The 65,053-nt window shown below is 40.9% G+C and overlaps 3 protein-coding genes and 1 long non-coding RNA gene across 4 annotated transcripts; all 4 read right to left on the reverse strand.

The window, feature by feature from the left end:
- Window positions 1-2,689: 2,689 nt before the first annotated feature.
- On the reverse strand, window positions 2,690-4,953 carry LOC139460862 (uncharacterized). The gene is made up of 3 exons (XM_071242340.1): window positions 4,850-4,953; window positions 3,629-3,882; window positions 2,690-2,724 (listed from the first exon to the last, which is right to left on the reverse strand). Exons 1-3 carry the CDS (start codon window positions 4,951-4,953, stop codon window positions 2,690-2,692), a joined length of 393 nt encoding a protein of 130 aa, XP_071098441.1.
- A 5,774-nt stretch (window positions 4,954-10,727) lies between these two features.
- On the reverse strand, window positions 10,728-17,534 carry LOC139460996 (uncharacterized). Its single transcript, XM_071242459.1, has 5 exons — window positions 17,462-17,534; window positions 13,658-13,951; window positions 13,275-13,325; window positions 12,468-12,557; window positions 10,728-10,780 (listed from the first exon to the last, which is right to left on the reverse strand). Exons 2-4 carry the CDS (start codon window positions 13,938-13,940, stop codon window positions 12,481-12,483), a joined length of 411 nt encoding a protein of 136 aa, XP_071098560.1. The 5' UTR covers window positions 13,941-13,951; window positions 17,462-17,534; the 3' UTR covers window positions 10,728-10,780; window positions 12,468-12,480.
- Window positions 17,535-29,528: 11,994 nt separating this feature from the next.
- On the reverse strand, window positions 29,529-37,887 carry LOC139460994 (uncharacterized). The gene is made up of 5 exons (XM_071242458.1): window positions 37,791-37,887; window positions 32,360-32,670; window positions 31,803-31,853; window positions 30,980-31,081; window positions 29,529-29,581 (listed from the first exon to the last, which is right to left on the reverse strand). Exons 1-4 carry the CDS (start codon window positions 37,856-37,858, stop codon window positions 30,993-30,995), a joined length of 519 nt encoding a protein of 172 aa, XP_071098559.1. The 5' UTR covers window positions 37,859-37,887; the 3' UTR covers window positions 29,529-29,581; window positions 30,980-30,992.
- A 2,557-nt stretch (window positions 37,888-40,444) lies between these two features.
- LOC139460997 (uncharacterized) lies at window positions 40,445-41,359 on the reverse strand. Its single transcript, XR_011652863.1, has 2 exons — window positions 41,276-41,359; window positions 40,445-40,495 (listed from the first exon to the last, which is right to left on the reverse strand). It is a non-coding gene; the product is annotated as an uncharacterized lncRNA (long non-coding RNA).
- Window positions 41,360-65,053: the final 23,694 nt, after the last annotated feature.

Consider the following 65,053-nt stretch of genomic DNA (forward strand, 5'->3'; position numbering starts at 1 on the left):
GTACACCAAATTCCCACGAGAAGACAAGCATGAGATACTGGAAATCTACTGTACACCACATACCCACGAGAAGACAAGCATGTGATACTGGGGATCTACTCCACACCACATTCCTACGAGAAGACAAGCATGTGATACTGGAGATCTACTGTACACCACGAGAAGACAAGCATGAGATACTGGAGATCTACTGTACACCACATTCCAGCGAGAAGACAAGCATGTGATACTGGGGATCTACTCCACACCACATTCCTACGAGAAGACAAGCATGTGATACTGGAGATCTACTGTACACCACGAGAAGACAAGCATATGATACTGGAGATCTACTGTACACCACATACCCACGAGAAGACAAGCATGTGATACCAGAGATCTACTGTACACCACGAGAAGACAAGCATATGATACTGGAGATCTACTGTACACCACGAGAAGACAAGCATATGATACTAGAGATCTACTGTACACCACATACCCACGAGAAGACAAGCATGTGATACCAGAGATCTACTGTACACCACGAGAAGACAAGCATGTGATAATGGAGATCTACTGTACACCACGAGAAGACAAGCATATGATACTGGAGATCTACTGTACACCACATACCCACGAGTAGACAAGCATGTGATACTGGGGATCTACTCCACACCACATTCCTACGAGAAGACAAGCATGTGATACTGGAGATCTACTGTACACCACGAGAAGACAAGCATGTGATACTGGAGATCTACTGTACACCACATTCCTACGAGAAGACAAGCATGTGATACTGGAGATCTACTGTACACCACGAGAAGACAAGCATGTGATACTGGAGATCTACTGTACACCACGAGAAGACAAGCATGTGATACCAGAGATCTACTGTACACCACGAGAAGACAAGCATGTGATACTGGGGATCTACTCCACACCACATTCCTACGAGAAGACAAGCATGTGATACTGGAGATCTACTGTACACCACGAGAAGACAAGCATGTGATACTGGAGATCTACTGTACACCACATTCCTACGAGAAGACAAGCATGTGATACTGGAGATCTACTGTACACCACGAGAAGACAAGCATGTGATACTGGAGATCTACTGTACATCACGAGAAGACAAGCATGTGATACTGGAGATCTACTGTACACCACATTCCTACGAGAAGACAAGCATGTGATACTGGAGATCTACTGTACACCACGAGAAGACAAGCATGAGATACTGGAGATCTACTGTACACCAAATTCCCACGAGAAGACAAGCATGAGATACTGGAGATCTACTGTACACCACATACCCACGAGAAGACAAGCATGTGATACTGGAGATCTACTGTACACCACGAGAAGACAAGCATGAGATACTGGAGATCTACTGTACACCAAATTCCCACGAGAAGACAAGCATGAGATACTGGAAATCTACTGTACACCACATACCCACGAGAAGACAAGCATGTGATACTGGGGATCTACTCCACACCACATTCCTACGAGAAGACAAGCATGTGATACTGGAGATCTACTGTACACCACGAGAAGACAAGCATGAGATACTGGAGATCTACTGTACACCAAATTCCCACGAGAAGACAAGCATGAGATACTGGAAATCTACTGTACACCACATACCCACGAGAAGACAAGCATGTGATACTGGGGATCTACTCCACACCACATTCCTACGAGAAGACAAGCATGTGATACTGGAGATCTACTGTACACCACGAGAAGACAAGCATGTGATACTGGAGATCTACTGTACACCACGAGAAGACAAGCATGTGATACTGGAGATCTACTGTACACCACATTCCAGCGAGAAGACAAGCATGTGATACTGGAGATCTACTGTACACCACATTCCAGCGAGAAGACAAGCATGAGATACTGGAGACCTACTGTACACCACATTCCCACGAGAAGACATGCATGAGATACTGGAGATCTACTGTACACCACGAGAAAACAAGCATGTGATACTGGGGATCTACTCCACACCACATTCCTACGAGAAGACAAGCATGTGATACTGGAGATCTACTGTACACCACGAGAAGACATGCATGAGATACTGGAGATCTACTGTACACCACATTCCTACGAGAAGACAAGCATGTGATACTGGAGATCTACTGTACACCACGAGAAGACAAGCATGAGATACTGGAGATCTACTGTACACCAAATTCCCACGAGAAGACAAGCGTGAGATACTGGAGATCTACTGTACACCACATACCCACGAGAAGACAAGCATGTGATAATGGGGATCTACTCCACACCACATTCCTACGAGAAGACAAGCATGTGATACTGGAGATCTACTGTACACCACGAGAAGACAAGCATGAGATACTGGAGATCTACTGTACACCACGAGAAGACAAGCATGTGATACTGGCGATCTACTCCACACCACATTCCTACGAGAAGACAAGCATGTGATACTGGAGATCTACTGTACACCACGAGAAGACAAGCATGTGATACCAGAGATCTACTGTACACCACGAGAAGACAAGCATGTGATACTGGAGATCTACTGTACACTGTACACAAACGCGAATGCTGAATTTTTAGTTTACAAACATAACGGGTCTTAGTAAATGTCTCCACTCTAATTTACAATTCATACCGAACAATCCCCATTTTCGACGTATGACATACCTCATCGTTTGACTGTTCAATGCAATGTTTCGCCTGCAGCCATACTGTCACCTGAAAATAGACAATACAGCAAAACCTCGTTAATCCAGACGGTGCCATTCCTCGCCAAATAAAATCAGGACTGATGTTCAATTGAATATTTATGAATTAAACATTCCAATTGATTCAATGGCGTTTGATTGGCTAACCAAGCAATTATGTTTGCGTTTATATTCCGATAAACTTTGAAACGACCCCGCCGTCCGCATAAGGTGACATTCATTAAGAAAACAAGTCGCCGCGCCTGACCACTCGATCCCTTAAGTCCTGTGAAGATCCAGGTTAGAATTGGTCTTCAGCAACCCATGCCTGTCGTAAGAGGCGACGACGGACCCGTGAAGATCCGGGGTAGAATAGGTCTTTAGCAACCCATTCCGGACGTAAAAGGCGACTGTGCTAGTCGTAAGAGGTGACTAACGGGATCGGGTGACGCTCGCTGACTTTGATGCATGTCATCGTATCCCAAATACCTAGATCGATGCTCTTGATGTCAATCACTGGATTGCCTGGTCCAGACTTGATTATTTGTTTGTAGTTTAACGCCGCACTCAGCAAATAGTCCAGCTATATGAAAACGGTCTGAAAATAATCGACTTTTGACCAGACAATTCAGTGAGTGACATCATGAGCATCAATCCACACAATTGGGATACGACATACGTTAACCAAGTCAGCGAGCCTGACCACCCGATCCCGTTAGTCGCCTCTTACGACAAGCATAGTCGGCTTTTACGGCAAGCATGGGTTGCTGAAGACCTATTCTACCCCGGATCTTCATGGGTCCGCCGTCATATAGCTGGAATATTGCTGAGTGCGGCGTTAAACAACAAACACAGAAAGGTTCCTGGGGACCAATTCTAACCCAGAATCCCGACGTGATCATTTTTTTACTCCCCGCTGAACTATGAATGCTTACGTTGATCCACTGAGTTCTGCTTGTATTTTGTCATGATAGGGTCGTCATCCGCGTTCAGTATCATGGAAATATCCCGTTGGGACAAACGTGTCTTCTTCAGTAAGTCTCTTAACACTTGGCATTTGTTGGTGTTGGTGGGGCTGGGACGTTGTCTCACTAGCCTCAGACGTCTTCTGTTCCACCATCCCTCGCCACCCTCCAGAAACAGCAGCATCAGCAGCAGGACCAGCGCGTGTCTCAGACGTAACGTCATCCTTTGAAAACAAAAATTCATGTGTTTGTTTGGTGTTTAACGTTGCACTCAATATTCCAGCTATGTTACGGCGGACTCTAAATAATCGGACCCGTGAAGATCCGGGTTAGAATAGGTCTTCAGCAACCCATTCTTGCTGTAAAAGGCGACTATGCTTGTCGTAAGAGGCGACTAACGGGATCGGGTTGTCACGCTCGATGACTTGGTTGATACATGTCATCGTTTCCCAATTGCGTGAATCGATGTTAATGACATCAATCACTTCATTGTCTGGTCCAGACTCGATTATTTACAGACCGCCGTCATATAGCTGGAATATTGCTGAGTGCGGCGTTAAACAACAAACCAACCAACCAAATCATACTCCGACTCTTACCCTAAGGTCCCCATCCAACCTGTGCTGTCGTAAGAAGCGACTAAACGGTCAGTAATATTGTTTGTATCTTTAGTCACGTCAATATTCCAGCAAGCCTGACCACCCGATCCCGTTAGTCGCCTTTTACGGCAAGCATGGGTTGTTGAAGGCCTATTCTAACCCGGATCTTCACGGATGGAATTGTGGATGCAGGGGTGCGCAACCAGACACCATTTTGAAACATTATTAAATTTAAAAAAAAACCAGAACAAAATCATTTGGTGACGTAAAAATAAATAAACCAATATTTGATTAAAAACTCAATTTCCCCCCGATTTATTGAGTAATTGAAAAATAAGTAAAGTATAGCCCACTTCTTCCCGAAGGGTTGTATCGGCGCTTGCTGGAATATTGTGTACTGTTAAACAATACAGTAAACTACGCTTATAACGAACTGACGGATATAACGAACTATTTTTTTTATCCTGTCTATATGCTGTATCTGTTCCGTACATTTGCTTATGACGAACTACGGTTATACCGAATTAAAATTAGTGATCCCTTTGAGTTCGTTATAACCGTAGTTTACTGTAAATAGACGCTACAAACTTACCTTGATACTTGTTTCGGAGCGGGACTGTCTGATGGTGTGAGTACAACGTTTATCTGTAACTGACTATCCACTCTACAATCATGGCACAGTGTGAAAAAAGTCATTGGTTGAGAAGAGTTTGATGAGTTCCGGGCGACAGCGTTGTGTACCGCAGTTCACACGGTGCGTGAAGTGAAGCATAGATACAGCACTTCCTGGTCGATGCCACAATCACGTCTATGTGTCAAACATGTTACCTATGAAAATCACAAACGTGTATTGAACCAGTGCTAACAACAATTCATAAGGTCTTACGGTGTATATTTTAGGTTTGCGGACCGCAGGACTTAAAAATCGAAAATTTTGAAAATTTTGAAATCCAAATGATGTTCTTTTTGAACCGCCGAATGTAACAAAAAAAAAACTAACAAAGAAACGCAGCTGATATGTTTTGTATCACCTACCGATCCAAATCGAACATTAAGATGACTGGACCCTTGAATATCCGGGGTAGAATAGGTCTTCAGGAACCCATGCTTGCCGTAATAGGCGACTATACTTACCGTAACTAACGCAACTAACGGGATCGGGTGGTCAGGCTTTCTGACTTGGTTGATGCATGTCATCGCATCCCAATTGCGTGGATCGATGCTCATGATGGATGATGTTCTCGCTCATGGGTTTCATCCGAGTGTTAACGCCTTCTGTTTCGTTGCCGTAAGATACCCGTGCTCTTGGGTTTCATCCCAGTGTAACCGTCTACTGTCTGGGCAACGTTGGTTGGTTTGTTGGTTTGTTTCTAACGCCGCACTCAGCAATATTCCAGCTTTATGACGGCGTTCTGTAAATGATCGAGTCTCTGGACAAGACAATCCAGGGATTGATATCATGAACATCGATCCAAGCAATTGGGATCGATGACATGGTGACGTAAAATACCCATGCTTGTGGGTTTCATCCCAGGAACCGTCTCCTATCTGGTCTACATAAGATACCTGTGCTCATGGGTTTCATCCCAGGAACCGTCTACTGTCTGGCCAACATAAGATGCCTGTGCTTGTGGGTTTCATCCCAGTGTAACCGTCTACTATCTGGTCTACATAAGATACCCGTGCTCATGGGTTTCATCCCAGGAACCGTCTACTATTTGGGCGATGTAAGATACCTGTGCTCATGGGTTTCATCCCAGGAACCGTCTACTATTTGGGCGATGTAAGTTACCCGTGCTCATGGGTTTCATCCCAGAAACCTTCTACTATCTGGCCAACATAAGATGCCTGTGCTTGTGGGTTTCATCTCAGTGTAACCGTCTACTATCTGGTCGACGTAAGATACCCGTGCTCATGGGTTTCATCCCAGTGTAAACGTCTACTATCTGGTCTACATAAGATACCCGTGCTCATGGGTTTCATCCCAGGAACCTTCTACTATCTGGCCTACATAAGATACCTGTGCTTGTGGGTTTCATCCTTGTGTAACCGTCTTATTGTCTCGACGACGTAAGATATACGTGCTTGTGGGTTTTATCCCAGTGTAAATGTCTACTGTTTGGACGACGTAAGATATACGTGCTTGTGGGTTTTATCCCAGTGTAAATGTCTACTGTTTGGACGACGTAAGATATACGTGCTTGTGGGTTTCATCCCAGTATAAATGTCTACTGTTTGGACGACGTAAGATATACATGGTTGTGGGTTTCATCCCAGTATAAGCGTCTACTGTTTGGACGATGTAAGATATACATGGTTGTGGGTTTCATCCCAGTATAAACGTCTACTGTTTGGACGACGTAAGATATACATGGTTGTGGGTTTCATCCCAGTATAAACGTCTACTGTTTGGACGATGTAAGATATACGTGCTTGTGGGTTTCATCCCTGTGTAAACGTCTACTGTTTGGACGACGTAAGATATACATGGTTGTGGGTTTCATCCCAGTATAAACGTCTACTGTTTGGACGACGTAAGATATACATGGTTGTGGGTTTCATCCCAGTATAAATGTCTACTGTTTGGACGACGTAAGATATACATGGTTGTGGGTTTCATCCCAGTATAAGCGTCTACTGTTTGGACGATGTAAGATATACATGGTTGTGGGTTTCATCCCAGTATAAGCGTCTACTGTTTGGACGACGTAAGATATACATGGTTGTGGGTTTCATCCCAGTATAAGCGTCTACTGTTTGGACGACGTAAGATATACATGGTTGTGGGTTTCATCCCAGTATAAGCGTCTACTGTTTGGACGACGTAAGATATACATGGTTGTGGGTTTCATCCCAGTATAAACGTCTACTGTTTGGACGACGTAAGATATACATGGTTGTGGGTTTCATCCCAGTATAAACGTCTACTGTTTGGACGACGTAAGATATACATGGTTGTGGGTTTCATCCCAGTATAAACGTCTACTGTTTGGATGACGTAAGATATACGTAGGTTACATATACACACGGGTGTCAGTACAGAAGACAGATGTGTATAGCGTTGCATATACACACAGTGTGTCAGTTTTGAACACAGCAAAATACGTATACGTCATGTGTGTGCACATGTATATATATATATATGTGTGTGTATGTGTAATTTATTTGCATGTGTATGTGTGTTTATGTATATATGTGTATGTTCAGGTATAATGTGTGTGTGTGTGTGTGCATGGGTATGTGTGTTTATGTATATATGTGTATGTTCAGGTATAATGTGTGTGTGTGTGTACATGTATATATATTTGCATGTGCATGTGTGTTTCGGTAAGGTTGAGAAGAGGTGGGTTAGTTTAGGCTCAAGACTCTACTGGACTCTACTAGACATAGGACATTCATCATGCAGTATTGATGGACATACCCTGCATAAAGGAGGATGAACCCATAATTGTTTCACACAATTTATAAATGGTGCAAACTCAATTTCTCCCATCCCTACAGCAATGTCATGCCTTCATACGCTTTGCATACGTTTCACAATAATCTATGCTTCCATATTATGTTCAAACGCTGTGACACCCGTGAAGGCCTGGGATAGAATAGGTCTTCACTAACCTACGCTTGCCTTAAATGGCGACACTTCTTATCGTAAGAGGCGACTAACGGGCTCGGGCTCGCTGACTTGGTTTATGCATGTCATCGATCCCAATTGCGTGGATCGATGGTCATGATATCAATCACTGGATTGTCTGGTCCAGACTCTATTCTGTACAGACTGCCGTCATATAGCTGGAATATTGCTGAGTGCGGCGTCAAACAACAAACCAACCAACCGAAAAATCTCCAATCTACGCTTCCACATTATGAGTGAGTGAGTGAGTATGGTTTAACGCCGCTTTTAGCAATATTCCAGCAATATCACGGCGGGGGACACCAGAAATGGGCTTCACACATTGTACCCATGTCGGGAATCGAACCCGGGTCTTCGGCGCGACGAGCGAACGCTTTAACCACTAGGCTACCCGACCGCCCCTCCACATTATGACCAAACGCTGTGATATGGATGAACTACTGTTCTAATCTATAAACTGGTGTCACACTGGATGGTGTGTGAGACAATCAGCTGGCACCATCACTCTCCACATGGATGACTAGTTCCATGTGTTCCCAGCTCTACATCATCATCTGGTGCATCACTCAACACAGGAACTATGCTCCGTGACTGGACAGAACTGACCTACCCTCGATTAGATTACACAACACACACCTGGTCCTTCCTGTGTTTAACGCAACACTCCGACATATTCCAGCTACAAGAGGGTCCTGATGGGTGGGTCCCATAAGCAGAAAGCAGTAAAATTTAGGGTACTTTTTCATTAAGCAGTAATTTTTCTTCTTTTTCAATAAAATCGTCGCGAAAAATTCCTAAATCGGCCATAGAGGGACATGGATCTTTTAATTCTGCTTTCGTTTCATCCTGACAATTCATATTTTTAATACCTGGTAAAATCTCAAATCGCTAAACATTCTAGACTGGTCCCCTGCGTCAGTGGCAAAGCATTTGGGTCTTGAAGACAGACTGTTTTTGACCATTTCAATCATTTTACTTTAAGCAGTAAATTATTTATTTACGTTAAGCAGTTATTTTTTGGTATTTTACGATAAGCATTTACGATAAAAAAAGATGAATTTTACGTTTACGATAGTGTTTGAAGTGTGGTTTACGTTAAACATTAAAACCCATCACGACCCTCCTACATGGGATAAGCTGTTATGTGAAACTAATAAGCTTTTGTTGCTCTCGGTATAGATTTGTTTGTTAGTTTGTTTGTTGTTTAACGCCGCATTCAGCAATATCAGACAGACAGACAGTTTATTTCAGTAATTTAGGCATCAAGGCCCATAGGTCACGTGATGTACATGATCAGATTTTAAATCAAGTAACAAATTCCTCGTTATCAAGACATGTTTTAAGAATACAGAAACAGCATTGATCATATCAGGATTTTCAGAGTTTAGCAGATTTATCATTTAAATGACGGTCTTTAAAAATACCTTGCAACATGGGGAGAAATTTAAACCTTAAATGGGAATACGTTTCACATATAAGTAAGACATGGTATTCATCCTACAATGTCACTGACTTTGGACCTGCGACATATACTTACATTAAAATTATGCAATGAAATTCTAAGTTTACAATAAGCTCTGAATAAACTTTTATCATTTAAACAAGTTAAATATCTTTCAGTTTGTAACAATGATTTTACTTTGCTGTACTTGCTAAGATAAAGTGATTCAGAAATACTTTGGTGCCACTGTTGACAAAATATATCCTCCAGTCTTTGCTTAAATGAATATTTAAAATCTTGAGACCTCCATACATATGAAAAGCCACTAACAAATAATAGATTTCTCACATCTGAAAACCAATAATTTTTTCCATTATCATCAAGTACCTTTGACATTTTATAACACTGATATGGGTATCTATCAGGCATCATTCAAAGTAACTTAATCCAATACTTAATTACCCTTAAATTTCTGGCTACAAAAATATCAATATCCAAGCTGTGTGACAGCGGTCTGTAAAATAATCGAGTCTGGACCAGACAGTCCAGTGATTGATATCATGAGCATCGATCTACGCAATTGGGATTGATGACATGCATCAACCAAGTCAGCGGGCCTGACCACCCGATCCCGATAGTCGCCTCTTACGACAAGCATAGTCACCTTTTTCGGCTGGTATGGGTAAAACAACAAACCAATCAACCAATCAGAGTGGGGCAGGAGCCAAGCTGCCGAAACGCGGTCACCCATCCGGGGACTTCCTGGGACCGACGTCACTGAACTTCACCTGATTTGTGATCTGTGCGCTATGCACAGGAATACGTACCACCACGGGGGCGGTCGGGTAGCCTAGTGGTTAAAGCGTTCGCTCGTCACGCCGAAGACCCGGGTTCGATTCCCGACATGGGTACAATGTGTGAAGCCCATTTCCGGTGTCCCCGCCGTGATATTGCTGGAATATTGCTAAAAGCGGCGTAAAACCATATTCACTGAATCACTGCTAAGTGTGTCCTTTCACAAAGGTTTAAATCTTATAAGACAATAAAGGTGAGGTGAGGTGAAATTGGGTTTAACGTCGCGTCCAAGATTATTGCACTTATATAGCGACGTGCAAGCGCGCGCGTGTGTGTGTGTGTGTTTGTGTGGCTGCTTGTACTAGACCGGACTGATGCCGATTTATCGAGCTACCTCACTGAGATACCATGCCGCGGTTTAACATGAATATCCAACTCAGACACAGTATACTGACTCCGAGTAGATCAGTCCCTGTTTTAGCCCCTTAATGCCGAGCACCAGACAGGGTACCAATAAGTACCAGCTTTTAACGTCTTTTGAAATAACGCGACCGGGGATCGAACCACGGACCAAGACAATAAAGGAAAACAGAAATAACAGGCTGCATGCTTTATGTTTATTTGTCAGTCTGTGGCAACTCGTGTCTCCGGGACATCTGAAATAAAAAGGAATAAGTTGAAATGAAGAAATGGTCGTGTTTTTATGGATCACACTGGGAATTTTCAGAAACACAAAAGCGAAAACTTCTTTCTTTATTCTTTGATTGATTTTTAAGTGTACTGCTGACTCTTTGGACTGAAAATGGGCTCCAAAAGCTTTATATGTGGCAAGTATGCAGTCTGGCCATCAATGAAATGACTGCTTATTCTCCATTATAAAGGGGGTGCTATTAACATTTATATAATCATAATTACAGTTGCCATGTGAGGATATTGTCACAGGACGACGCATTGAAATGGTTACATATAATACTTATACGACAACTCAAGACAATATATCTTCCTATGTAGCAAATCCCCCGGGGGCGCGGGTGGCCAAGACGTCTAAGGCGCAGCGATTCGATGTGCTTAGTCGCGTCCCTTGGGCACGCCAGAAACCTATGATTGTGGGTTCGAATCCCGGTTCGCCCCGATTATGTTTCTTGGTTTGTCAGCACAATACCCATGCTCATGGGTTTCACCGAAGTGGTAAACGTCTGAGACCTGAATCACTTCGGGCTTTCCTCCCACATTAAGCTGACGCCGCGATATAACTGGAATATTGTTAAAAGTGGTGTTAAACCCAACTCACTCACTCACTGTCGCAAAACCCATTAATTCAATACCTATCCAACCTGAACCGTTAGCCAACTTTGTAGCCAATACCTTGGTTCACTTATATTTCTATGCATCTAACAAAGCTACAACAAGTACAAACATGATTCAACATGAACATCGAAAATCGCAAGCAGATCTTGCCGTGAAGATCCGGGGGTAGAATAGTGAGTGAGTGAGTTTAATTAAAGTCACGTCGGCAATATTTCAGCCATAATGTGACTTGAACAAGTTATACAATAGACATAAAAACTGTCGACGAAGGACAGTATAATAACTAGCAATATATCACAGTTTAAAACTAGTTGTAGAACACTAAAAATATCTGATTATTAAGGAACGACACAATATAAAAATGGGGCTATAGATCGCCAGCAACAAGGTTAAAATCACCATACTGGGGACCAAGGGGACTTACGGTACCTCTGCTACCTGCATGGTTCTCCAGCAGGATTTACACTTCCCCAAGTTAGTGGTGATTATTGCGAGTTTAGCCAGATATTAAAAGTTAACAAATATTCTGCAGTTAAAATAGAGGTAGATATAAATATACTTTGAAAGAGGTGGTCTTACATACCCTCTCAGGGGGACAATAATTTTTGGGGTAGAATAGGTATTCAGCAAACCATGCTTGTCGTAAAAGGTGACTATGCTTGTCGTAAGAGGCGACTAACGGGATAGGGTTGGTTGATGCATGTCATCGTATCCCAATTGTGTGGATCGATCCTCATGATGTCAATAACTGGATTGTCTGGTGCAGACTCGATTATTTACAGACCGCCGTCATTTAGCTGGAATATTGCTGAGTGCGGCGTTAAACAACAAAGAAATAAACGTAATCCCTCACCATGCACACTGACCACGCCGACTTTGTGTAAGAGTCGGAGGTGAGTGAGGGAGGCTTAGGTGTACATAAACCAACTATTTTTGTTCGACTTCAACATTTGCCATTAGCTATACCAACAAAGACATTGAAAGCCATGGTAACAAGGTACCAAGTTCCAGGTTGACAACATGAAGTGTACTCACTGAGGATGGATCGTCAGTCCAGGCTACGACCAAACTGTTGCAGCACCTTCTTTCCGCAGTGACACTGGTTCCTGTTCTGCGAGCGAGTAGCTGCGGAATATTGAAAAGAAGAGAATTACTGACTTTCATTACTGATGAAAGAGTCATCACCTATTTCCAATTGGTTGGTTTATTGTTTAACGCCGCACTCAGCAGTTTTCCAGCTATATGACGGTGATCTGTATCTAATCGAGTCTGGGCCAGATAATCCAGTGATTGATATCATGAGCATTGATCCACGCAATTGGGATCGATGACATGCATCAACCAAGTCAGCGAGTCTACCCTAATCGATTCATATAATTTTTACTTTTACCCCCAATGGATTTGGTTTCGAGATACTAAGGTTTCCCCAGACATCAGGAAAGCGTCAAATAAAATCACAAAATTACTTTTGCCTAACGACCCGTGAATTTCCGGGATAGAATAGGTCTTCAGCAACGCATTCTTGTTGTAAGAGGCGACTAACGGGATCGGGTGGTCAGACTCGCTGACTTGGTTGATGCATGTCATTGTATCCCAATTGCGTGGATCGATGCTCATGACGTCAATCACTGGATTATTTACAGACTGCCGTCATACAGCTAGAATTTTGCTGCATGCGGCCTTTAGCAACCAGCAATCGAGCATAATACAACTCGATTCTAACGTAGGTGATTTTTATATTATTTCGAAAACTGTTCTCTCCCAAAGTATATACACATTTCACGTAACAAAACAAAACAGCTGCATCATTTTAAAAAATATAAATTCACTCGCTTCACTTACCTGCTCGTTTTGCAGCATCGTACAGCTCTTCTTTAGCAACCATCCCGTCACCTGTAAATATTGTGCACGTATTATATTAACAATATGCAACTTGAATTATTAATGCTCGAATCATGTTTCACATTGTTCGCACTTTAACAAAAGAGTTATTTTTCCTTGTCTAAATATTTCCCCCATGGTGATAAGACAACAGACAGGGCGAATCTAGAGTTTGATACCACGCACACAGGTGTTTAAAACGCCTCTGAGCACGGCGAATTGTGTCGCATCAGACAAGAGGGTCACTAAGCCCTTTTATCTGAGTATAGGACACAGTACACTTGTCAGGTAGCTAGATTCATAAACTACTACATATATTTGTGGAATTATCAGGTAATGCTCACGTTTCTGCATCAACTCTGCCAGGAGTGGGTCGCCTTCATCAACATCGAGAATCGTGGAAACGTCCCGTCTACCCAGTTTCTTTGCCCTCAAGGCTCGCAACAGGTCCAGAAGTTCCTTGATGGTTGCGCCGCAGTGGCAGTTGTTGGTGTTGGTATGATGGCTTTGCTGTATCACGACCCTCCGACGCCTCCTCCTCCTCCTCCTCCTCCGCCAACCGTCACTCTCGGGCATCAGCATCGCTACCACCAGCAGCAGGACCAGGGCGTGGCTCACTCGCAACATCGTGTTTGACGCTAAACTCGCAAAAAGTTTTGGATTAAAGACGTTTTGTTTGTCTGTTGTAGAACTTCGCACTGGACAGACTCCCACCCCCCGAATCCTCTTGCACACACTCAATCGCGCACTTTTCCCCTCCAAAAAGTTAGATATTTATCAACACATTTTCACAAGGGGAGTTCTGCTCAACCCCTCCTCCCATTGGCCAATATCTACATTCATAAAGGGTATTTGCTGCGCAAAGGAGAATAAGATTAACAAAAATTATAAACATATATGTTCAGATTTAATAATATGCGTTTTTAGTCCGTGTTTTGAAGTGAGTGAGTTAAAGTTTTACATCGCGTCGGCAATATTGCAGCCATATTGCGATGAGAACAAGGTAGTTACTATAATTAAAGACCTGTTGACGAAGGACAGTAAAACGGTCAGATGAATATCACAGTTTATATATAAAACAAACCTAAGCAATAATAAAACAAAGAATTTTTAGTAGATTAGTTCCTATAAATTAAAACCAGGCTATAGACCACAAGCAATAGACCACAAGTGGGAATGATGGGGACTTACAGTGCATTGCTTCCTGCATGACTACCGGCAGGATTTATGCCATCACTTTGGTCACCAGTGATTGTGTGTAATACTAACCGATATTAACAATAGAAGCCCAGTCAATTCATTAAAACACTAGTTGATATTATACACTCCAACATAGATGGACTCACGTGCCACTTTTAGGGGGACAATAATTTTACACTACGTTAACCCCCTGAGTGGCACAGCCTTCAATAATCTCAGTTGTTAATAACATCATAGTAATTTAAAAAAATTCAAACCCCAAAATTTATCAAATAATCCATTTCTTTAAAAAAAATGAGAATTAAACGAGCATTGATATTTATAAAAAGATCCTTCAAAGAAGTTGAATGGTAATAATTATTACTTGCGATAGAAAAGTCGACACAGTCAAGCAACATATGTTTAACAGTGAACCTTTCATCCCAAGGGACACAGAATGGAGGATCTTCGCCCTTCAATATATATTCATGGTTAAAACGTGTACATTTTTTTAATGTTGTAAGTGTCATCAGACAGAAAAGAAACGTATGGGTAAAATGCTGAACACGTATCACACAGAGACTAAAACCCACTTTCGAAATCAAGTTAAGTTACAGAAGTCTAATTAAAACGGGAGGATCGGTCGACCAACGGGATCGGGTGGAATCGCTGACTTGGTTGATGCATGTCATCGTATCCCTACTGCATGGATCGATGCTCATGATGTCAAACAATGGATTGTCTGGTCCCGATTCGATTATTTACAGACCGCCGTCATATAGTCGGAATATTGCTTAGTGCGGCGTTGAACATCAAACAAACAAACAAACAAACAAACAAACAAACAAACAAACAAACAAATATCCTTAAACTGCTTGTATAACAAACAAACAAACAAACAAACAAACAAACAAATATCCTTAAACTGCTTGTATAGACGAATGGTTGCTGGTATGAATTATTGCCGTATTGTTTTCATTATGGACATTCACAGTCGGCACCCGGAAGGGAGAAATTCAACTGTGAAAATATAAAATACATGTGTACTGTCATTTAATGTCATTCACTGTCTAAGAGTTTTCTGCTCCTAAAAATCCCAATGTCGTCACACGAGAAGCCAATGATTTTAGAAGTATTGATAACTTCGAATAATTTGTCTTTATTGCAAACAATAATACTATACCATACCAGCCAAGAAAGGTAAACGTTAAAATGCTGTGAATAAATGTTTTGTGAAACAATTTCCTGAAACTGCTAAAACAATCTAATTTGTGAACGTCAGTGTGAGACAATCCAGTGATTGACATCATGAGCATCGATTTATAAGTGTTCATATCTGTTCATTAGCAATATAAGTAAATGCTTATGTGAATGCGTTCACATCTGTTCATTAGCAATATAAGTAAATGCTTATATGAATGCGTTCACATCTGTTCATTAGCAATATAAGTAAATGCGTATTTGAATGCGTAAGAATGTGTTTCCTGCCCTAGCTTTCTTGGTGGCTCTCATCAGCATACCATGGATCATACCTGGGTGCAGCCCTAGTCGGCGGAGGTCGTGGCTGTCATAACAGCGTTCCCGTAAACTGTAAGTTGAGCCCGAACGTACTCACTGCACGTTAGTTGCCCATTATGCATCATATTATATTTTTTAGTATTTCATTTACACTTAAACGTTTGTGTATAGGATAAATAATATTGGTGAAAGGACACAGCCCTGTGTTGCCCCAGTAGATGTTTCTAATGTGGATGAAGCAATAGAGTGCCAAAACATACTTTAACCAAGGTCCCGAAAGTGTAATCACAGATTTCATTAAATAGCATTTTACGACAAGCAATAGAGTGTCAGGAACACATTGTAACCCAGGTCCCAAAAGTGTAATCACTAAAGTGTAATCACAGAATCCATTAATTAGCATCTTACGACAATTATAGAGTAACTCCTGCAAGTTAAACCGGGGAGTGAATTTTAACACTGCCCTGTGTAGCCCCAGTAGATGTTATTACGCGTACTGTTGATGAAGTAATAGAGTGCCAGGAACATATTGTAACCCTGGTCCCGAAGGTGTAATCACAGATTCCATTCAATAGCATCTTATGACAAGCAATAGAGTGCCAGGAACATATTGTAACCCTGTTCCCGAAATTGTAATCACAGAATCATTCAGTAGCATCTTACGACAAGCAATAGAGTGCCAGGAACATATTGTAAACCTGGTCCACTAAGTGTAATCACAGAATCATTCAATAGCATCTTACGACAAGCAACAGAGTGCCGGGAACATATTTTAACCCTGGTCCCCTAAGTGTAATCACAGAATCATTCAATAGCATCTTACGACAAGCAACAGAGTGCCAGGAACATATTGTAACCAAGGTCCCCTAAGTATAATCACAGAATCATTCAATAGCATCTTACGACAAGCAACAGAGTGCCAGGAACATATTGTAACCAAGGTCCCCTAAGTGTAATCACAGAATCCATTAAATAGCATCTTACGACAAGCAATAGAGTGCCAGGAACATATTTTAACCCTGGTCCCCTAAGTGTAATCACAGAATCATTCAATAGCATCTTACGACAAGCAACAGAGTGCCAGGAACATATTGTAACCAAGGTCCCCTAAGTGTAATCACAGAATCATTCAATAGCATCTTACGACAAGCAACAGAGTGCCAGGAACATATTGTAACCAAGGTCCTCTAAGTGTAATCACAGAATCACTCAATAGCATCTTACGACAAGCAACAGAGTGCCAGGAACATATTGTAACCGTGGTCCCTTAAGTGTAATCACAGAATCATTAAATATCATCTTACGACAAGGAGTAGAGTGCCAGGAATATATAGTAATCCAGTTCCCAAAAGTGTCATCACAGAACCCATTAAATAGCCTCTTACAGTAATTCCTGCGAGTTAATCAGAGGAGTGAATTTTCAACATCGGAAAAATAAGGGCGATACTTACTCTACTTCTTCGTTCTGCTGTGCGGCTTCCTGCTGGAGTCTCCCCTTCCTGCTTGGGCTGCCGTCATTTATACCATCCTGATGCTGTGGGTGTCGCATCATTGGCTGAAGGGGTGTCATGTCCTGTCCTCAAAAGGGACACGTCTAATGTTTCCTGCTTGATTGCAACTCACACATAACAAGTGCACTGAATTTAGATTTTGAGTACGTACATTATCTATGTGCTATGTCACCATGCCTCGGATCCTAATTTTTAATCACAGCTTAGCACCTGGATGTGATAAAGTTAATTGGCTGCTGGTATCACTGCCACTACAACACCAGAGCAGCGACATCTGTTTGGAAAGGTAGGGAGGGTGCACATAAGTCGGGAAACAATTCCGTTCTGTCAAATAAGGGGCTTGAATAAGAGAACATTTAATATTTCATTATTCTTTTCAATGAGAGTAATTTTTTATTTTTTTTTAAAAAGTGTTAGAAGTTATTTTAAAAATAAATTAGTCAAACAAATACATAGGGACGGTATAAGAACCATTATATGTTTGTTTGAATTTTATTATATGGTATTGACAATATATTTCAATGTCCGTGTTGTCACATACGTCCAGATAAATAAATTATATTTGTTTTTATCCACCATGACTTAAGTGATGCTAAAAACAGGTAAGCCTCATCTCAGTTTTTCACAAAAACAGAGTGAAAGCTAATTGAATGTTAATTGATTGGACGCTAAGCCTCGGGTATGTTGGTAGATTATGTTTTATCGTAGCCAGATGGGGTATGAGTGAGTGAGTGAGTGAGTTGGGTTTAACTTACACAGCATGTCAGCTTAATAAGGAAGGAAAGCCCGAAGTGATGCAGGTCTGAGACGTTTACCACTTCGGTGAAAACCATGAGCACAGGTATGGTGCTGACAAACCTAGAAACATAATCCGGGCGAACCGGGATTCGAACCCACAATCACAGGTTTCTAGCGTGCCCAAGGGACTCAACTCTGCACAGCGAATCGCGGCGCCTTAGGCGACTGGTCCACCCGTGCCCCCTGATGGGGTAGGGCATTGCTCATAATACGGACCACTAGTTTGTCTGATGTGTTCAGATAAATACAGGCCATACTATAGCTGGAATAGTGCTGACTACACGGTAAACAACATTAACACTGTTTTCTGGCATACATGTGTTAATTTCAAAGTTTATTGTTTTTTATTAGAATCCACTCTCAGCAACATCCCACCAATTTGACAGCGGTCTGTAAATAATCAGTTGAAATGTATGCGTATTTATCGACACAAATGGGATACGATGACATGCATCAACCAAGTCAGCGAGCCTGACCACCCGATACAGATAGTCGCCTGTTACGACAAGCATGGGTTGCTGAAGACCATTCTACCCCGGATCCAGATCGTCCTCTCTCACAAGCATAGTCGCCTCCTCGGAGTTGAAACCTAATGCTAACCTGTATGTGTCAGATACGAGATCTTTTGGGGGGGGGGGGGGGGGGATACGATGACATTCATCAATAATGCGCGCATGTTAGTCGTCTCTTATCACTAGCATCTGTTGCTGTCACCAATTCTAACCCGGATCTTCATGGGGTCATTCTAACACTACACTCAATTATTGACTTTCTATAAAGTTGTGATGCAAGATACACACGGGTAAGCACAGCAACAGATGCTGCAGTCGTTTGCGGATATACAAACAACTGGTGATTTTCATGTCCACAGAAATCGTTATTCTTGGTAATCTTTTCCACTTTTACTTTTAATTTCACCCTTTGGTCCAGTTTGCGAATATTAGATGTGGAACGATCTATGATCGTGGTTCGAATCCCACATTCGACCTGATTATGATTATGTGTATCATACCATCCTCGATTGTCCAGGGTATAATATCTCCATTCTATTACGGTATATACCCTTGACTCATCTGTGCGGACTCTGGATAAGAATATAAGTTCCAAGCAATCTGATAATGCTGACCGTAAAAGGCAGCTAAATGGATCAGGTGACTTTGTTGATGCATGTCATCGAGTCCCAATTGCATGGATCGGTACTCATGATGTCAATCACTGGACTTTCTGGTCCTGACTCGATTCTTTACAGACCGCCGTCATATAGCTGGAGTAATTCCACACCTTGCACACTGCCCACTTTGATTTTATGTTTAACGTCTTGAAGATGGAGTGGAGTATTAAACAACAAACAAACAAAACCCTAGCTTAGCAGATCTATACATGAATATTTGTTGAAAGGTGACGACCCTCCATTTTGTAATCTATTTGATGAGAGAAGGATGGTCAAGCATGTCCTGCTTGACTGTATTGTTTTGTGCATCATAAGGGATAACTGTTTCAAAGTTTCATCCATAAAAGGATCTTTTTAATAAAATTAGGTTTCATTTAGCAAATATGAGAGACAAAGAATTGTTTGATAATTTTTTATGAACGTAGTGTTGTTTTATAGTAGTATATAATTATTAATTATTAATTTTGATTAATGGTGGCCGTGCCTCCCAAGAGAGTATCATAAGTCCATGTTATATAAAGAATATCTATATCTAAAAAGTAGAACATATCTTAAAAAGTAGAACATATGTCATTTTTATTTCTGGCTGACATTGCTTACTATCATCAGCGACTGAAGGGATTATGCGACTGAAGGGTCGATGCAGGTAGCAAAAGTACTGTAAGTCTCCATGGTCCCTGGTATTGTGATCATCCTTTGGTTGACCTATATATTTACACATATTTTGTATTGTAATATCTAAAAATAGTTATACAATATGAATGCTCAAATACTTTTTTTTAATCTCTTTATTGTTACACTGCCCATAGTCGAAAGATTTTAATAAATTATTTTACTTTATTACTTGTCACGATCTAACTGAAGTACTGCCGATGTGACTCTAAATATTAACTCATTTGCTACTTAATAGTGATTCAGAAACACATGCTGATAATATAGTCTGAATCGTACCATCAACTCCTCTTTTAGCTTTAGCAGAGCGTTCGTATGAATAGGGACAGAAATTTCGCTTTTATTCAGTTGGTTTTGAAGAAAACGTCCGAGCCCCAACCGAGTGACATGTCAGAATTTCCAAATAAAGATGGTACAAGTTGAATTCCGTTTAATGGGAATGCATACACTGCAATGGTTAGGCTGCACCAGATCAATGGTTACGTGTCGTACTGTGTCAGGTACGAGATCGTGTTTATGGGATACGAGAACATGCTTTGTTTGTTTGTTTGTTGTTTCACGCAGCACTCAGCAATAGTCCAGCTATATGTGTAAATATTCGAGTCTGGACCAGACCAATTTATTCCGTTAGTCGCCTGTAACCTCAAGCATAGGTTGCTGAAGACCTATTCTACCCCAGATCTTCATGGGTCAATCAAGCGAGCCTGACCACCTGATTCTGTTAGTGGCCACTTAAGACAAGCATCGGTTGCTTGGGACCTATTCTATCCCGGATCTTCACGGTTCTGATGACATGCAACAATCAAGTGAGCCTGACCACCTGATATTCTTAGTCGCCTCTTACCACAAGCATCGTTTGCTTGGGACCTATTCATCGATGACAGACCTTGATATGTTTTGTTTTAAGGTTCATGTTTAAGAAGACTGTTACTTTTCAGTTCCGAAATCACCAAATTATTTAGATAAGACAATGAAGGAAAACAGAAATAACAGACTGCATGCTTCATGTTTATTTGTCAGTCTGTGGCAACTCGTGTCTCCGGGACATCTGAAATAATAAAGAATAAGTAGAAGAATGAGAAATAGGTCAATTTGTACTCCAGGACAAAATTTAACTGGTCAGGTTTTATTGATAAAATTGTGAATTTCAGAAACACAAAAGCTAAAACGTCTAACTTTTTTCTGTGATTGTCTTGTAAGTGTACTGGTGTCTATCAATGAAATGACCGCTTATTTTTTATTAGAAAAGGGGTGCTTATAAAATTTATATAATCATAATTACAGTTGCCTTGTGAGTATATTGTCACAGAATGATGTATTCAAAAGATAACTTATAATGTAAGACAACATAATAAATCTTCAAAAATTAAAAAAGCGTCAATAACATATGTATTTATTCAATAACTGTCCAACCTGTACCTTAAGCCTGTGCTGTAGCCAATACCTTTGCTGTTTGTTTTGTTTTTTGTAAAAAACGATATGCCCTAAAAGATGACTATGCTTGTTGTAAGAGGCGACTAACGGGGTCGGGTGGTCAGGCTCACTGACTTGTTTGATGAATGTCATTGATCCCAATTGTCTGGATCGATGCTCATGATGTCATTACTGGCATGTCTGGTCCAGACTCGATTATTTACAGACCGCTGTCAGATAGCTGGAATATTGCTGAGTGCGGCGTTAAACCACAAAGTAAACTGAAACCCTCACTTTACACACTGACCACATCAGTTTTAGGTGTGAGTCGGAGGTGAGGGAGGGAGTCTAAGGTGTACATAAACCAACTATTTTTGCCATTGCCTATACCAACTACAGACTTCAACATGGTAACAAGGAACCAAGCTCTAGGTTGACAACATGCATTGTACTCACTGAGGATAGATCCTCAGTCCAGGCTACGTCCAAAAAGTTGCAGCACTTGCCGTCCACAATGACAATGGTTCCTGCTCTTCACGCCAGTATACAAGCGAGTATCTAAGAAATATTGAAAAGTTTATGTTTTACTGTCTTGTCTGCACCTATTTTAACGTATATATTTCGAAGAAGATACTGACTTATCACTGATGAAAGAGCCATCACCTATTTTCAGTAATCCATTCATATAATTTTTACCGTTATTTTGCCTTTTACCCCAAAGGATTCTTTTTCAGATACTAAAGTGTCCAAATACATCAGTAGTCTGGTCATTTTGGTCGAAAAAAAGGGCCAACCTCAAGAAAATTGCAACAGAATTAATTCATACTTTATGTTATTTGGTAGCATGTCAGCTTTCAGGGAAAAAAAGTCTACCAAAATCAACTCATGGGAATGACCTTTCTCAAGGTCACAAGATGTAGGCCTATATAATTCGTATTTTCGTATTCTTGAATATTTGTAGGAAGGAAGAGATTGAAATTTATCATAGTTTTCTTTCTAATATAACTAAATTAAAAAACAATGTGGATATACAACTTTTATTTACTTTATAAAAAATATCACAGGGACAATGTTATTCATTATAATAGTTCCAGGTCAAATAGAGGACATATATGAAGAGTGGCCGAGAAGTTAAATGTTGCCATAGATTTTCAAATATTGGAATGAAGTCATACACATTATATTCAAATGTAAGATAATATATCATTTTAAGAACTTAATGTACTAATTGTGGAAGAAATCACCTAATTGTGTGTGTGTGTGTGTGGGGGGGGGGGGGGGGGGGGGGGCATTCATACAAAGCCATTAATAATTGTAGCCAGTGACAGTCTGAGGTAACAATGAGCAAGCCTCCAAGCCTCCGACTGAAATATTTGCTACTTTATGTTATTTGGATGCAAGTTTTGACGTTTATATAATTCAAAAGACAATGGATGATTTTGATAAGTCAAGAGTCCTTCAATACAAGTTTTACAATTTCGTACAAGAAATACTATTTTGTCCGTAGAAACGGGGCGTGGCAGAATGTTCCTTAGATTGAGACTCTGTCCGAATTGTTACTCGCGTACGTGGGGAAATGAATATCATATGTTCCAGTATACATGTTTAAGATTTGAAAGAAAATTATTACCAAACTATTGTCGTATAAATCCCAACTTTTATAAACTCCGATTCTCATTCACAACTACTGATAGTTGAACACTCATTCGTTAAGTAAGTATATTGGTTGCATATTTCAGAAGTTAAATTTTTTGTTGTTGTATAATGCCGCACTCAGCAATATTGCAGCTATATGACGGCGGCCAGTAAATAATCGAGTCTGGGCCAGACAATCCAGTGATTGACATCATGAGCATCGATCCACGCAGTTCGGATCGATGACATGCATCAACCAAGTCAGCGATACTGACCACCCGATCCCGTTAGTAGTCGCCTTTTACGGCAAGTATATATGATACTGTGATGTTGTTGTGCTAGATGTAAATAATATAACGTAGCTGTAGTTTCAAAAGATAATCCAGTAATAAATCACTTAAAGAACAATAATCATCTTTAATGTCAATTATATCATGTATGCTATTTCTCATATCACTTTAATACATTGTAATTTGTATGTGTATCATGTTTGGGACAGGCATTCAGATAAGCAAAATGTGTTTGTTTGCAAACCCCTCCATTTTATGGAAATAAATCTGTTAATATCATAAAGAACTGGAACTTGGTAACGCATGGGTAGTTGGCCGACTATAGTCTATTTTGGTGAAAGGGGCCAGGGCGAAACTCATGTCAGCCGGTTATCTATTTTTGTCGCTGATACGCTGAGTGAACACAGGCTAAACTGACTATAGATTTATTTATTTTAGTGAGCGAATCTATTCAATTTGAGTATCAGTACAAGATAATCATAGACTATTGCATAGCATAGCAATATGGCAAACGCTCAAGTGAGTGAGTGAGTATGGGTTTACGCCGCTTTTAGCAATATTCCAGTTATATCAAGGCGGGGGACACCTGAGTGAGTGAGTGAGTTAGGATTGTCGCCGCTTTTGACAGTATTCCAGTTATATCACGATGTGTCAGCTTTATGTGGAAGGAAAGCCCGAAGTGATGCAGGTCTAAGACGTTTACCTCTTCGGTTAAACCCACGAGCACGGGTATGGTGTTGACAAACCTAGAAACGTAATCGGGGCGAACCGGGATTCGAACCCACAATCATAGGTTTCTGGGGTTTCAGCAAATCGCGGCGCCTTAGACGATTTGGCCACCCATGCCCCCGAGAGCAATCTCATTAAAATCAGATCTTAGTTCTCGCTACCGCTATACAAAGGACTGACGACATCCCATTACGGGTCAGACCCATTAGAGCGACTTTTGACCGACCAATGAAATGACTGACAAGAAAACGACATTAGCCGATCAGAAGGCAGCTTTCTCGAGCTTAACGACACTAGTTTCAAACTGGCGAATACGCTTCGAAACATATTTTGACGTATTCTCGATTTAAAAAAACAAACTGATCAGAATATTTCGTGGTTGCATGATTAGAAAACACTTTCCGACTGTCCCTTTCATGATCTATGAAGCGACGCTCTGATTGGTCGGATGAAAGGTATTCTGACGTTACCCCTAATGGGATGTCCTCAGATCTTTGTTTGGCGGTAGCGAGTACAAAGATTTGATTTTAATGAGATTGCCCCGAGGGACACCAGAAATGGGCTTCACGCTTTGCACCCATGTGGGGAATCGAACCTGCGCCTTCGGCGAATAAACACACAAGTGCCTCACTGTATTACAAACAATCTTTGGGGACAGAATTTGGTCTACTCCTGCTACAAATTTAGTTTCAAGTCAAGAAACGGAGTACAGAATCCACTGGCGCTGTTGTCTGAGATCATGCCGTTGGTATGGTAGCCGTAATTCTGAAAGAAGAAAACAATGACTTACAGCATCGTGCCAAAAGAGAGTAAAGTTGTTTAAATTCCTATATATTTCAAGTAATTACATCTGCATTTGCTGAATTTTCCTGGTTCCGTTTTTCACCAATTTCCTAGACAAAAAAAAGTTACAAGCCGGTTAAAAGAGTTAATTTTGTGACTTTAAACAATAAAACAAATGCACTCAAGACGAGAAATGTCAATATCGGGTGTTTTAGAAATAGGCAACTTGTTCCGATATCAATATTGTCAAGATTGGTTGTAAAACGTAATGAATCTAATGAATTGCAAATTACGTACGCATTACGCAAATTATTATACATCATGTCACTCATGGGCTTCCATACATTTTTTATTTTATCAAGGAGGGTCCACTTTTCGATTTAATTTTTCACATAATTATGTTTCTAATAATTGTAACAATATTGGTTGAATTTATAAAAGACAGGAATATGGTTATCGGTCGTGTTTAACACACATGTTCTCTGCTGGTGCGGCCGTAGTTATATAGCAGACGACGCTACACAATTTATGTGTTGATGGGCATGTTAGAAGTATATTGGAAGCCAACTGCTATTATTTTCATCATTATTAATTTCATTTTTAAATAAATGTGTATTTGTCAACTTACCATGAAATAATACGGCTCCGTTATCGTTGTTTTTTTCTGAATATTTTCCAAGGCACTAGCAGGATCACTACGAATTATCTCCCTTTGCGAGCTCTTCTTGATGTACGGTGAACCGTAGATGCCCTATTCTCCTCGTTGGTTTTGATCTTTTTTGATGCGGGAATTAACCATTTTCCCGAAGGTTGATTTTGGTAGACTTTTTTATACAAACTCAAATACATTCAATAAAAAGGAAACAGTCGTAAAATATTCTGTTGCAATTTTCTTGAGGTTAAATTACAAAATGACCAGACTACAACAGACCAAGAAAATGCCTTTGATCCTGAACTTATCGCAAGAGTAATTTTGCTGACAACAAATACTGCAAATGTTGTCAGCAAAATTACTCTTGCGATAAGTTCAGGATCAAAGGCGTTTTCTAGGTCTGTTGTACAGATATAAAGTTAAAAGTTAAAATGCTGTGAATAAATGTTGTGTAAATCATTTTCATAAACATTTTATCTGTGTAAAATGGCTCAAGCTGCAAAGGAAATACGGTATCTCCTGGCCTTTCTTAAAGATTAGATCTGTATTTGAATTAAAAATAAGTTTTGCGTCAAGGATATAGCCAAGGTATTTATTTTCATCAACAACTTCTACATCTTCAAAGCAAAACGTTTTCCTGGCACCATTTTAAAATTGGTAACAAATGTTCTATAATTAATTCCTGAAACTCTAATACAGATACAGACAGCTTCAACGTCAGCAAACTATTATTAATTGTAAAACAGTTGTCAGAAGAACTAAAACAATCTAATTTGTGAAAGCCAGTGTGAAACAAATTTATTTAGGTGGGAGATCAGGCAACCTACCACAGTTCAGTGGATTTGCCTCCCTTACACCAGGTACTAATCGCAAATTGATCCCTGATGTGCGTGACAGCATCAAGCCTCTATCCGCCCACACCTGCAAGCAGCACAAACGCATATCTCATAGGCAACATATTATTTATCTCTTTCCCCCCGTCCCAATTGGGCATTTTTCTATGGGTTTTTATTGTTTGCATATTTACATTGTAATATAAACGTGTAAGCTTTTCTTTTGTCATCTGGACCAAGTTTGGTTAATCAATTCTTCTTGTATCACACTTTATCATTTCATTATATTTGTGTGATGGTTTGTTGTTTAACGCTGCACTGAGCAATATTCCGGCTATATGATGGTGGTCTGTAAATAATCGAGTCTGGACAAGACAATCCAGTATTTTACCAATTATGCATCATATTATCTTTTATAGTTTGTCATTCACACTTAATCATTTGTGTATATGAGCAGCGAAAAGCGTTGTTATTGCACACAGCTGGGTTGGCAGTGCAGGATATCTCTTTCACTCTGGAATTGGAAGGGGCTGGTGAAAATGCGTACGATAGAACTGTTGAGACTCTTAACTCATATTTCAAGCCACGTGTGAATGTGCCATATGAGAGACATGTTTTCCGTTCGACCATTACAGACCATAACTGCAGCCAGGCGATAACGTACTATACCAGCGTGACGATTCTGGGTGAATATACACAGAGAAGTACACTACATCCTTATCTGTATTAAACATGGTTTTGTCTAATAACACAAATATTTCAGATCCTGGATTTTTGTCCATCTCACAACATTTTAAACTTTTTTTCTAATAAGAAGTAATATTCCACCTGAAAGGCGATCAAAGTCGGATCATTTTTCTCCGTCTTTTGTTCTAACCTTAAAATCTGGAAATATGGATGTTAAGTCAACCTCTTTGGACCAAGATTCTGTCATTCAAATGATGTCACGTTTACATATAAAGCTTACAAAGTCACGATCCTATAATTTAGTCGTCAGCCCTGATATATTCCAAAATAAAAAAATTACATCATTGTTGACAACACTGTGGGGTACACTTGTTTGAAGAACCCGTAAACTGTCATGGCCCTGGCCATACCCCTGTCTCACACCTGTCTCACACCCTTCCGACCAGGGGTCTGGGAGCGGGAGGTTGACCTAAGACCCTAAGATCTTTCCAGGGTCATCCTGTGTTACCCGTGTGACTCTCCTGTCGCCTTTTCTGTTGTTTATGTCTCTCTCTACCTTGACTCTGCTGTGTGTTGTCATTTCCTCTTTCGCGTCTATTATCCTCTACGATTTTGCCTCCTTTGTAGAAAAATATTTTAGTCGGATTTTAAGTTTCATTGAGTTCTTGCCTTTGGTAATATGTCAAATCATTTGCAACGCCGTATCCCATTTCTCTAATCGGATAGTGTACAGCATGTCCTCCCAATGACACATTTTTACAATAAGTGGGCGTGGTTTATGGTCACTTTGTAAAGAGATTCTTTGGGCCCGTTCATTGTCTTTATATTGCAGTGGCGCTTTTTTGTTCTTATCTCTAGCTCTGTTGATTACGTCTACTGCTTTCTCTCTACATTTATTGTAGTAATCATCCCCACTCTCGGGCACGTTGTAGAGGATAATGTTATTCCTTCTATTTTTCCTCTCTCAGTTTTCGACTCTAACTCACTAATACTATCCAAATAACTCTGTGTCGTCCACTCTATTATTCATATCATCTGTATCGTGTCTAAGGATAAGTTCTTCTTTCTGATGATCGATCCCGATTTTAATAGTCACCGAAGTCATGGCAGTGTCGTAGATAATGAATGGGCCAAATGAAGCTGATTCCATTTCATAACATTTTAATAGCATCTTCTTTGATATTTTTATTGTTCAGAATATAGAAAAAGGTTAGGTTATGTAAAGCCGTTTTGATTGATATGTCATGTGTTTACCAAAGAAGATTCTTCACACTCAAAGCAAAAGGTCCTGTTCCAAATATACGTTGTCTCTGATTATCAGTATCAGGTCTTCGATGTTTGACCCGTGAAGGTTCCGGGGTTGAATAGGTCTTTAGCAACCCATGCTTGTCGTAAAAGGATCTTCAAGGGTTCCTTTGATTGCTTAAAGCAGCTCACTCACTCATTTTGTCTGCTTATTTGTCAGAGTCGTTCATTACAACTTCCGTCTGTTACTTTTCAAGTTCAAATCACCCATAAATAGGCATCACCCTAAGTAACTTAATCCAATACTTAATTACCCTTAATTGTCTGGCTACAAAAATATCAATATCCAAGCTGTGTGACTGCAGTCTGTAAAATATTCGAGTCTGGACCAGACAGTCTAGTGATTGACATCATGAGCATCGATCTACGCAATTGGGATATGATGACATGCATCCCGTTAGTCGCCTCTTACGACAAGCATAGTTGCTTTTTACAGCAAGCATGGGTTGCTGAAGACCTAAAACAACAAACCAATCAACCAATCAGAGTGGAGCAGGAGCCAAGCTGCCGAAACGCGGTCACCCATCCAAGGACATCCAGGGACCAACGTTACTTAACTTCACCTGATTTGTGATCTGTGCGCTGTGACTACGTACCACCACGTGTCCTTTCACAAACGTTTAAATCTTCCCAGAAATTCAAATCACCCATTAAGGTGATGTGAGGTGAAATTGGGTTTAACGTCGCGTCCAAGATAATTGCACTTATATAGCGACGTGCATGCGTGCACGTGTGTATGTGTGTGTGTGTGTGTGTGTGTGTGTGTGTGTGTGTGTGTGTGTGTGTGACTGCTTGTACTAGACCGGACTGATGCCGATTTATAGTGCTAGCTCACTGAGAATCAATGCCGCAGTTTAACATGAATACCCGACTCAGGCACAGTATACTGACTCCGAGCCGACCAGTCCATGTTATAGCCCCTTAATGCCGAGTGCCAGACAGGGTAACAACAAGTACCATCTTTTAACGTCTTTTGAAATAACGCGACCGGGGATCGAACCACGGACCAAGACAATAAAAGAAAACAGAAATAACAGGCTGCATGCTTTATGTTTATTTGTCAGTCTGTGGCAACTCGTGTCTCCGGGACATCTGAAATAAAACGGAAGTTGAAAAGAAGAAATGGTCGTATTTTTATTGATCACACTGGGAATTTTCAGAAACACAAAAGCGAAAACTTCTTTCTTTATTCTTTGATTGTTTTTTAAGTGTACTGCTGACTCTTTGGACTGAAAATGGGCTCCAAAAGCTTTATATGTGGCAAGTATGCAGTCTGGCCATCAATGAAATGACTGCTTATTCTCCATTATAAAGGGGGTGCTATTAACATTTATATAATCATAATTACAGTTGCCATATGAGGATATTGTCACAGGACGACGCATTGAAATGGTTACATATAATACTTATACGACAACTCAAGACAATATATCTTCCTATGTAGCAAAACCCCCGGGGGCACGGGTGGCCCAGTCGTCTAAGGTGCCGCGATTCGATGTGCTGAGTCGCGTCCCTTGGGCACGCCAGAAACCTATGATTGTGGGTTCGAATCCTGGTTCGCCCCAATTATGTTTCTAGGTTTGTCGGCACAATACCCGTGCTCATGGGTTTCACCGAAGTGGTAAACGTCTGAGACCTGCATCACTTCGGGCTTTCCTCCCACATTTAGCTGACACCGCGATATAACTGGAATACTGTTAAAAGTGGTGTTAAACCCAACTCACTCACTCACTGTCGCAAAACCCATTAATGCAATACCTATCCAACCTGAACCGTTAGCCAACTTTGTAGCCAATACCTTGGTTCACTTATATTTCTATGCATCTAACAAAGCTACAACAAGTACAAACATGATTCAACATGAACTTGGTTTAATATTACGAAACATCGAAAAGGTGACTATGCTTGTCGTAAAATGCGACTAACGGGATCGGGTGGTCAGGCTCGCTGACTTGTTTAATGCATTTCATCGATCCTAACTGACGGATCGATGCTCATGATATTAATCACTGGATTGTCTGGTCCAGACTCGATTATTCACAGACCGCCGTCATATAGCTGGACTATTGCTGAGTGCGGCGTTAAACAACAAATAAAACAAACAAAGTAAAAGTCGATGTGCTTGTCGAAAGAGGCGACTAACGGGATCGGGTGGTCAGGCTTTCTGATATAGCTGGAATATTGCTGAGTGCGACGTTAAACCACAAAGAAAAAACTTAATCCCTGGCCTTGCACACTGACCACGTCGGTTAAAAAGAATTATGTGTGAGTCGGGGGTGAGGGAGAGAGGCTTAGGTGTACATAAACCAACTATTTCTGTCCTACTTCAACAATTGCCATTGCCTATACTAACTATAGTAAGTCACGATATGGCTGAAATAATGCCGATGTAACCCTAAATCTTAACTCACTCCCAACTAAAGACTTCAGCATTGAAAACCATGGTAACAAGGAACCAGGCTCTTGGTTGACAACATGAAGTGTACTCACTGAGGATGGATCGTCACTCCAGGCTACGTCCAAGGTGTTGCAGCACCTTCTGTCCACAGTGACACTGGTGCCTTTTCTTCACGACAGTAGACAAGTGAGTATCTAAGAAATATTGACATACGACTTTTAATCAACGTAAAGACATGTGAGGATCCAGGGTAGAATAGGTCTTCAGCAACGGCTACTGTGCTTGCCGTGAAAAGGTGACTATGCTTGTCTTAAGAGGCGACTAACAGGATCGGTCGGACAGGCTCGCTGACTTGGTTGATGCATGTCATCGTATCCCATGCGTGGATCGATGCTCATGATGTCAATCACTCGATTGTCTGGTCTAGACTTGGTTATTTACAGACCGCCGTTATTATTAGCAGGAATATTGCTGAGTGCGGCGTTAAACAACAAATAAACAATTAACAAACTTTTGCCTTACACTCTTGCGTCCCTGCGCGTCTGATGGACGTGGGCTTGAATTTAGAAGTCGCCCCAATAATGATCCTGGTCTGTCATCACCACATCCCCGGGCTCCTTGGTTACACCAGGATCATAAACGTCCAGTACAGTGATGCCGTGATGTATTTGAAACAACGTACACAGCCGGCTCACTTACTCTCTTATCAATTGTTTACAGGCCGCCCTGATGTGGCTGGAATATTGCTGCGTGTGGCGTTAAACAACAAAACAATCCAGCATGATACAACTCGATTTAAACGTAAGCGACTTTTGCTTTTTATTTCGAAACCTGTTCTGGTTGTCACAAAGTTCACAAAACAAAACAAAATATCTGCATCATTTTAAACAATAAAAATTCACTAGCTTCACTTACTTGCTCGTTCTGCAGCATCGTACAGCTCTTCTTTGGTAACCATCCCGCCACCTGTAAATATTGTTCTTTAGCATCAAAGCTTCTTATTGGACAGAGTTAAGAACAGAACACGTATTATATTAACAATTTGTTACTTGAATTATAAATGCTCGAAGTTTGTTTCACATTGTTCGCAGTGTCCTTGCCTAAACATTGAGAACAACAGGCAGGGCGAATCTAGAATTTAATCCCACTTAGGCAGAATTTAGGTCAAAATGCGTATTATATTAACAATAAGTAACATGTATCATAAATTTTCGAATCTTGTTTCACATTGTCCGCACTTTGACAAAAAAGTTATTTTTCCTTGTCTAAATATTTCCCCCATGGTGAAAACAACAGGCAGGCGACTCTAGAATTTTTGATCCCATAGACATAAGTGTTTAAAACGTCTCTCTGCACAGCAAATTGTGTCACATCACTAAGCCCCCCCTTATGAATATATGAGACAGAGTACACTTCTCAGATAGATTCATAAGCTACTACATATCATTGCGGAATTATCAGGTAATGCTCACGTTTCTGCATCACCTCTGCCAGGAGTGGGTCGCCTTCATCAACATCGAGAATCGTGGCAACGTCACGTCTATCCAGGTTTTTCTTGTCCCTCAACCCTCTCCCATGTTGATTAACGTGCAGACTGCAGGTGCAGACATGTTTGGGGGGATCAGGCCTCCCTTTCCTCCAGAAAAGCCAACCGTCACTCTCGGGCATCAGCGTCACCAGGACCAGCAGCAGTACCAGGGCGTGGCTCAGTCGCAACATCGTTTTTGACGCTAAACTCGCGATAAGTTCAGGGTCAAAGGCGTTTTCTTGGTCTGTTGTAAAGCTATAAAGTTAAAAGTTCAAATGCTGTAAAAAAATGTGTAAATCTATTTCATAAACATTTTATCTGTGTAAAATGGCTCAAGCTGCAAAGGAAATACGTTCTCTCCTGGCCTTTCTTAAAGATTAGATCTGTATTTGATTAAAAAGTAAGTTTTGAATCAAGGATACAGCAAAGGTATTTATATTCATCAACGACTTCTACATCTTCATTTGGAACGTTTACAACACTTTGTGATTTACTTTTCTTAAGCTAATTATTATTTTCAAAGCAAAACATTGTCCATGTTGTAAAACTGGTAATTTCTGTACTATAATTAATTTCTGAAACACTAATAAGGCTGCAGTCAGCTTCGTCGTCAGCTAACTATTAATTGTAAAACAGTTGTCAGAAGTACTAAAACAATCTTAATTTGTGAAAGCTAGTGTAAAACAAATTTGTTTAAGCGGGAGGTTAGGCACCCTACCACAGTTCAGTGATTTACCTCCCTTACTCAGTGACAAATCTCAAATCGGTCACGTGACGCGCGTGACAGCATCAAGCTTCTTTCCGCGCTCACCAGGCCTGCGTTCAATAGGCGCTTCCTGGGTGCTTACTGAGCTCCCTCCGCGGACGTTCGGGTGCTGTCGAACGATTATCATCTTCCGCCGGGAGGGGGCGCGGTTTTCAAAATGGCGTTGCAGACTGATTTTTGTAATATTGTTGAACTTTGTGTGTGCAAAGTATTCGTGTTTATAAAAAAGATACAAAAAAGTAACTTTTATCTCTTATATCATATCCGCAAGTTAGCTCCACCAAACAGTGATCGCGTATCATTTAACTTCACAAAACATCGTGTTCTCTTAGCAACATAAACCAAAAAAACGCAATGTTTTAGATTATTAAAGAAAAGACAAACACCTATCAAAATGTTTATATGAATTTACGTTTTCTTTGAATTTGGACAAATGAAGGTTTATATCGCATAATAATATAAGTCCAACGTTTATAAAAAGAAATCATATTAGTGTTATTGGGACAAAACTGCAACTTAATAACAAAATTTTACAAACAGATGCATGAAAAGGATTTTTTTCGGTACTTAAATTAACATGGGTTGCAAGGGAAAATACCCCAAGTTGCGAGGGGTTTCTAAATGTAGCTAAAACAATTGGGATTTCCTTGTTTTATCAAGTGACGGGTCTTCCAATAAAGGTAATCACTAAACTTCACCACTGCGTGCATGCATGTCTATCAAGTTGTTCCAATGTAATGTTCACAGGCCCAACATTTGTCCCAGTCCGCCTACCTTGTCCCTTGACATGCCTCCTCCTCAGTAAACGCGGGTCTTTTCAGATGTCATCTGGACCAAGCTTGGTAAATCAATACTTCTTGCATCACACTTTAACATTTCATTATAAGTGTTCACATCCGTCCATTTGCAATATAAGTAAATGCTTATTTGAATGCGTAAGAGTGTTTCCTGCCCCAGCTTTCTTGGTGGCTCTCATCAGCATACCATGGAGCATACCATGGAGCATACCTGGGTGCAGCCCTAGTCGGCGGAGGTCGTGGCTGTCATAACAGTGTTCTCATAAACACTCATAAACTGTTAGTAAGTTGAGTATCAACGTACATATTGTTCCTCGGAGGGTGTCAGCATATGAAATGACACAGGATGGACTGCAGCTCACCCCTCACGTTGCGCTTAGCCATGGTTTCTATGTTTCTATGTTTTCGTGTCTCCGCTCTCAGCAATATTCAAGCTATATGACGGCGGTCTGTAAGTAATCAAGTCTGGACCAGACAATCCAGTGATTGACAACATGAGCATCGATCCACGCAATTGGGATCGATGACATGCATCAAACCAAGTCATCCAGCCTGACCACCCGATCCCGTTAGTCTCCTTTTACGGCAAGCATGGGGTGCTGGAGACCTATTCTACCCCGGATCTTCACAGGCCCGTTTAGTCATGGAGGATGAACTTAACTGGCATCTCTATCCCAGGTCATTTGGTCATGATGTGTATATCCCAGGCCATTTGGCCATGATGTGTATATCCCAGGCCATTTGGCCATGATGTGTATATCCCGGGCCATTTGGCCATGATGTGTATATCCCAGGTCATTTGGTCATGATGTGTATATCCCGGTTCATTTGGCCATGATGTGTATATCCCGGGCCATTTGGTCATGATGTGTATATCCCAGGCCATTTGGTCATGATAAGTATATCCCAGGCCATTTGGTCATGATGTGTATATCCTGGGCCATTTGGTCATGATGTGTATATCCTGGGCCATTTGGTAATGATAAGTATACCCCAGGCCATTTGGTCATGATGTGTATATTCCGGGCCATTTGGTAATGATAAGTATACCCCAGGCCATTTGGTCATGATGTGTATATTCCGGGCCATTTGGTCATGATAAGTATATCCCAGGCCATTTGGTCATGATGTGTATATCCCGGGCCATTTGGTCATAATGTGTATATCCCAGGCCATTTGGTCATGTTGTGTATATCCCGGGCCATTTGGTCACGATAAGTATATCCCAGGCCATTTGGTCATGATGTGTACATCCTGGGCCATTTGGTAATGATGTATATATCCCGGGCCATTTGGTAATGATGTATATATCCCGGGCCATTTGGTCATGATAAGTATATTCCGGGCCATTTGGTCATGATAAGTATATCCCAGGCCATTTGGTTATGATGTGTATATCCCTGGCCATTTGGTTATGATGTATATATCCCAGGCCATTTGGTTATTTTGTGTATATCCCGGGCCATTTGGTCATGATGTATATATCCCTGGCCATTTGGCCATGATGTGTATATCCCGGGTCATTTGGTAATGATGTATATATCCCGGGCCATTTGGTAATGATGTATATATCCCTGGCCATTTGGTCATGATGTGTATATCCCAGGCCATTTGGTTATGATTTTGTAGTTACTCCACTACATCACGATGTGTACCCTCGGACGCAAACAATGGAACTGTGTAATACTGCTTGTTGTGACTTCTGCCTGTATTGTTATGTAACAAAGATGCGACCATATTTTGCCTCTTATGCATCATATTATGGTTTGTATTTTTTTGACATTCACACTAATTCATTTGTGTGTAGGATAAATAATATTGGTGAAAGTGCACAGCCCTGCGTAGCCCCAGTAGATGTGTAGATACAATGGATAAACGTGTCCCATTTACACCAACAAACTGGTCTGTTTACAATAAAAGAATTAACCCATTTAATGATGTTCGAGTTAATGCTGATATCAGCACTGTTTCATAAGCTGATGAGGTTGAATAGTATTTAGAAGCAGAGGAAAGATCTACAAACACATTTCTGACGTATGAGTTACACTTTGGCAAGTGGGTATGGATATTCTGCCAGAGGGACAGATGCGTGTCTTTCACACTTCAACCTGGTCAGTAGAATCAATGATATAGCATCTGACAACAGGCAGTAGGGTGCTAGGAACATATAGTTACCAAGGGCCGAAAAATGTGATCACAAAATCCTTTAAATATCATCTTACGACAAGCAATAGAGTGCCAGGAACATTTTGTAACCCAGGTCCCAAAAGTCTCACCACAGAGTCTATGAAATAGCATCTGACGACAAACAATAGAGTGCCAGGAACATATTGTAACCCAGGTCCCCAAAGTGTAATCACAGAATCCTTAAATAGCATCTGACGACAAGAAATAGAGTGCCAGGAACATATTGTAACCCAGGTTTCCAAAGTGTGTGCATAGAGTCCATGAAATAGCATCTGACGACAAACAATAGAGCGCCAGGAACATATTGTAACCCAGGTTCCCAAAGTGTGTGCATAGAGTCCATGAAATAGCATCTGACGACAAACAATAGAGCGCCAGGAACATATTGTAACCCAGGTTCCAAAAGTGTGTGCATAGAGTCCATGAAATAGCATCTGACGACAAACAATAGAGTGCCAGGAACATATTGTAACCCAGGTCCCCAAAGTGTGTGCATGGAGTCCATGAAATAGCATCTGACGACAAACAATAGAGTGCCAGGAACATATTGTAACCCAGGTTCCCAAAGTGTGTGCATAGAGTCCATGAAATAGCATCTGACGACAAACAATAGAGCGCCAGGAACATATTGTAACCCAGGTTCCAAAAGTGTGTGCATAGAGTCCATGAAATAGCATCTGACGACAAACAATAGAGCGCCAGGAACATATTGTAACCCAGGTTCCCAAAGTGTGTGCATAGAGTCCATGAAATAGCATCTGTCGACAAACAATAGAGTGCCAGGAACATATTGTAACCCAGGTTCCAAAAGTGTGTGCATAGAGTCCATGAAATAGCATCTGACGACAAACAATAGAGTGCCAGGAACATATTGTAACCCAGGTTCCCAAAGTGTGTGCATAGAGTCCATGAAATAGCATCTGACGACAAACAATAGCGTGCCAGGAACATATTGTAACCCAGGTCCCCAAAGTGTGTGCATAGAGTCCATGAAATAGCATCTTACAACAAACAATAGAGTGCCAGGAGCATTTTGTAACCGAGGTCCTCCCAAGTGTAACCATAGAGTCCATGAAATAGCATCTGACGACAAGCAATTGTGAGTGAGTGAGTTTGGTTTAACGCCGCTTTTAACAGTATTCCAGTTATATCACAGCGTGTCAGCTTAATGTAGGAGGAAAGCCCAAAGTGATGCAGGTCTCAGACGTTGACCACTTCGGTGAAACCCACGAGTACGGGTATGGTGCTGACAAACATAGAAACATAATCGGGGCGAACCGGGACAAGCAATAGAGTGCCAGGAACATATTGTAACCCAGGTCCTCCCAAGTGTAACCATAGAGTCTATGAAATAAACTCTTACGACAAACAATAGAGCGCCAGGAACATATTGTAACCCAGGTTCCCAAAGTGTCACCACAGAGTCTATGAAATAAACTCTTACGACAAACAATAGAGCGCCAGGAACATATTGTAACCCAGGTCCCCAAAATGTAACCATAGATTCCATGAAATATCATCTTACGACAAGCAATAGAGTGCCAGGAACATATTGTAACCCAGGTCCCCACGAGTTAATCAGAGGAGTGAATTTCCAACATCGGAAGAATAAAGGCGATACTTACTCTACTTCTTCGTTCTGCTGTGCGGCTTCCTGCTGGAGTCTCCCCTTCCTGCTGGGGCTGTCTGTCATTTATACCATCCTGATGCTGTGGATGTCGCATCATTGGCTGAAGGGGTGTCATTTGATGTCCTCAACAGGGACACGATTTAGTTTCCTGGTTGATTGCAACACAAACATAAAAAGTGCATTGAATAATGATTTTGAGTATGTCCATTATCTATGTGCTATGTCAACATAGTTCTGATGTGAGCGACTTAATTGACTGATGGTATCACTGCAGCTACAACACCAGCGCAGAGACATCAAAGCCTTTTATTCAAAGCGGATACATGGATGAAATTTAACGTGGCATCAGCATTATTTCAGCCATCTAGCGAAGCGGATACGTAGGCACAGTGTACATGTTTGTTTGAATTTTGTTAAATTGTATTGACAATATATTTCAATGTATTTATATTATCATATATGTAATACGTAATAGTGTCAGGTTTGTATTGTCACATACAGTCTTTGCATATTTCCTCCCAGATAAATAAATTACTTTTTTTTTATCCGGCATGAGGGTTAAAGTACTGTAAAATTATTGTCCCCGTGTGAGGATATCGTAAGTCCCCGTTATTCAAAGAATATTTATATCTACTACGTTTTTAATCGTAGAATTTTTGTCATTTTAATTGCGGCTAATCTTACATTACAATCACCAGCGACTGACAGGATGGTGTAAATCCTGCTGGGGTCCATGCAGGCAGCAAAGGTACTGTAAGTCCCCATGGACTCCAGTGTGGTGATCTACCTTCAGTGGCTGGCGATCTATAGCTCCTTTTTATCTTGTATTGTTACGTATGAAGTTATATATAAATGATTATCAGCTAGTTTTAAATAAAATCTGTATTTTGAATATAGTACTTTTTCTCGTCACGATATGGCTGAAATAATGCCGATGTGACGGTAAATTTTAACTATCCGGCATGACTTTTAAATGATGCTAAAAGCAGGTAAACCTCATCTCATTTTTTCACAAAAATTCATAGTGTTGGCCGGTTGGTTAACCCCCCACTCAGCAATATTCCAGCTATATCACGGTGGTCTGTAAATAATCGAGTCTGGACCAGACAATCCAGTGATTAATGTCATAGGCATCGATCCACGCAACTTGGTTTCGTTGCACCAGATCGATGGTTACGTGTCGTATTGTGTATGTGTCAGATTCGAGATCGTGTTTTGGGGACACGATGACATTCATCAATAATGCGAGCCAGACCACGTGATGCTGTTAGTCGTCTCTTATCACTAGCATCGGTTGCTGTGAGCAATTCTAACCAGGATCTTCATGGGGGCATTCTAACACTACACTTAATTATTGACTTTCTATAAAGTTGTGATGTAAGATACACACGGGTAAGCACAGCAACAGATGCTGCAGTCGTTTGCGGATATTCAAACAACAGGTGATTTTCATGTCCACAGGGAAAGTTGTTCTTGGTAAGTTTTTCCACTTTTACTAATAATTTCACCCTTTGGTCCAGTTTGCGAATATTAGACGTGAAACGATCTATGATCGTGGTTCGAATTCTACATTCGACCTGATTATGATTATTTGTATCATACCATCCTCGATTGTCCAGGGTATAATATCTCCATTCTATTACGGTATATACCTTTGACTCATCTATGCAGATTCTGTATAAGAATATAGGTTCCCAGCAATCTGATAATGTTTGTCCTAAGAGGCAGCTAAATGGTGACTTGGTTGACTGCATGTCATCGGAACGCAATTGCGTGGAGCGGTGCTCATGACCTCAATCACTGGATTGTCTGGTCCGGGCTCAATTATTTACAGACCGTCCGCCATACAGCTGGAATATTGCTGAGAGCGGCGTTAAACAACAAACAAACAAACAATCTATCGAGGAGGGCGTGTTGTCACATCCCATTCATCCTGAGAGGGGAAGGTCCGGGGTTCGATCCCCCGACCGCGTCATACCAAAAGACGTTAAAAGATGGTACTTGTTGTTACCCTGTCTGGCGCTCGGCATTAAGGGGCTAAAACAAGGACTGGTCGGCTCGGAGTCAGTATACTGTGTCTGAGTGGGGTATTCATGTTAAACTGCGGCATGGTATCTCAGTGAGCTACCACTATAAATCGGCATCATTCCGGACTAGTACAAGCAGCCACACATACATATACATGCACATCGCTATATAAGTGCAATAATCTTGGACGCGACGTTTAACCCAAATTCACCACACCCCCTTAAGTCTGTACCAGGATAGCCCGTCCACACAGTTGTTAGATGTTTGTAAGACACCAGAAACGTCTTGTTATTAGGTCCTCCAGCAACTATGCTTGTCTTAATGTATCGGCTGGTCTGGCTTCGTTGCTTGGTTTATTACATATCTATTTAATTCCTATTTCAACGGTTGCATGTAATCAAGAAAATTATTTTTTTAAATAGTTTTTTTCTGTGGCACTGTTAAATCAACGGTTTGGCAAGTCTGCATCCAGTCCCTGTTCTTATATATCAACATTTTTTGATGGTGACAGACCTTAATGTGTTTTGCTAAAAAAGACCTTGTTTTAGGGTAGATATTTAAGAAGACTGTTATGTTTCTGTTCATATCACCGAAATATTAGGAAAGACAGAAAATACAGACAGTGCTTTATGTTTATTTGTCAGTCTGTGGCAACTCGTGTCTCCAGGATATCTGAAATGATAATGAATGGGTAGAAGAATAAGAAATATGGCAATTTGTACTCCAAGACAAAATTTATCTGGTCATGTTGATATTGATTACATTATGAATTTTCAGATACGCATAAGCTAACACGTCTCTCTTTATTCTTTGATTTTTTTAAGTGTTCGGGTGTTTATTAGGGCAACATAAGCTTTAAATATGTCAAGTATGCATTCTGCCCGTCAATGAAATGACCGCTTATTCTCTTATTAGAAAGAAAGGCCCGTGGAGATCTGGGGGAGATTAGGTCTTCAGCATACCATGCTTGTCGTAAGAGGGGACTGACGGGATCAGGCGGTCAGGCTCGCTGACTTGGTTGATGCATGTCATCGTATCCCAATTGCGTGAAGACCCGTGAAGATTCCGGGTAGAATAGGTCTTCAGCATCCAATCCTTGCCGTAAAAGGTTACTATGCTTGTCGTAAAATGCGCCCAACGGGATCTGATCCCAATTGCGTGGATCGATGCTCATGATATCAATATTCGATTATTTACAGATCGCCGTTATGTAGCTGGAACATTGCTGAGTGCGGCGTTAAACCACAAAGAAATAAACTTTATCCCTCACCATGCACACTGACCACGCCGACTTTGTGTAAGAGTTGGAGGTGAGGGAGGGAGGCTTAGGTGTACATAAACCAACTAGTTTTGTTCCACTTCAACATTTGCCATTAGCTATACCAACAAAGACATTGAAAGCCATGGTAACAAGGAACCAAGTTCCAGGTTGACAACATGAAGTGTACTCACTGAGGATGGATCGTCAGTCCAGGCTACGTCCAAGTTGTTGCAACACCTGCTGTCTACAGTGACACTGGTTGCTGTTCTGCGAGAGAGTAGCTACGGAATATTGAAAAGAAGAGAATTACTGACTTTCATTACTGATGAAAGAGTCATCACCTATTTCCAATTGGTTGGTTTGTTGTTTAACGCCGCACTCAGCAGTTTTCCAGCTATATGACGGTGATCTGTATCTAATCGAGTCTGGACCAGATAACCCAGTGATTGATATCACGAGCATCAATCCACGCAATTGGGATCGATGACATGCATCAACCAAGTCAGCAAGCCTGACCACCCGATCCCGCTAGTCGCCTTTTACGACAAGCATAGTCACCTTTCACAGCAAGCATGTGTTGCTGAAGACCTATTCTAACCTAATCCATTCATATAATTTTTACTTTTACTTTTACCTCCAATGGATTCTGTTTCGACATACTAAGGTGTCCATATACATCAGACAGGCCTATGCACAAATACAGCAAATGTTGTCACAAAATTACTCTTGCCTTACGACCCGTGAAGTTCCGGTGTAGAATAGGTCTTCCTTCAGTTACCCATGCCTGCCCTAAAAGGCGACTTGTAAGAGGCAACTAACGGGAGCGGGTGGTCGTTGCTCGCTGACTTGGCTGATGCATGTCATCGTATGCTAACTGCGTGGACCGATGCTCATAGCGTCAAACACTGGATTGTCTGGTCCAGACTCGATTATTTACAGACCGCCGTTATATAGCTGGAATATTTCTGCATGCGGCGTAAAGCAACCAGCAAGCCAGCATAATACAACTCGATTCTAACTTAAGGGACTTTTTTTTATTATATCGCAACCTGTTCCCTCCTAAAATATGTTTGTAACAAATTTCACAAAGCAAAAGAGAACATCTGCATCACTTAAACAATATAAACTAACTCGCTACACTTACATGCTCGTTTAGCAGCATCATACAGCTCTTCTTTGGCAACCATCCCGCCACCTGTAAATATTATGCTTTAGTCGAAACTTGCTTTTGGACAAGTTAAGGCCAGAACAATAAGCAACTTGAATTATAAATACTCGTATCTTGTTTCGCATTGTTCGCACTTTAATATTGACACCATCTCCCCCCCCCCCCCCCCCCCCCCTCCCACACACACACACACACACTCCACCCCAAATACGTACATCGGTATTTTAGACACATCTCAGTAAAGCGAATTGTGTCTCATCAGACTACACAGCCACTTAGCCTTTTTATATGAATGTATGAGACAGAGTACACTTTTATCAGATAACTAGATTCATATACTACTACATATCATTGCTGAAGTATCAGGTAATACTCGCGTTTCTGCATCAACTCTTCCAGGAGTGGGTCGCTTTCGTTAACATCGAGAATCGTGGCAACGTCACGTCTACCCAGTGTCTTTGCCTTCAACTTGAAAATCAGGTCCAGAAGTTCCTTGATGGTTGCGCCGCAGTTGCAGTTGATGGTGTTGATAGGCTGGCTGTGCTGTATCACGACCCTGCGACGCCCCCCCCACCACCAACCGTCACTCTCGGGCATCAGCATCACCAGGACCAGCAGCAGGACCAGGGCGTGGCTCAGTCGCAACATCGTGTTTGACGCTAAACTCGCAATAAGTTTTGGATTAGAGACATTTAGTTTGTTTGTTTTACAACTTCGCACTATACAGATCCCCTCCCCCCCCCCCCCCCCCCCCGCCCCTCTCTCTCTCTCTCTCTCACACACACACACGCGCGCGCGTGCGCACATCGAACTAGATAGTTTATGGACACACACACACACACACACGCACGCACGCACGCACACACGCGCGCGCATTGGTCAAGTAGTATAGGTAATGGGGGTTCTGGACCACTTCCACTGGAGCCGGATTCATATACCTATACTGCTACTACAGGTAGCATTTTTTATGTGTAAATGATTATGCGATTCAACGATAGTCATGAGATTAAACTAAATTGACCACCACCTGGAGTCTATGATATAAATTTTTATAGGTAATGGGGGTTCTGGCTCACTTCCACTGGAGCGGGATTCATATACCTATACTGCTACTACAGATGGAATTTTTTATGCCAAAATGATTATGCAATTCAACGATAGTCATGGCTCTAGCTCACCAATACCTGGGTCCAATCATTGCTTTAGATGAGTCTAAATGGTAATAAAAATATTCTTCATTATTTTTATCGATAAAGCAATATTCAACATTTTTATTAAGTTCTTCGTTCATTTTACTAGGAGACCAGACTATATAACTACACTCTTTTTGTAAATTGATAAGAAACAATTGATTACCGTATTTGGTTGGTTTGACATCACTGATATAATAAAAAACCTTGTGGTAATTCTCTCCATTTAATAGTTTTTTCCATTATTATATATTTATGTAAGCATTTGTCTAAATGTAATCACACGATAGTAAGCAATTTATTTTTAATCTCCAACCAGTTCTTTGGTTTTGGCACGGAATAATTGACGCGCTTGTTGCTTCCCCTGTTCTATGAATTTTTTTTTATCGTCTTCGCTAATACCACTGGTCTTATGAGATTTTGATCGAATCTCCTGCTTCATGGCATTGTATTTGGTGAGTTCCGACAGCACTAAATGAAACTCATCCTCGGATATCTTACAATCGGCCATTGCTGTCGAAATATGATCCTCAATGCTGTTCAACTTTGCTTCGGCGAGTATTCGAATACTATCGTGTTTTGTTGCTTTCTTTTGTAACCTACGAGAAATGAATTTTATCGCTATTCCTGCCAGTCCCGAGACTCCGGCGGTTATTTCCATGCCGAGCACGATAGGCGCGGCGATTATAGTTGATAGTAAACCGACACCGGCTACACCGAGTCCCATGCCAGCCACTACAAGAGCGGTGTCAACTCCGTCCAGAGCATTCACGGCTCTGCGATACTTTTTATACAATCCAAGCCTCAACTCCCTATCCTTTTCTATTCGATGTTTTATGTCGCTTATTTGATGTAATCGAAATTCATCAACAGTTTCCATCTTTTCATTGAGCGCTGGATATAAACTCATAGTGTATATTACGAATATATAATAGTCTTTAATTGGTCTTGCTTAAATGTTTTGAGAGTATACATCAACCTTATCAAATGTATATTATACGGCAAGAATATCTTAGAAAGAGAAATTCTGTCACTTTTAATAATTTGAACCCCCTCGAGGGTTGTAACGGGTGATGCTCCGACATGAATAATACTGCAACGTTGACGCTCGTGTTTCTTGAGCCATTTAATCGATAGACCTGGTAATATTTCGAAGGCATCTATCGTGTTATCGTGTAAGTGTAAAGCGTATAACTTACCATTGGTACCGGGTTTACCGAATCCTTCTGTGTCTCCGAGATCGGAAAGCGCAATTGTATTACATTGTCTTATCGTTCCAGGGCCTGATGCATCAACCATTATTTATAATATGGAGTGTTACACTTAAGTATCCTATATGTACAGGTTGGTGTTTTACATCTAATACAGAAATTTTGAGGCCTGAAATAATACCCCGCTTTAATTTTTTATATTGTAATGTTGAAAAAGATTCCGTTCTACCGCTATTATATTTTTCATCTTTCACTGGAACACTTCTGAGTAGAGTTGAAGGACTTTCTTGTTGAATATTATCCGTTGTACTTATTTCATCAAGATGGATGCACAACTCTTTATAGGGAACTAAATCGGGTAAATTGAGTCCCTGATCTGATGTCTTGATTACTGTTATTTCTCTTCCCCATCCAAGTGTGTATGCTAAGTTCCTGTAAAGCTTTACATCCTTTTTTCCAGAGTTTAAAATCAGTAACCCATTTGACTCATTTTGTGTTAGACTAATTCCATTAGGCTTAAAAAATTCATCATTGAGTGAGCATACGCTGTAATACCCATCAGGTATAATGTATTTTTGACCATTTATTTCTGTCTCATTATTATAACCTCTCGTAGCATTTATATTGGTCCACCGTGGGTAATACGTTACATTGCATAGAGCTACTTCGAGTTGTCCATCCGAGTTATCGATAGTACGAAGCAGTTGAATAGACTGACCATTTGTTATTCCCAGGAGTGTAACATACATATCAAATATACAATGATACTATATCATAACTTAAATATGGAATCAACCATTATTTATAATATGGAGTGTTACACTTAAGTATCCTATATGTACAGGTTGATGTTTTACATCTAATACAGAAATTTTGAGGCCTGAAATAATACCACGCTTCAATTTTTTATATTGTAATAACGAGAAAGATTCCGTTCTACCGATATTGTATTTTTCATCTTTCACTGTAACACTTCTGAGCAGAGTTGAAGGACTTTCTTGTTGAATATTATCCGTCGTGCTGATTTGATCAAGATGAATGAACAAATCTTTATAGGGAACAAAATCAGGTACGTTATTCGTCGTTGCAATCACTGTTGGGTCGCGTGGTAATGTTATTGCCCGATTAAATCCAAGTGTGTATGCTAAGTTCTCACCAATAAGTATATTTATGTTTCCATTGGTGATTTTCACTGTCCCAGTCGCCTCATTTTGTGTGATACTAATTTTAATAGTATTAAAAAATTCATCATTAGAATTAAAATATTCATCATTGAGTCATGAACGGCATGAACTTGTCTCAATATGGAATGTTTGAAATCTGCAAACACCAAAAGGCATTTCATTAGAAAATGTTAACAGCAAACAAGAGAAAGAATTACACAGTTATGAGGGATAGACCATCATTACACGTAGTCGATGAAGTGTCAATATCGAGTATCACCTCCCCTTGCATCAATGACGGCCTGACAACGTCGAGATATGCTGTCAATAAGCACCCGGATGTTCCCAATGGGAAGGTTGTTCCACTCTTCCACGAGGGCATGTCCGAGCTCTGCCAAAGTCGTGGGTTGTGCTCTACGGCGTGAAAGGGCAACCTGCAGCATGTTCAATCGGGTTCAAGTCCGGCGAGCGCGCTGGCCAATCCATGCGGACAATTGTCTCCTGCTCAAGGTACTGCTCAACCACCCTGGCGCGATGAGGACGGGCGTTATCATCCATCAGGATGAACTCAGGGCCAACAGCACCAGCGTAGGGTCTGACGTACACATTGAGGATCTCATCCCGGTACCTCACCCCCGTCATTGTTCCTCTCTCCAGGACATGAAGATCTGTCCTTCCATCTCTGTTGATTCCACCCCAGACCATGATGGAACCACCACCATAACGGTCATGTTCACTGATGTTGGCATCATGGAAACGTTCACGTTGTCGTCGCCACACCCGCTGCCTCCTGTCTGTAAAGTCCAAACAATACCTGGACTCATCGGTGAACAGAACTGGAACCCAATCGTTCCGTGTCCAAGTGACATGATCTTCAGCCCATTCCAATCGCTCCCGCCCGTGTCGAACAGTCAGGGGGATTCGGACACATGCCCTTCTCGAGTAGAGACCTGCATTGTGAAGACGATTCCGTATCGACTGAGTGGACATATTCACCCCCGAGGCGTTCAGGAGGTCGTTACGTAGGCTGGTTGCTGTCCAGAAGTGATGACGTCGTGCCTGAAGAGCCACAAAATGATCTTGGCGTTGGGTTGTCGACCTCTGACGACCACCCCCATGTCGGTGTGCTGCTGTACCAAAATTGTGCTGTCGGGACCAGGCCCTGCTTACAATGCTCTGGCTGACGTTTAGTGCATTGGCAACGTCACGTTGTGAATAGCCAGCATCAAGCATTCCAATACATCTGGCAGTTGTTCTGTCGTCAGGCGACGCCTTACACGTTGAGGGGGCATTGCATAGATAAACGTAGTGTAAACACTCAATTGAGTTTAAAGTTTCAGAATGAATCAGACACCGTTGCCTGATTGGAAATCGTGCAATGGTAGCAAAAGCATGAACTGTGATGTGAAACGCATTTCCCATGGCATGAAATGCACGTGCAAGTGTGTTGGAGACGTTTTTGATTTCACTTGAACACAATATTGCCAGTTATGCAGTTATTTTGTTTTTTTATTAAGAAATATATCTACGATCCTTATCAAATTTTGAGTAGTATATTTTGGTCATCTATTACAAATATCTCATTATTTCCTCTCGCAGCACTTATATTGGTCCACCGTGGGTAATACGTTACATCGCATAGAGCTACTTCGAGTTGTCCATCCGAGTTATCGATAGTATGAAGCAGTTCAATAGACTGGCCATTTGTTATTCCAGGTAGTGTAACATACATATTAAATATACAATGATACTATATCATAACTTAAATATGAAATCGAGATACATTACTAATCAATTGATTATAGTAACTGCCTCTGGTGCTGAATTTTTAGTTAAATTCCCCGATATCTTTAAAAAATACAGAGTCACGGCAACTAGCGATAAAATGGTACACGATTGGTTTCACAATCCGATGCAGTTTTGGCAGAATCAGTTAAACTTTGCCGTATGGTGTGCCACAACGGGATGTGGCGTATCTCTTTACGCTCCAGGATTTGAATTGAATAAGTCTGTTATGTCATTTCACGTGTACTATCAGATTAGACGTATACTTAAAGAAATTAGTGCTCCATTACCGCATGATCGAGCGTGGAATTCCACAAATAATAATTATGATAGGTCCGCGTATGAGCGTATTTGTCAGGAATTTAATGTTTCTACGAGTAAAGATTGGCGTATTAAAGGAGCAAACCATGGTCTAGGTGTTCCTTACACAGAGGAAAATAAATCCGTCAAAGAAGAAAGCGATTATGTATATAAAGTACTTAATAAACTTCCAGTTAATTTTGGTAAGTTGTATAGCACCAGCAAACTTTACGCAAGAATATATGATCATTGGCATAAAACCGGTGATTGGTATAAAGGCTGGGAACTTTATAGTAACGATTGGAGAGGTGATATTATGAGTTTTAAGAGAGGTTTAATTTATATTGTTACAAAATTTATACAAATGAATGATACCGCAGACGCTTGGAATGAATTTCTTAATGATAAAACGGAAAATAATTTTACTAACCCAGGATTTGTAAGAGTTAATGAATCGATAAGAACTTAGGTATGGGCAATTCTCGGTGCGCAATCGCAAACACGAACGTCCATTATCGGTTCTGGGACGGCGCTCGATGCGCAAAAACAGTTTGTCGCAAACGTGGAGGACGCCATTAATTCGCCAGTTGACATACCATCGTCTATAAAGCGTTTTCAAGATGCATTACAGTACGCTCAATCCAAAGTGGACTTCGTTTATGCGCCGGGACTATACATGTCTCCGAGTAATATGGAACTTAAGATCGGTCAAGTGATAGGCTATAATAATAAAATTGTTATCGCTACCGATCAACAAAAACCAGGTATAAATTCAGATATGAACGTCGAATTAATAACGCAAATGATCACGGGTGAAAAGGGAATAGTCAAGCCACAGTCACCACATGTTTCACAAACATCTACTGATGCACAAGTGTCACCGCATATTGCGGCTAAAAATCAACAACATATCGATGAAAAAACAGCGCTTGTAGTGGGTGGAGTCTCGGTTGGTTTACTCATGATTTGGTTAAATAGTTCTTAGCGAATACGTACAACAGCCCTGTAATTGCTACGATCAACCCCCACAAGTTTTGACTAAGCCAAGTGGTGGTCTTAGCTAATAAAATCAATAGCCAGGAAACAACACTACCTATTATACCGGGAAGTGCAGCCGCGGCTTTCTCAGCGAGGTTTCCCAGTGCTGAACCTAATGCTTTTAAATGCTTTTTTATCCACTCTCTTATACCGTTTTTATCGTTAGGCGGTGTACTACCACCTGTACCACCACCTGTTAACGAGAGAGTCAAAGTCGATATAATAAATCCCAACGCGGTTAAAATACTGGCAATTGTTAGTCCCTGTTCTCTGAACAATGTTTTAATTTTATCGGCCAGTGTAGTATCATCGTTGAGGACTTGATCGATAGTTTCTCGAATACGACTGATTTGCGAACGAAGTGCCTTTCTATTACTGGAAGCTGCTTCGAGGCGGGCCAATCTTTCGTCTTCTAAGTTACGCAATCTTTCCGCTACGCGGCGTCTACTGAATTCATCGCCCGCCTGTTCAAGTTTTGTTTTCTCTTGAGCTATATGCTTGTCGATTTCGGATAGCTTGGCCATATTATTGATGAGTTCTCCCCGCATTGTTCGCATTGCCTTGTCAAGACCTCGTAATTCCCTAATACTGAACTCTGATACCTGTAACGTGGAATTATCGTAATAGGTATCTAAGATTTCTCCGAGTCCGTCCGAGGCCACCACCGAGGCTGCTTCCAAATCATCTGTATTAACGAGTTCTTTCCTCATAGTCTGAAGAGCCTTAGTAGTCTTCGCGGGAAGTCGTCCGTATTCTACAAAACCTAATTTATCACGAACAAACTCGCGGCTATGTTTACCGGCTATAGTAGACAAGGCTAGGGGCTTACGAGAACTATAATGCATAAGATCAATATGCGGAGAGTCACGCACTCGCAATGTTCCTTTACTATCTAGCATAAACTTTGAATATTCACGACCTATTGGGATAACATAATTTTTATCTTCTTTTAATGTATCGTAATAATCATCAACGGCTGATTGTAAAAGGGCATCATTTACGGTTGGGTTCATAAAGCTGGTTTCATCAGTACCCTCTTCGATGGTACTAGTATCAGTTATGTTATCAAGATCAAAGTCATTATGTTCAAAATTACTCATTTTTATATTAAACATAGGGTACATGTTTTCAATATAACAATGTCTTTCGCAATACGGACGCAAGTTAAACCCACAACGTAGACTTCGAGATCCATTAGGGGTCAAGGCAATTCGTCAGTCTGTTACTATAACTAATAACCCTAGTACCATCGATCAGAATCAAACGCTTCTGGTTCGCTTTCCTAATCTCGGCGCACACGATGTGTTAGTTCCGGGAACTGTCCGACTAGCATTTACGATTGTTTTGACTTCTACCGACGTTAACAGGGAGCCCGTTCAGAACTTAGGTCGTGCTATCGTTAAGAAAATCGCCATTAAAATTAGCGGTAATGAGGTTTTGAGTATCGACGATTGCGATGTATACTATTGTTACATGGATCTCTGGAGAACTGATAAAGAGCGGGAAAACTTACAGTACCAAAGAATTTGTAATAAGAACACATTGAGACTGCGCGTAGATGCTTCTAGTGGTGATGGTACTGTCGTAAAAGATCAGGCCGTTGCCGACGCATTAGGTAACAGATTCTATATTCCCCTACACTTTGAATTACTAGATTCCCACATGCCCTTTTATCAAGCATCCCTAGGCGATAGGTTAGAATACGAACTCACTTTTAATGACTACGGTAGAGTAATCAGAGCTGCTGAAGATGCTAGCTATTCCATTGACAATATCTCGCTCGAGTACGATATGATAACGGATCCTGAATTAGCCAGACAAATTCATAACCAGTATTCGGGAAGTTTAGCCATTTTGTACGATCGAGTGCTGCGACATCGAAAGATCACGAGGGACAAAAAAGATACGTTGTGGAATATCAATCTAAACGTCCCCACGAGGTCGTTGAAGGGTATTTTAATGTTGTTCGAGGACCCCTCCGATGCGTTTAAAAGAAATACTGAGAAGTTCTACAATCCCAAGATTACGAAAGTAGAATTGACTATCGAGGGCGTTCCTAATCAACTATATAGCCAAGGAATGCTAGCGTATCACCAGTGGGATGAGATTAAAAAACTTCCTTCTATAAAATGTTCTCCGGAAGTTAACGCGGTCGTGAAAGATCTGTCTCTCGGGAGTGTATCGATGGGTGAATACCTCACCTTGAAGTCCGCGCTATGGCTCGACATGCGAACAACGGACGATGACCAATTACACGGTAGTGGGAGGAGAATAGAAAATGCTAGCGAGGGTGTCACCATGCAGATAACGAAGCTCCAGGAATCGGCTGGTAAATTAAACATATATTTGTACGTGATTATGGATGCGCAACTTAATATACAGAATGGGAGATTCGTGCAAGCAATCTATTAATAATCTTTTACCTAAAGATCCGCACTGCGCGATCATATGCGGGCAAACGGGCTGCGGAAAAACACATTTATTCTAGATATTTTAGAAAGTCATTATCGGGACGTTTTCGATCATATTATTATTCTGTGCCCGACTATAAGCGTAAAATTGATAACATGACCGACGAAGAGATTAAAAAACTGTACGCGCGTTACGAGTCTAGACTGGGAGCTACCATGACTAAAACGATAGGGTCGTCTATATTACAACTATACACAGTCGTAGCTAGTACGTTTCTCCCCATCCCGGCAGAACATCGCATGTATTTATGCGAATCTCTAGAGAAAGACCCATTCATCGAACACGCTATAAGCTCAGTGAGCTGTGAGTTTTATCATAGATTCGGAATGTTCTTAGCTCCGTTCACCACAGCTTTAATAACGGCTAGGTATTGTCAATTTAAACATACGTGCCCACTTAATAATATAAATGGAGACTCAACAGATTGCGGAAACACAACAGGTGACACCACAACAGATTGCGCAACCACAACAGACTGCGGAAACGGAACCACATGTGAATGAGGATGCACCACAAGTGAATGAGAAAACAAAAAAACAACCCAGAGTTACTAAGAATCCTTTGAAAATAGCCGCAGGAAGAAAGGGAGGGCTGGCGCGCAAAGCAAAATTAATAAATAATTCAAATCCGATTAAAACATGGGCACTAGTAGGAGTTGCTGGTATAGCGGCTGTATGGTTCTTTTATAAGACCGGAGAAGAGAAAACGTCACCCCCGCCGCAACAACAAGTTCAATTAGAGGTTAGTCCTCATATAATGCTATAAGAAGCATGACTACTCCAGTTACAGACGGTAAAATGTTGGTAAACGCGACGTATCATTCAGCGGTGGTCACCGGCTTGGCCATTGGCTATGCCCGTATGGCTAAAATGATTACTAAAGCCACACCTCCCAAGCTAGATTTTAATGGATTTGATATAGGTATGATGGTTCTGGATATTGGATTAGCAATGGCAACGAAGGATATGCTGATGGGTGGCTGAAGACCTGTTCTAACAAATACTCTTTATGAATTTAGATGTTGACCAGTAGTATAGGTAATGGGGGTTCTGGACCACTTCCACTGGAGCCAGATTCATATACCTATACTGCTACTACAGATGGAATTTTTTATGCCAAAATGATTATGCGATTTAACGATAGTCATGAGTTGTATTAAACGAAACATCAATATTAATTAATAATGAATAAAATTTACTATAGCCCACGAGGATATTGGAAAGGTGTAGGAGCAATAAAAAAATTAGCCACCGCGGCAAAGGTATCTAAAGATGTGGCCAAGGATTGGTTAAAGAAACAAGCGTTGTGGCAAATATATTTACCGGCACCGCATTATATACCGAGGAAGAAATTTGATATTTTTACGACGAATGAAGTTCATCAGGCTGACCTCTTGTTTCTTCCTCACGATAAGGTAAAACGCAAAACGTATAAATACGCTTTAACAGTAGTGGATGTGGCTAGTCGATACAAAGAGGCTGAGCCATTAACCTCGAAAGATTCAACAGAAGAAGCTAATGCACTGAGTCGCATATATAAACGCGGACCGCTAAAATGGCCTAAGCTATTTCAAGTAGATCCCGGTCGAGAGTTTATGGGATCGGTAACTAAACTTTTAACAAATCACGACGTCAAAATCGTCCGTGGTGAAAGAGAGGCCCACCGTAGTCAAGCTATCATTGAAAGATTTAACCGGACATTAGCGGAACGTTTGTTTGGCTATCAGTATGGGATCGAAATGAAATCCGAATGATTGAGATCAACCGAATGGGTGACACGATTATCAGCGGTTGTATCAGCGCTGAATAATGAAGTAACGAGATTAATAGGGAAGAAACCATCCGATGCTATTAAAATGAAATCCGTGACTTCCGAATCTTCAGCACCGAGGAGAGGCAAAGAACGAAAACTTCCGGATAGAGTAAGGGTAAGATATTTATACCAGCCCGGTGAACTAGAAGGAGGCCTACGTCGCGCAACTGATCCCATATGGTCCCTTAAGACGTATAACATTAGTCGATTGGTTACGAAAGAAGGAGAGCCTATTCTTTATTATCTTCAAGATGGACTGGGTAGGGCATTTGTACGAGAAGAGTTGTTCATAGTTCCCGACGGTACGGTATTACCACCATAACCATAAGCATAGGTAGTTACACCATCATTATCAATCCATCTCTTTGTATCTAAGGGGGATAATGATGTCTTGTTCATTCTTAATCCATATATCCTATGATCGTAACTTCTTAAAGAGTTCATCTCGTGTTTGAACGTTCTACCGTTGAATAATGATTCTTTATACTGTTCGTGTTTGATATGCTTTTTTACAACATACTTCTTAACACCCTTAGCTTTTCTTATCTCCCCATTATCGGACTTCTTTATAGAATACATCTTAGGTCTTAATCCTACATACTCCGCTATAGGGGTCCCAGCACATTCATCCTTCATCTTACCTAACACCTTTTTATTTACAACGCTGTGCAGTGGATTATCTTTAGGGTAATCGCTCGTGTCGTACATATCTATTTTTTCTGCCATATCTTTATACACATCCTCGGTTTTTATTTCCATCAACAAAGAATCTGTGTCGGTATATAACACCTCGCATCTATCGCCGTATTGCTTCTTAAGTTCGTTGTAATAAAAGTCATACATTAAGTGTTTTGACAAGTCGAGAATACTCATACCGACGTACACCGGTCTGTTGAATTTTATATTACTTTTCTGCATATGCAACGCGGCTAAGTCGTTATCGAATATCTTGCTTCTGTTAAAAGCCGGACTGGCTATAAGTTTCCTGAGTCTTTCTTCCTCATTAGATCTGACTAATTTAACATCAACACGCTTCCTTAGATTCTCCATAGTTTTACCGAATACCGAGTTATTCATGAGCTTATATAGATTCTTTTCGAAATCACAGGTGGCTATTTTTCTTAAATCTGTGTTCAGCCTTATATAGGGCTCCATCCAAGGGCTTTGATCGAACTTTAGAACTCTGTGTATTTTCTTTAGTTTCATACCTAACGATAGATACAACTGGAGATTTCTGTAGTGAACTATATATTTTGTCTTATCCATCAAATTTGGTACGAGTTTTTCTACGTTAGCTAACCTACTATTACCCATCAAGGACCGTTGATATTCCGACATCCAATCTTTATTAACCATTAATCTTTCGGGAGCTAGTGGATAACTGTTATGATCTTTATGTAACGAACTCGGATATTCCAAGTCAACTTCTAGTATGTACCCTTTATTCTCATCATTATTATCGATATCATCGACCCACTCAAAACCACCCGTGGGTAAAGGTTGACTCAAAGCCCATCCGTACAAATTGTTAGCGTCGAGATATAATATGTGCGTGTCGGGTTTACTCGGATCGTATCCTTCCACTAATTTATTATTAGCCTTAGAATACCTTTTCGCTGCCATCGATATACCCCCTCTTAATCCTTTCTCAATAAACAAGTGCATATCGTAATCTGTGAGTAATTTTAGTTCTACGCCGGTCTTCTTCAACAATGCATCCCACGATAGTCCGGGACTGGAATAGTACCATGCCGGCTCCAAGCCGTATTGTTTTAAACACGTCTTTCTAAATATCTCGAATATATCGGCGAGTAACAGTACATCGGTTTTTAAGTACAGATTGTGATAATCGCCTAAATTCTTACAACCTAATTTATCCCAGACCGTCAGAGCGTGTTCATAATCGGCATCTGTTATTCTAGATTCCGTTAAGTTACTATAGAATGATTCGAGGGTTGGTAATTCAGTTTCTTCGAATCATTCTATAGTAACTTAACGGAATCTAGAATAACAGATGCCGATTATGAACACGCTCTGACGGTCTGGGATAAATTAGGTTGTAAGAATTTAGGCGATTATCACAATCTGTACTTAAAAACCGATGTACTGTTACTCGCCGATATATTCGAGATATTTAGAAAGACGTGTTTAAAACAATACGGCTTGGACCCGGCATGGTACTATTCCAGTCCCGGACTATCGTGGGATGCATTGTTGAAGAAGACCGGCGTAGAACTAAAATTACTCACAGATTACGATATGCACTTGTTTATTGAGAAAGGATTAAGAGGGGGTATATCGATGGCAGCGAAAAGGTATTCTAAGGCTAATAATAAATTAGTGGAAGGATACGATCCGAGTAAACCCGACACGCACATATTATATCTCGACGCTAACAATTTGTACGGATGGGCTTTGAGTCAACCTTTACCCACGGGTGGTTTTGAGTGGGTCGATGATATCGATAATAATGATGAGAATAAAGGGTACATACTAGAAGTTGACTTGGAATATCCGAGTTCGTTACATAAAGATCATAACAGTTATCCACTAGCTCCCGAAAGATTAATGGTTAATAAAGATTGGATGTCGGAATATCAACGGTCCTTGATGGGTAATAGTAGGTTAGCTAACGTAGAAAAACTCGTACCAAATTTGATGGATAAGACAAAATATATAGTTCACTACAGAAATCTCCAGTTGTATCTATCGTTAGGTATGAAACTAAAGAAAATACACAGAGTTCTAAAGTTCGATCAAAGCCCTTGGATGGAGCCCTATATAAGGCTGAACACAGATTTAAGAAAAATAGCCACCTGTGATTTCGAAAAGAATCTATATAAGCTCATGAATAACTCGGTATTCGGTAAAACTATGGAGAATCTAAGGAAGCGTGTTGATGTTAAATTAGTCAGATCTAATGAGGAAGAAAGACTCAGGAAACTTATAGCCAGTCCGGCTTTTAACAGAAGCAAGATATTCGATAACGACTTAGCCGCTTTGCATATGCAGAAAAGTAATATAAAATTCAACAGACCGGTGTACGTCGGTATGAGTATTCTCGACTTGTCAAAACACTTAATGTATGACTTTTATTACAACGAACTTAAGAAGCAATACGGCGATAGATGCGAGGTGTTATATACCGACACAGATTCTTTGTTGATGGAAATAAAAACCGAGGATGTGTATAAAGATATGGCAGAAAAAATAGATATGTACGACACGAGCGATTACCCTAAAGATAATCCACTGCACAGCGTTGTAAATAAAAAGGTGTTAGGTAAGATGAAGGATGAATGTGCTGGGACCCCTATAGCGGAGTATGTAGGATTAAGACCTAAGATGTATTCTATAAAGAAGTCCGATAATGGGGAGATAAGAAAAGCTAAGGGTGTTAAGAAGTATGTTGTAAAAAAGCATATCAAACACGAACAGTATAAAGAATCATTATTCAACGGTAGAACGTTCAAACACGAGATGAACTCTTTAAGAAGTTACGATCATAGGATATATGGATTAAGAATGAACAAGACATCATTATCCCCCTTAGATACAAAGAGATGGATTGATAATGATGGTGTAACTACCTATGCTTATGGTTATGGTGGTAATACCGTACCGTCGGGAACTATGAACAACTCTTCTCGTACAAATGCCCTACCCAGTCCATCTTGAAGATAATAAAGAATAGGCTCTCCTTCTTTCGTAACCAATCGACTAATGTTATACGTCTTAAGGGACCATATGGGATCAGTTGCGCGACGTAGGCCTCCTTCTAGTTCACCGGGCTGGTATAAATATCTTACCCTTACTCTATCCGGAAGTTTTCGTTCTTTGCCTCTCCTCGGTGCTGAAGATTCGGAAGTCACGGATTTCATTTTAATAGCATCGGATGGTTTCTTCCCTATTAATCTCGTTACTTCATTATTCAGCGCTGATACAACCGCTGATAATCGTGTCACCCATTCGGTTGATCTCAATCATTCGGATCTCATTTCGATCCCATACTGATAGCCAAACAAACGTTCCGCTAATGTCCGGTTAAATCTTTCAATGATAGCTTGACTACGGTGGGCCTCTCTTTCACCACGGACGATTTTGACGTCGTGATTTGTTAAAAGTTTAGTTACCGATCCCATAAACTCTCGACCGGGATCTACTTGAAATAGCTTAGGCCATTTTAGCGGTCCGCGTTTATATATGCGACTCAGTGCATTAGCTACTTCTGTTGAATCTTTCGAGGTTAATGGCTCAGCCTCTTTGTATCGACTAGCCACATCCACTACTGTTAAAGCGTATTTATACGTTTTGCGTTTTACCTTATCGTGAGGAAGAAACAAGAGGTCAGCCTGATGAACTTCATTCGTCGTAAAAATATCAAATTTCTTCCTCGGTATATAATGCGGTGCCGGTAAATATATTTGCCACAACGCTTGTTTCTTTAACCAATCCTTGGCCACATCTTTAGATACCTTTGCCGCGGTGGCTAATTTTTTTATTGCTCCTACACCTTTCCAATATCCTCGTGGGCTATAGTAAATTTTATTCATTATTAATTAATATTGATGTTTCGTTTAATACAACTCATGACTATCGTTAAATCGCATAATCATTTTGGCATAAAAAATTCCATCTGTAGTAGCAGTATAGGTATATGAATCTGGCTCCAGTGGAAGTGGTCCAGAACCCCCATTACCTATACTACTGGTCAACATCTAAATTCATAAAGAGTATTTGTTAGAACAGGTCTTCAGCCACCCATCTCTCCGTAAAAGGCGACTATGCTTGTCGCAAGAGGCGACTAACGGGATCGGGTGGCCAGGCTCGATGACTTGGTTGATACATGTCATCGTGTCCCAATGGCGTGGATCGATGCTCATGATGTCAATCACAGGATTGTCTGGTCCAGACTCAATTATTTAGAGACCGCCATCATATATCTGGAATATTTCTGAGTACGGCGTTAAACAACAATCAAATCAAAAAGTGTAACAGGGTATAGGTTCTAAATAAATAAATATACACATACAGGTTCAGATTTAACAAGAAAGAAGTGACAATTGACCCCCCCAAAAAAAACAACAACAACAACCCAACCCCCCCCCCCCCCCCCCCCCCCGCCCCCAAACAAACAAAAAACAAAAAACAAACAAACCTCCCATGTTACCAGTGTTCGCTACGAGTAAGCAGATCACCATGAACACCTTAGAATGAAAATTTGATTGAGGAGTTACATATGAAGAATTATCAAAAGGACCAAAAATTGTTGATATAAAAACACATAAAAATGGAACAATATCATATAAGAAAATCAATAAATTAATAATTTCCATCAAGCCTTAACAGATATGGATAAGAATTCATAAATTCAAACTAACACAAAGCACATATACTTATGATGATCTACATGTGTGGAAACAATTTTGGAAAATATATTAGCTATACAAAACCAGTCATCAAAATTTCTAAATTCCTTCATGTTTCCATGAAAACAGCAAAAGAGAAAACTTTCAGAATCTTATAAAAGATAAAAAACAATCATAGTGGTTAATGTAGCAAGTTTGCTGAAGCTAGGATACATAATATTGTAAACATGGATCGTGCAGAAACTCTACCCAAAATTTATGTTTCACCATGATTCCGGCAAACGGTAAAAATAAAAAAAATCAGAATCTTCAAACTAGCAAAAGGCACAAGTATTCATTGCGGTAAATGTGTGTAGCAAGTTTGATGAAGCTAGGATGCATGGTTAAAAAGATATGGGCCGTACAAAACACCCACCCTAAAAGTTTAAGTTTCTAATGTTTCCATAGAAACGGCAAAAATTAAACAATTCAGAATCTTCAAACTATCAAAAGGCACAAGTACTCATTGCGGTAAATGTGTGTAGCAAGTTTGATGAAGCTAGGATGCATAGTTAAAAAGATATGGGCCGTACAAAACACCCACCCTAAAAGTTTAAGTTTCTAATGTTTCCATGGAAACGACAAAAAAATAAAAAGTTCAGAATCTTCAAACTAGCAAAAGGCACAAGTACTCATTGTGGTTAATGTGTATAGAAAGTTTGGTGAAGCTAGGGTGCATGGTTAAAAAGTTATGGGTCGTACAAAACACCCATCACAAAAGTTTTAGTTTCTAATGCTTCCATGGAAACAGCAAAAATAAAAAAGTTCAGAATCTTCAAACTAGCAAAAGGCACAAGTACTCATTGTGATAAATGTGTATAGAAAGTTTGGTGAAGCTAGGGTGCATGGTTAAAAAGTTATGGGCTGTACAAAACACCCACCCTAAAAGTTTAAGTTTCTAATGTTTCCATGGAAACAGCAAAAATAAAAAAGTTCAGAATCTTCAAACTAGCAAAAGGCACAAGTACTCATTGTGGTAAATGTCTGTAGAAAGTGTGGTGAAGCTACGGTGCATGGTTAAAAAGTTATGGGCCATACAAAGGCTCAGATGGAAGGACGGACGGAACGCTAGATACCACCGATTTACTTCCTAAACGAGGGTATAACAATACGCGTTTTTAGTCCGTGTTTTGAAGATTGATGACATACCGTGCCAAGAACATATTGTACGGGGTAACCAGAATTATATATATATGTCATCAGACAGAAGAAACGTGTACAATACCGCACATGCATCATACGTAGATTAAAATCCACTTTCAAAATCAAGTTAAGTTGATTAAAACGGGAGGACAAAAACCATACATTTTCTAAAACTGACATCAAGCCGCGCACAACCGCAAGCAGACAAACGCATATCTCATAGGCAACATAGTATTAATCCCTTCCCTCCCGGCCAAATTTGGCATTTTTCCTAGGTTTTTAATGTTCGCATATTTACATTGTAATGTAAACAAGTTAGCTTTTCGTTTCTCATCTGGACAAAGTTTGGTAAATCAATTCTTCTTGCATCACACTTTAACATTCCATTATAAGTACATATTCATATGTGTTCATTAGCAATATATGTGACGTAAAGCATTAACTCATTAGCAATATAAGTAAACGCGGAGGTCGTGGCTGGCTTAACAGGGTTCTCATAAACTGTAAGTTGAGCCTCAACGTACTAACTGTAGGACGGAAACAATGTAACTGCATGTCTGTGTACTGCATAATACAGATTGTCGTAATTCCTGCCTATATTGTTATGTAATAATGCTGCGTCCATATTTTGCCACTCTATAAGCATCATATTATCTTTTGTATTATTTCATTCACACTTAATCATTTGTGTATAGGATAAATAATAGTGGTGAAGGAACACAGCCCTGTGTAGCCCCAGTAGATGTTTTTACTGTGGATGAAGCAATAGAGTGCCAAAACATATTGTAACCCAGGTCCCCAAAGTGTAATCTCATAATACATAAAATAGCATCTTACGACAAGCATACAGTAACTCCTGCGAGTTAATCAGAGGACACGCCGAGGACCCGGGTTCGATTCCCGACATGGGTACAATGTGTGAAGCCCATTTCTGTGTCCCCGCCGGGATATTGCTGGAATATTGCTAAAAGCGGTGTTAAACCAAACTCAGTCAGCAGTAATCAGAGGAGTGAATTTCCAACATCGGAAGAATAAAGGCGATACTTACTCTACTTCTTCGGTCTGCTGTGCGGCTTCCTGCTGGAGTCTTCCCTTCCTGCTGGGGCTGCCTGTCATTTATACCATCCTGATGCTGTGGATGTCGCAGCATTGGCTGAAGGGGTGTCATTTGATGTCCTCAACAGGGAAACGATTAATGTTGACTTAGACCAAGTAGTTTTCCTGGTCGAAGTGCAACAAACGCCTCACATAATGCATGACAAAGCGTCCATTAGTGAATATGTTTGCATAACTGGTACCATGTGCTATGTCTCAATGTTGTCACTGTAACTGCAATACAAGTGTGGATACAGCTGTGTGGGAATGGGTGCGGTAGTGGTGGAAGAGGTGTTTGTGGGGGGTGGGGGGTGGGGGGTGGGAGTGTGTGTTAATATCGGCTTCGTTAGAGGTCCGGGGGAGAATAGGTCTTCACCAAAACATGCATGCCGTAAAAGGCGACTCGATTATATACAGACCGCCGTCATATGGCGGGGATATTAGTACGGCTTAAACAACAAGCTAACACGACAAAACAATAATGCTATCAAATAATTCGGGAAACGTCTTACTGGCTTGTTCTGTGATTATTTTCAAGAAAGTAATGTTCTCCAGATCAGTGGAAGAACTTCAAAGGAAGAAGTCTGAACGGATACATAGTCCATAGTATTTACATTTTTTTGTTTTTATAACACCGCACTCCATCTATATGATGGTGGTCTGTAAATAATGGAGTCTACACCAGACAATCCAGTGACTGACATCATGAGCATCGATCCACGCAACTGGGATACTATGACATGCATCAACCAAGTCAGCGAGTCTGATCACCCAATCTCTTTAGTCGCCTTTTACGACAAGCATTGACACCTTTTACGGCAAGCATGGGTTGCTGAAGACCTATTCTACCGCGGATCCAGGCCGACTATTTACAGACCGCCGTCATATAACTGGAGGGGCGGTCGGGTAGCCAAGTGGTTAAAGCATTCGCTCGTCTCGTCGAAGACCCGGGTTCGATTCCCGACATGGGTACAATGTGTGAAGCCCATTTCTGGTGTTCCCCGCCGTGATATTGCTGGAATATTGCTAAAAGCGGCGTAAAACCTCACTCCCTCACTCACTCATATAACTGGAAAAATGCTGAGAGCGGCGTCAAACAACAAATAAACACACAAACAAACAAACCCGTGTTCGTCCAATTTGCTCCCACATTAACTTAGATGACTTTAAGCTAAACACACTCACTCACTCACTCACTCACTCACTCACAATATAGTTTACATTTATGAAGCCTAGTGGTTAAAGCGTTCGCTCGTCACGCCGAAGACCCGAGTTCGATTTCCGACATGATTGTGTACAACGTGTTAAGCCCAATTCTGGTGTCCCCCGCCATACTAACTCACTCATTCCCTCACTGTCTTAGTTTTATCTTACATTACAGTATCACGTAATCAACATATCAATACCTATACGTCACGGTTCGACACGTGAATATCCGGGGTAGAGTAGATCTTTAGCAGCCCATGCTTGTCGTAAAAGGTGACTATGCTTGTCGTAAAAGGCGACTAACGGGATCAGGTGGTCAGACATGCTGACTTGGTATCGTATCCGAGTTGCGTATCGATGCTCATGATGTCAATCCCTGGATTGTCTGTTCCTGACTCGATTATTTACAGACCGCCGTCATATACCTTTAATATTGTTGAGTGCGGCCTTAGTAACAAATAAACTCACAAATAAACTTCACGGTTCATATTTTGTTTTGTCACTATAAAAGTTATACTTTATCATTTTATAGATAGGGGTTAGACCGCGAGTGTACTTGAGGATGGTAACTGTACAGTAAACTACGGTTATAACGAACTCAAAGGGACTACAAATTTTAGTTCGTTATAACCGTAGTTCGTTATAAGCATATATACAGCATAACTACAGCAAATAGTCGGGACCAAAAAGCAAGTTCGTTATATCCGTCAGTTCGTTATAAGCGTGTTCGTTATAACAGTATTTTACTGTACTGTGTTAGGGATAAGCGTATATATTTAGAAAAACTCAAGCATATAATATTACTTCTTCCGTCGAAATTAAATCTCTCACAAACGGTACTTATATTAACTTGTACCATATGTTCCCGTTCTGTTCCAGGTGAACAATTGACTTGCTTTTGCATGTGTTTGTGACGGGTGCGACCTGTGGGGCAGGATGCGCTCACCTTTTCGCGAACATCGATATACCTGAAGCTGAAGTTACCTGAAGATAAACTCATTGGCCAAATTATCTTGTTTTGACTATCCCATCTGAGCAGAAATTCCAATTCATTTACATAAAAAAACATATCCGCAAGAAGAGGTGTTAAATTTAGGCACGTGGGGATTCCTACATCTTGCTGAATGTCTTAGCCCCATATTTTACATATGTTATCAATGAGGAAATCGTATTCTCAGTAAACTTCAGAAGACAACAAAGGAAAACAGAAATCATAATTCTTTGTGTTTATTTGTCAGTCTGTGGCAACTCGTGATCCCGAGATATCTGAAATGATAAGGAATAAGTGAGTGAGTGAGTGAGTTGTGTTTAACGCCGCTTTTTAACAGTATTCCAGTCATATCACGGCGTGTCAGCTTAATGTGGGAGGAAAGCCCGGAGTGTTGCAGGTCTCAGACGTTTACCACTTCGGCGTGTCCTCTGATTAACTTGCAGGGGTTATTGTATGCTTGTCGTAAGATGCTCTTTAATGTATCGTGAGATTACACTTTGGGGACCTGGGTTACAGAATGTTTTGGCACTCTATTGCTTCATCCACAGTAAAAACATCTACTGGGGCTACACAAGGATGAGTTCTTTCACCAATATTATTTATCCTATACACAAATGATTAAGTGTGAATGAAATAATACAAAAGAGTGAGTGAGTGAGTTGGGTTTAACTCCGCTTTTAACAGTATTCCAGTTATATCACGGCGTGTCAGCTTAATGTGGGGGGAAAGCCCGAAGTGATGCAGCTCTCAGACGTTTAGCACTTCGGTGAAACCCACGAGCACGGGTATTGTGCTGACAAACCTAGAAACATAATCTGGGCGAACCTGGATTCGAACCCACAATCATAGGTTTCTGGCGTGCCCAAGGGGCGCAACTCTGCACAGCGAATCGCGGCGCCTTAGACGACTGGGCCACCCGTGCCCTCTAAGGAATAAGTTGGGTAGAAGAGAAGAAATTGGGGAGCCTGTACTCAAAGGCGAAACATAACCCTGTTCAAGCTCTTACTTCCGACATTGTGAGTCTAACGACTGTAACAGTGTTTATTCGGGCTGAAGCTAAAAAGTCAAGTCAGCTATGTGGCCTGTTTATCTAACGTCTGTTGCGTCGTGACGTCGCCGTCGCGTGACGTAAACATCTTCTAATCAGAAACCTCTCTGGACCATGACATACAAATGTGTTCAAGAGGTTTACATTTTCGATTTTCAATGTCCATTATTCAGACAGTGATGTACCAAATGACCAGATCCGTAAAAAGATCCGGGGTAGAATAGGTCTTCAGCAACCCATGCTTGCCGTAAAAGGCGACTATGCTTGTCGTAAGAGGCGACTAACGGGTTCAGGGGGTCAGGCTCGTTTACTTTACTATGCATGTCCTCGATCCCAATGGCTCGGATCGATGCTCATGATGTCAATCACTGGATTGTTTGGTCCAGACTCGATTATTTACAGACCGCCGTCATATAGCTCGAGTCTGGACCAGACAATCCAGTGATTGATGTCATGATCATAGATCCACGCAATTACGATACGATGACATGCATCAACCAAGTCAGCGAGCCCGTTAGTCGCCTCTTACGACAAACATAGTCGCCTTTTACAGCAAGCACGGGTTGCTGAAGACCTATCTTACCCCGGATCTTCACGGGTAAAGGGTCAAGTGACAGGTTCGTCAACATGCAACAGGAGAACAGCCCACGACCTAAATTAATTATGGTGAGCTGTCATGTCACTGTAGATAGCAAAGAAGGAACCCAAATTAATTATGGTGGGCTGTCATGTCACTGTAGATAGCAAAGAAGGAACCCAAATTAATTATGGTGGGCTGTCATGTCACTGTAGATAGCAAAGAAGGAACCCAAATTAATTATGGTGGGCTGTCATGTCACTGTAGATAGCAAAGAAGGAACCCAAATTAATTATGGTGGGCTGTCATGTCACTGTAGATAGCAAAGAAGGAACCCAAATTAATTATGGTGGGCTGTCATG

The sequence above is a fragment of the Haliotis cracherodii genome, unplaced genomic scaffold (assembly GCF_022045235.1).
Source record: "Haliotis cracherodii isolate W230 unplaced genomic scaffold, xgHalCrac1.p SCAF_14, whole genome shotgun sequence".
NCBI lineage: Eukaryota > Metazoa > Mollusca > Gastropoda > Lepetellida > Haliotidae > Haliotis > Haliotis cracherodii.

What these genes read in the sequence shown, in the direction of transcription:
- LOC139460994 (XM_071242458.1), bottom strand. Translation starts at nt 37,858, where the DNA reads ATGACAGACAGCCCCAGCAGGAAGGGGAGACTCCAGCAGGAAGCCGCA. An exon ending in CAGCAGAACGAAGAAGTAGA is followed by an intron (nt 32,671 to 37,790) that starts GTAAGTATCGCC and finishes TTAACTTTATAG; the next exon opens with CTTTACAACAGACCAAGAAA. An exon ending in GGCAGAGGTGATGCAGAAAC is followed by an intron (nt 31,854 to 32,359) that starts GTGAGCATTACC and finishes CAATATTTACAG; the next exon opens with GTGGCGGGATGGTTACCAAA.
- LOC139460862 (XM_071242340.1), bottom strand. Translation starts at nt 4,953, where the DNA reads ATGACTTTTTTCACACTGTGCCATGATTGTAGAGTGGATAGTCAGTTA. An exon ending in GCTCCGAAACAAGTATCAAG is followed by an intron (nt 3,883 to 4,849) that starts GTAAGTTTGTAG and finishes TTGTTTTCAAAG; the next exon opens with GATGACGTTACGTCTGAGAC. An exon ending in GCAGAACTCAGTGGATCAAC is followed by an intron (nt 2,725 to 3,628) that starts GTAAGCATTCAT and finishes GTCTATTTTCAG; the next exon opens with GTGACAGTATGGCTGCAGGC.
- LOC139460996 (XM_071242459.1), bottom strand. Translation starts at nt 13,940, where the DNA reads ATGTTGCGAGTGAGCCACGCCCTGGTCCTGCTGCTGGTGGTAGCGATG. An exon ending in GGCAGAGTTGATGCAGAAAC is followed by an intron (nt 13,326 to 13,657) that starts GTGAGCATTACC and finishes CAATATTTACAG; the next exon opens with GTGACGGGATGGTTGCTAAA. An exon ending in CGATGCTGCAAAACGAGCAG is followed by an intron (nt 12,558 to 13,274) that starts GTAAGTGAAGCG and finishes AATATTCCGCAG; the next exon opens with CTACTCGCTCGCAGAACAGG.